The 72,089-nt window shown below is 46.0% G+C and overlaps 1 protein-coding gene across 1 annotated transcript; it reads right to left on the bottom strand.

Moving 5' to 3' along the window:
* Positions 1-10,288: 10,288 nt before the first annotated feature.
* On the bottom strand, positions 10,289-42,921 carry GPR132 (G protein-coupled receptor 132). The gene is made up of 2 exons (XM_050952696.1): positions 42,891-42,921; positions 10,289-12,600 (listed from the first exon to the last, which is right to left on the bottom strand). Exon 2 carries the CDS (start codon positions 12,542-12,544, stop codon positions 11,510-11,512), a length of 1,035 nt encoding a protein of 344 aa, XP_050808653.1. The 5' UTR covers positions 12,545-12,600; positions 42,891-42,921; the 3' UTR covers positions 10,289-11,509.
* Positions 42,922-72,089: the final 29,168 nt, after the last annotated feature.

The following is a 72,089-nucleotide window of genomic DNA, read 5'->3' on the forward strand; positions in this document are numbered from 1 at the left end:
GAGTTGGGAGCATGTAGCAGGCAAGCAGAGAGGAGGCTGCTCTACTGAAATCCTGTTCTATGTTCTTTACAGAATAAAGCTCTGTTCCTGGTGTTTTGTCTGAGTGGGTCTGGTCAGGGCCATCCTTAGGATTTATGGGACCCTATGCAGTATTATTAAACAGGTGCCCTTACGCTTGATGGCAGCTGGGGCTCACATGTGTATATTAGACAAGGGTGGTCTTTTGAAGGATTTATTTAAAACATGATATGTCTGAAGATCCAAGCATTTAAGGCTAAAGATGAATACTCAGATTGTGCATCTAAAAATCTATGCAAGGATTTTTTAGAGACGTGATTTCATAATATTCAGCAACTCACTAGTGAAATATTTTTAAAGCAAATTTTAAGCTAAGGTCCCATAGACTAACATGTTCTGAATAGATATTACAGTATTGCACAGCTGTTTTTGTCAGTAAATTCAGAAACTGACCATATACCTGGGCGTTGGCAAATGCCTGTGAAATGGCTTCATTACCACTTGAATGGCTTTTTAACAGTTTCAGTGTTATGCTAATAGGTCTGGCAGGCTGGAAAGCTTTTTCACTTTTAAGTACTAGATCCCCTCTGGAGGGAGACTTAGCAGGCTGCAGCAGCCAGCTGTGGTGGGAGCCTGCAGAACGGGTCAGAACAGGGATAGGAAGAGGTGGGGGGAGGAGGGGGGAGGGAAAGGAGATGTGGACACTAAGACTCAGGGGTGCCCCAAGTTTTCCGGTGCCCTATGCAGCAACAGATGCTGCGTATGCCCAAGGACAGCCCTGGGTCTGGTCTCAGGTGAACACATACTGACACACAACACAGAGCACACAAAGGAGCCTCGGCAGGCTTCCCCTATCTTGAACAACCTCCCACTGGACTAGTGAACAGAAGAGGGGGGATGGGGGTTACATCAGTGTGAGTGAACTGGATGCCTAATGCTGGAGCCTAGAGACGTTAAGGTTATCTGTTATAACTGTAACCCTTCTGCCCCTCTGAGTTGGCAGCAACAAGGGCCGGGTTCAGTATCCAGGGGTTCCGTTTCAATAACACCATGCATAACCAGCTCGAGCCCCCACCCAGTGACCTGGGACACTTACATACTGCCCCCCTGGGCGCCTCTAGGAGGCAATACTTCCCTTCTCGCAAGCACGGAGTCTGAGTGTAGCAAAATCTTTTTAATAAAGGAAGGAAACAATGTGGCATCCCACTGGAGAAATACCACAAACAGGATTATAACACAAACCATAAACAACAAAAAGAAACAACCCCACCCCCAGGTACGTTTGGCAATGTCCTTTTCCCCTTAGGGTCTTAAGTCCAATCACCCCAAAGTCCAACAACCCAAAAGTCTCTGGTCAGCACCACCCCAGAATTCAAGAGTTTATCTGCAGAGTTTCCCCTCACCCCCCAGCCTGGGTGGAAAGGGGGGGGAAAGTCCACACAGGGTGTTAAGGGGCACCTTATGTGGGCCAGGGCCAACTGCTCCGCCTCTCCGTGGAGTTCTGCTGCAGCCTTCACCACGACCAGCTCCACCACACCAGCTATGCTGCTCCTCCAGCTGTCCCTGCAAACCGCTTCACTCCGCTCACTGTTCCATGGGCTGCTCCAACACACTGCAAACTGCTCTGCCCTGCCCTGCCAGCTGCTTAACAATAGGTCTTCAGGCTCCCCCATTAGTTAGCACAGCACTCAGTGATCTCAATTCAGTTCTTTCAGTGATTTCAGCTCTTAGTAGGGGAGTCCTGGTGCTGGTGCACCATTGGCCCAACATGAATTCAGCTCAGCAGTCTCTAGATAGACTCCTAATAGAATTAAAAATTAGCTCTACTCTTTAACAGTGGAGAGACGAGGATATGCAATTGGTGTTCCAGACCCTCAAAAGGGGCCCATACTATCAGATACACACACACCAGTCCCCAACCTCTCTCCATTCATGGGGTTTTGGAACCCATGTCCCATGTTTAGCAAGTACCACCCAACTGAGGTTGAGTCATTTCTGTCACAAAGCAGTCCCATCCCAAACTGCTGTGGGATTATGCTAAGTGTGTGTGTGTGTGAGGGGTGCATGCCAATGCAAATTCTTAAAATTCTTTCCACACTCTCTACAATTCACCACCAGATGTCAGGGTAGCACTCATCCTGACTCTGCTTACATAACTACTGATCATTTTACAGCATTGTCAATTACAATAGAGAGGTGGACCTGAGTCACACTGTTTGAATCCAGACAGGAATTTTCCCAACCTCTGGAATTTTGAGGGGTGGGGATCATTGTTTCTCTTCTTTCTTTCCACAGACAAAAACATACGTTCTTTTATTTTCTTGGCAGGACCTTCCAGCTCTGTTAGACTAAGGTAGCCATCCAGGTATCTTCAGGAGAGACCCTGAACCAGCATACAGAAAAGAAAAGGCCCAGGAATGCCCCGCTACATGAATGGTCTAGGTATACTTAGTCATGCCTCTGCACAGAGGGCTAGACAAGATGACCTCTTGAGGGCCCTTCCAGCCTTACATTTCTGTGACCCTGATGCCTGCCACAAGGTTCAGATTCTGCTCCAATCTTCCACTGACTTCAGGGGTGTCTGGATCCAGAATTTTGGTTCAACCTCAAGTCAAGTTGTCTGTAATTGCTTCATATGTCCTCACACATGAGATGGATGTGATAAGAACTGATTTCTTTTATGCTGTTATTCCTCATGTGGATATTTGGATAAAAAAGCAGGTTTTCACCCTGAAGAAAAATAAATTAGAGGCAATTCCATAAAGGAGGGAATCCAGTTCTCGTGCTACACTCAGCTGATGCAGCAACTCCTGGTGTCGGATGCCATCAGGTGGTTGAGGGACATCTCCATAGAATACATCCTCGGACATCAGCAATACCAGGAGGGATGAGCTGGAGTGCTGATGAGAAGCGCAGTGGGGAAAGTATCTGAAATACTTTCCTCATGGATTGTATTTTCCAAATGGACACTCTACCCTAAATACTCAATTAATTACTGAGGGAGAATCTACACTCATTCCTATATTTGCTTTCTACGACCAACTCTCTGTATAACTTTTCATGAGTGATGTATCCGAGTATTTGGATTCTAATATCTGAACTGTATTGTTAAATTTATTCACCTTAATTTGGGTTATTGCTCGGGTGACCAGACAGGAACTGTGAAAAAACAGGATGGGGTGAGGGGTAATAGGTGCCTATATAAGAAAAAGTCCCCAAAAACGGGACTGTCCCTTTAAAAATGGGACATCTGATCACTCTAGTTATTGCTGATTATGCACAATATGTATCTTATGACTTTTTAAAACAAACTTTGTATTGTGGATAATCTAAGCTCTATACCCAGATGTACAGAAACTCTTTTCTTAACCTGTGTACTATATAATTTTTTTTAACATTAGCTTTAATAAAATTTTTAAATCTGACATTGACTAACATGGCAGCACAAAGCCCAAAGCCTTATCACAATTACTGACTTCCTCATGTGAGAGGGAAATTTCTAGTCAGGCAATGTGGTTCTTTGAATTGAGAAACACTGACATAATAATTCTGTTAACTCTTGGGAAGACCCTTGGCTGAGTCATAAGGGAAAGTGCATTTACAAAGCCCCATGCGGTATGTGGAGTTTCCAGAAGTACTGGAGATGGTCTCCCAAAGCCTTGTCTTCTGTTGCAGTAGGGTTTGGTAAATCTCCCCTTCTAATTGACCTGCAGGACTTTCATCTATCTCTCCACAGACCTGGCAGAGACAACTTCTCTGTCCCACGGCGGGTGCTCTGGCTTTCACTTCCCCTTTTATTCTGGGTTATTCCCTACCCCTACATATGTATATCATGACGTCCATAATTAAACCTCAGGAGATCAGGGAGTACATTAAGCTGAGTAATTATGAGAAATATTTGTTTTAGATTTATACAGTCGTCTGCTTAGTGGTAGCCGATTTGTATATTCTGTTTAGGTGTCAGTCTTCTCTGAAGATATTCCTGTTATTGCTGCAAACATATCTCCTAAATTGCAGTAAATTTACTACTCCTCAAGGGGCTATGTACCGACAGTCACCAAAACTCTTGTCAAGGAAAGACTTGAGTTGAATGGAAGGATTAAAGAAACAGACAGGATTTTATGCATTGCTAATTGGAAATGACGTGGTGTACTTTAATAGCTCATGGAGCACCTATCAGTATTGAATCTTAAATGCTTACTTACAAATGTTTGAATCATGCAGTAAACAAAGCTACCTGCAGTGGGTAGTATTAGCCTAAACTGCTGCTGCCACCAGAAGTATTCACAAAGCAAAAGAATCAACCCAAATTAAGCAAAGGAATGCATAGCAGATGATGCCCTTAAACTTTGCTAGGCCTGGGATTCTACAGGCTGTCAAAGCCATCCAGGCTCATGGTCCTCTGCTCAGAAAGTCCCATAGTGACAGCAGGCGCCTCTCACCTGCCTTAATTGCTGCTGTGGGGGAAGATGGGAAGAGGCTTTGTCAGACAATCAGATCACTCAGGCTTGTAAAGATTCTTGCCAATACTCTGAGCTGCCAGCACAAGTGAACAGGAGTTATAATGGTAGATGCTATTAGTATTACTGGTCATTATCTGTGTTGCAGCTAATGGTGTCCTGTTTGTCTCACTGAACACAGGCACTTGTCCCAGAGGGTTTATACTCTAGATGCAGACATTACATACATACTGCCATTATTAATTTACTCTTTTGATTGTGGGAGCATGTAAGGGCCAAGAAGTGCCTTAAAAGTATCCCAGAAAGGTCCAGAAAGAATTTATGAAGTGGTTAAAAAGCATGTCAGAAAATTCCCCAAAGGTCCAGAAACAGGCCCCAAATCACCTTCGGAAGGTCAAAAAGCTCCAAAATTTCCAGAAAAGTTAAAAGGTTCCAAAACTGTCCCAGAAAAATTGATGTAAACAATTTGCTCTGGACCTGTCCCAGCAAATGCTGAAACAATATTATTAGCCTTTCAGTAGCTTATGGAGGCCGCGACTAAGAGCTGAGCTGTAGTGTGCTAGGCACTGTACGAACACATACTAAGTGTCACTCTCTGCCCCAAAGTGAGTTACAGTCTAACTAGACAAGACAGACAAAGGGTGGGAGACAGGAAGGATTATTATCTCCACTTTACAAATAGGGAGCTGAAGCACAGACTGATTTAGACTGTGAGCAACTGTAGGTACGTGTGTAATGTTAAGCACACGCATTAGTGGTTGCAGAGTTAGGGTCTTCACCAGTGTGTACATGGCTGTCCTGTGCCTTGCACACTCAAATGCCAACTCTTTCTCAAGAAAATGTTAGGGTAAGACCTTGTGATTTGATAGATTTGATCTTTTCTGGTTATAGGCCCATTCCGGGCCCTGTTATGTAGCGAGGCCTCCAAAAGAGATGCGTTCTTTCCGGTACTGAAAAGGCAGCTGCCTCTGACCGCTTGTGTACAGCATTTGGGTTTCACATGATGTTCCGTGACATATTTTTACCACATTTCATATCTTAGACCTTCATCGCTCTGCAAATGTTTAGCCTTTTTGCAAAACCATGTTGGCTTTTTTTCTTTTTTTGTTTTGTTTTTTGCTTCATATCTGTGAAACTCTCTGGAAGGGTCAAAAATCTGACTACAACCCCCAACAGTTATCAATGAGCTAAATGAGATGGATGAGGTATAAATTATTAGTTTAAAATCCTAGTTAAAGGTTCTTGTCCTTGCTGGTAATGAGAGCAGCTGCTCCAGTTAAAGTGTCAAATAATATTTCAGCTAAGCTTTTCTTTTTACAGCTCGTGTCAGTTTCTTTTTAAATGTGTGTGTTATAGGGCTAGTTTGTGCCCTTGCAGTGGCTGATTACGGCACAAGCCCACAGTGTCTGTGTCCAGGGCCCCTAAGCAATTTGGGGGCCCATGCAGGAGAGCTGGAGCCTTGGCCCTGCCCCCTGCTCTTCCTCTCCCCCGGGACTCTGCTGCCCTGCTCTTTCTCCTCCCCTGAGGCTCTGCCCTCTGGCCAGATCAGAAGTCGTAGCCTGGCTGTGGTAGGGTGAGCATATTCCCTCCTCCCTCCCCTGCGTGAAGCTGACCCAAGCCCCTCTCCTCTGTCTCCCATGTGGAGTTGGCCCAAGCCCCTCCACTCACCCTCCCAACCCCTTTTTGGCAAAACTGGGCATTTGTCCCATTTGCTTCTGCCACCTGATCATCAGTTGGCATGAGCAACCGGGACAAATGCCCAGTTTTGCCAAAAAGTCTGGCTATTTGGGGCAAGGCTTAAAAAGGGGACCATCTCAGCTAAAGGACAGGACACAGGGTCACCCTGGGCTGTAGTAAGAACCGCCCAGAGAGACCTGGCAGATGTGGGGAGCCCGGAACCTTCCAGCTGCCCTGGGCAAGAGGCCAGGGTGCTTGAGAGCAGCCCCCAGGCTGTGTTTCTGCCCCCCAGAGCACATGAAGGGTCTAGGGCTCCCCACAGTGGCCTGGGCTTCCTGGGCAGCTCTTACCATGGCCCGGCTTCTGGTCAGGCCAAGGGGGCGGGACCTTGGGGGGGGGGGAAGAGGAAGAACAGAGCGTGGGAACCTGTGTCAGGGGTTCTTTGTGCCCAGGGTCCCAAAAATCTTAATCTGCCTCTGGACCCTTGTGCAAATACAAGGCAAGGTGGTCCCCTCTCTTGTAAAAGGGTTAATTGCACAAGGGGACCAGAGAGACTGCTACGTTTGTTTCAGGGTGCATGTCACCCCAGCAGGGATGGGGAAGGGACAGGGCCATGTCCTCAGCAGCCCTAAATCCTGACTACAAGAACCATCTGGGCACGCTAGGAGGTGCAACATAGAGGACACTGCACCCTGCACATTCCCCACGCACACCAGGAGGTTTGAAGGGCAATTGCATCTCATTGAGACACATTTCCTCTCTGAGCAGTCTCTGGGGCGGGGAGGCTCTGCATTGCTCCAGGCTGCATCAAAAAAGCACAACCTAGCCCATGCTCTACAGGAAGACAAAGTGGTTAAGAAGAAGAGCTATCAAATTGCAGCATGAAAAAATTACTTGGAGTCCCTGAAAAAAGTACACAGGCCAGCCTGTGCGGGATCATGGGAGGTGAGCTTAGAGGCTCTTGTTAGAAACTTGGCCCTGAGTTAGTTTTCACAGACTTATTGAACTGAAGAGAGTTTGCCATGCAAAAATGCTGTCAGACACTGAGTCAGGGTAGCCACAAGCACAGCAACCACAGACTTCAAGATCTCCTATCTAGCCATCAAGGAGTTTGAGCTTACGCTCATCATAGCATGTCTATTTCCTGCCTGTTAAAGAACTTCAGGTACAAACTACACAAATACCGCATGTAATAATACCTTTTAAAGCAGAGTTTAAAAGCATCACTCCTACTACAATTCATCTATTGGAAGGATTTCTTAGTTTTTCAAACATCTTAGCAGTAACAATATCAGCACACTGAAGCCCAAGGCATGGAAGTTTTAAATAAGTCTACTGTTTTTCATGTTCTCACAAAAAGTGGCTAAAAATAAGATGATTATTTTGAAAGAATCTGATGAGTCACTGAAAAAATCCCAGTCAGATAAATTGGTTGCAGTGAATTATTTGAGTAGCTCTAATTACCAGTAAGAAATGATTCATGTTAATAAATATTCACCAGAGATGCTTACAGTCACCACCAAGGTACTCATCCTCCAGTCATGTTATGAATGTCTGGGCAACAACACAGAGAAAGCAATGGTTTATTTTTCCCAGTCAAATCAAGTCATGAGAATTAGGCTTGAGTAAAGATTGAGGTAACACTATGTAGGACTTCAGAATGTGGCCCCTGTTGCACACCAAAAACTCTCACCCTCTTTAGTGGGAAGCATGAGTGTGCAGGGAATGGAGGATTGGATCTCTGAAGACCAGTTACAGGGAAATCCAGGTTTCTTCGGGAACAGAGCCAAACCTGATGCTATATCCTCACCAACTTGTCTCCAAACTCAGGCTTAGTCTAGCAGTCTGGAGGGTCACATGGGCGTCACATCCAAGTAGCTATGATGAATGCTCTGTGTGTGTGTGTGTGTGTATGTGTAGGTGGGAGTAGAATTTTCCTCCCTAAGATGAAATGGCACCTGTCAGCTTTTAGGCAATACCCCTGTAGCAGGAAAGGCTGGAAAAATGCACATCATCGCAAATCTCCTGTGTTCCTCTTTCCTGAGTATTGCCATGCTGGGGACTTGCATGGGACAGAGCCCTGTACTGAGTTCCCCTTTTTGTCTAGGTCATGGAGTCCTTGGAGAAACTTGAGATAACTAGCGAGGTCACACATCCTTGCATTTGTATTACAAGACCCAGCAATTCATTGGACTTGATATTTTTAGTCATTTGGAGCTAAAATGTCTTGGTGCTGAAGTATACAGTACCCCTTTTGTGCCTATGAAGAGAAGTGGAGGTTTGAATTACCCTTGTAGTGCCTGATGCAATGCCCATTGACTTCAGTGGACGTTGGATCAGACCCTTGTAACATTCGTGTCCCTGCATTTATGACATTAAGCCAGCTCCAATGTTAGTAACTGGAAGCCAGCTTTTAATTTCAGTTCAGTGCAGCTTTACCATCAGAAATACATCAGGCTGACATTTCCAAAATGAGCAGATGATGCAGATGCCCAATTCCCATAGATTTTAATCAGATTTGGGAGGCCAGATCCCTTCAGTGAATGAAAATCTCACCCTTAATGTCTTAAATTTAAGTAACGAGGAGACCGGTGGCATCTTAAAGACTAACAGATTTATTTGGGTATAAGCTTTCATGGGTAAAAAACCCCACTTCTTCAGATGCATGGAGTGAAAATTACAGATGCAGGCATAAATATACTGACCCATGAAGAGAAGGGAGTTACCTTACAAATAAAGGACCAGTGCTGACAGGGCCAATTCAGTCAGGGTGGGTGTAGTCCACTCCCAATAATTGATGAGGAGGTGTCAATACCAAGAGAGGGAAAATTGCTTTTGTGGTGAGCCAGCCACTCCTTTCTTGGTATTGGTCCCTTCCCAGCAACATTGTATCTATTTGTTAATAATGGAAGGCCTGATTTTCAGAAGACTTCATGAGAAATTTTAGGTATTCAGCAATTTCCAAAAAATCAAGTCATAAATCTGTGGAAAGTGTAATCTCTTGTATCTATATACAAGTATTGGAAAACAACATTGCTAATAAGAAACACATTAGAATTCATTCTGTTACCCAGCAGTTCTGAATTCTTGGGGAACCAGGGCACAGTACCCAGCCTGTCTGACTCATGAAAGACCTTTCCACCCCCAGCCTCTGCTTGTACCAAAATTGACTAGAAGAAAGACTTACAAAAAGCAATGAAAAGGCAGTGGGAGACACACTTAAATCCCTAGGACAAGGATGACAGGATTAAAGAAACTCCCCTAGCCTCATTTGCATCAAAGATGGGACAGGGAGACATCTCCTTTAGCATACAGAACGGAGAACAGAGATTCCAAGTCAAGAACTGCATGGAACTCTGGGACCAGAAAAGCAGGGAAGCACTGCATGATGGGGGATCTCTGCTCCAGATGTTAATGAACCCATGCTGCACACACCCAGTTCAGTAGCTATCAGACCAAATCTAGTAATAAATCCTTTCTTGGTATTCAAAATAGTGAAGCTCCCTAACTGTATTGTGAGCTCCCTCCAAGGAACACGACCCAAAGCCAGGAATGATCAGCTCCTATTGTCTAGCCTGAACAAAACAACTCTGGTATACTCCCTTAAGCCATCAGTTTACCCATAAACAAAGCTAGTGTTCTCCCTTGAACCACTGTTGTTTCTCTACAAAAACCCCTATGCATGCTCAAGTAAATGTTCTGATGCCTGGATCAAAAATCTGCACCACTGGGACTTCATCTTCTCCTGAATATAATTTAGGTAAAGTCCTGCTGGCTCAAAGGTATCTTTTTCAAAATGCAAAAAAGAATAGAGAATGATGCATTTAAATGGTAATACAAGTTACAATAAATGTTACAGTAAATATGCAGTCATATCTGATTCTGGTTTAGTCCAAGAAAGTAACATTAATTAAATAAAAGAAATACTGGAGCAACAGTACAAATAAATTACAATGACATTACTGTATTTTATAAGAACATTGAAAGTCTAATTTAAATAAAGAAATACCAAGGATATTTCAAGATAAGATTTCTTGTCATCTTTTGCCCACTTTATCTAGGGACTGTAAGAGTCTGAAAGGCATGAGATCTGAAAGGATATTTCAAGATAAGATTTCTCTAAGATTACTTTATCTAGGGACTGTAAGAGTCTGAAAGGCATGAGATCTTATCACAGACCATGTGCTGCCATCTGACAATTATTTGTTTTCATTTTTTTGTTCCTTTTTAATTTGTCCTCATGAGACATGCTGGATTGAAGGCACTGGACAGTACATATCTCCATTTATTCGCAGGTACAGTGTAGCCAGCAATAATGAAAGTGCCTCAACTCTGTCTCACCAGTATACCACTACCCTGTCCTGGGGAGCTCTTAAGTAGTGCCAGAAGGTAGATCAGTCTCAGTATCTCAATACCTTGCTGTTAATAAGGCAGCCAACAGTGCCGTGGACTACTATCTGCTAGTACCTGAACCAAACACTAACACTGAATGATCAGCTCACAACTTAGACTCTACAGTTCTATTTGCAAGGGATTGATGCCAAGCCATACCTTGCAGATATAAGCTTCAAGTTGAAACAAACTGTGGAGGAATTATCAAAAATAGTCATAAATGTACTAGGTGCTACAACTTCTTACAAGCTTTGTTAAGTACAGTACAAGATTTGAACAAACATAAAGAATCAAACATTTGAAATATACATTTCCATGGATTCCAGACCTGTACAGTAGCTTGATGCAGAGGTTTTATCTGTATGCTCTAAGCTGATAATTTATGGTAACGCTTAATGCAAGGAACTCTTCTTGATTTCTGCCTTCCCTGATGATGTCAAGTAAATTAAATCCAAATGTCAAAGCTTATTAGAAATATTTACAGGGCTTTAATTTGGATCTACCATTTCCAGTGTTTAACTACAAATGCTACTGCATGCATGTAAACCCTGAGATGTTCCTTTTTGATTAGAACTAAAAAGTCCCCTTAGAAGCTAAAGTTGGTGCGGAAAGTGTACGAGAAAAGGATTGAGCCCTGAGAATAAATTTGTCAAGTTTTAGTCTGACTTGAAGGAAACCAGTCAATTGACTGTAGCTGCTCCTTGCAAAGTGTGGTTTAGAATGAAAATACTGGTGGGCTGTGGTTTAAGTAAGTTGGGAGGCAGACAGCAGATCCCTCATCTGATAGGCATTAGTACTCCTCCAACATAGCCTCCAAGAACTTAGTGCTGGGACTATGCACTGGGACAAAGCCATATCAAGATGATGTGATGCCCCAAACATGTAACCTCCAACTCTTTTGGGGGACACCTTAATCACTGCGAGCAGAACCCTCATTAAGGCACTGTTGATGGTTGAAACCTCTATTGTTCATTTGAAAGTGTGGTGAAATTTTGATTTTCTGATGTCTGTGCTGCTTCCTGTGATTCTTTTGAATTTTTCAACTTGAGGCTGGTATTGATGGATGACTGATATCTCCATTTTGTCAGACTGGTGTAGAAATCTTTTCTAGCATGTTCACTAGCCAATACATAGATGATTGGATCAGCAACGCTGTTAGCAGTGGATAAACACAGAAATGCCGCAGAAGTAGAATATATGTAGTGTTCAAATGAACATGAGTCCTTCTGATGCAAAAGAAAGTTTATGGATCTTATCAGGAGCACCAAGTGGTAGGGAGCAAAGCAGATTAGAAAAATGGTGATGATGGCTATAGCCAAGTACTTCACTTTGGCTTTTTGGCGTTTGCCCAAACTGCTGCTTATTTCGGTACTTTGGAAAATTCTGCGGTTTGTGAAAATGAGGATTGTGCAAGGAATGGCAAATCCAATTAGGAACCTGGCAAGGTTGAAATAAGCCAATTGCAAGTTGAGTGGCAAAGTCTCAAAGCAGGTTGTACGGTTTGAAGTCTGCTCGCCATCCTGTAAAATAAATACTGGGCAGTGGATTACTAAAACTATAGAAAAGAGAATGAATGTGATGAAGATTGCAGTTCTCTGCTGCCTCGTCCCCTTGGATTCCAAAGCATACACCACTGCTACGTAGCGATCAATAGAAATGCAACACAAGAGCAGAATGCTGATATATATATTGCAGAAAAAGATATATCCTGTTAGCTTGCAAGCAATTGACCCCATCTCCCACTTGTGTTTGTTTTGTACATAGACAGCCCAGAGCGGCAGGGTACTCAAGTACATCAGCTCGCACAGCGATAAGCCAAAAATGTAGATGGCAAGAACGTTCTTCTTTTGGATTTGTACAAATGTGAGCCATGTAGTAAAGCAATTGGCTGGCAAGCCTAAGGCAAAAACAATACTGTAGCACACAACCAGCAGTATCCTGCTGTCCTCAAAGGGCATTGCTGGGCAGCAGACTTCCGGACTGCAGGATTCATTCATTATGGGGACACAGCGTGTGCAGAAACCCCAGGATAGCTTTTCCCAATTTGTGTTTCCTGTGAATTAAAAGACACGATGGAAAGTTAGCAGCTGTAAAAGACCATTAAAAATGTGACAGTAAAGGTAATGGTCTGATAACACAGGGCTAGATGGTGCAGCCCTTCCTCACCTTGATTTCACGGGCACTGCTTACATGAATGGGTGCTCACCAGGACAGTTACACAAGCTAGCCCATAGGGAGTTTGTGGATGCTGCCATGTTGCAGGTGGTTTTAAACCGGAGCTACTCCACTGAAGTCAAAACTGGTGTAGGTGAGTGGAGGATCAGGCCCATTGAGTTTGTGACTTCTTACTGTTCGTATTGCAGGAGTGCCTCGGAGCCTCAATCATAGATCAAGGACCCCTTTGTGCTAGGCTCTGTACAACCACAAAACAAATGGATGGGCCCAGCCCCAAAGAGCTTACCGTCTAATCGAGTTTACACTCTCTTTCCATAGGGCCCACCTGAGAACTACTCTTTTGTGACTGTGACCTAGTACATAAATCAGAGAATCTGTGACATAAATGAGATGCTGCCTTCTCCTAATTGTCTGTTTGTGTGATCAGGTTTCTTTCCCCACCTCCCACAGATCTGCCACAGGCAGGGTGAGTAGTGCCATATGCTTACCAGATGCCCTCCCCCACTCCCAACTCTTTGCCTACACATCCGACTTTTGATTTCAAACCCTAATGGATCTGTAGGATAACAACCTGTTTAAGCTTTTCTGTCGCTGCCTGCTGTCCCAGTGCTTTGAAAGGGAGATGGGGAGTGGGGGAGAAATGGTACCCATGTCCTATGGAGGAAGAAGTGTCAGGGAAAGCAGTAGGCTTTGGGAACTCATGGCCAATACAGGGCCACACTGAGCACCAGTCATTTTCCCAGTTATGTATAACACAGGATTCATTTTCACACCGTTTCCCAATTAGTCACATTATTTAAAAAAATATCCCTAAAGCATGCTATTCAGTGCACAAAGTACAACCTGCACTGTTTTAGTTCAATGAGAAATAGGAATGATTCTCTCCATCGGAGGAGCTCCAAATGCTTCACAAACTTGAAGGGCTCCGTTGCACATTGGGCACGGCGAAGAGCTGCGCTACCACATGAGAGACTGTGCCTTGGAGCTAATGGGTGTGCACAGGAACCACACGCACTTCTAAACCTGTGATGGGATGCATCCATCTTCCTCCAGCATGCCAGGCCCACTCCAGAAGCTGGTATGTAAGGGGGCAGAGCCACAACTCCACCATTTCCCCACCCACCCCAGATCTCTTTGATGCTCCACGTTCAGAGAGGCAGTAGACTGCTAACCTGCTTGTGTGACATTATTAATACAAACTGTGACCATATAGATCAATGTTGCAACCAAGGTCTTATAGTGGCACCAAATCTTGTACAAAGGAGATCAAGTAAGGTGTCTATGAAAAGGTTGTAATTTGCTGGTTATGATTATGCTCTCTGTATGTGAGTATCATTTTTGTATTTGAAGTTATGAATATTGGCTATGTACTTGTATCTCAATGTGTTTGATTTTAAGTAGCATTAGTGAAGCATTTAGTCAGCTTCTTGAGAAAGGAATCTTCAGATTAAGTGCCCAGTCAAGATACACTTAACTGACAATGGACCTTGGGAGACTCCAATCCACATATGAGGAGCTCCCTGGGAATGTTCAAGGCAGCATGTTAGCAATGGCTGCTCTACCTGTAAAGAACTGAGTCATGCATGGACACGTGACTTGCCCAGGTGACTCCAAACGCCACCTTGATGCTGTGATTTTCCACAAAGGGGTCCTTCCACATGGCAGAGAATATAAAAGGCCCTGGAAACCTCTCCACTTTGGCTTCAATCCTACTTCTTACCTCTGGAGGAACTTTGCTTCATTGAAGCTCTGAATAAGGGACTGAATGACCCGTCCAAGTTGCGGATGGACTCCAGAGACTTAATTTGAGCCTGCAGCTTATTCTATCACTGCTACAAGCCTGAACCAAGAACTTTGCCATTGCTGTATGTAATTGATTCCTTTAACACATTTTAGCGCTCATCTGTATTTCTTTTTTATGAATAAACCTTTAGATTTTAGATTCTAAAAGATTGGCAACAGCATGATTTGTGGATAGAATCTGACCAGTACATTGACCTGGGTCTGGGACTTGGTTCTTTGGGATCGGGAGAACCTTTTTTCTTGTACTAGGGTGTTGGTTTTCATAACCATTGATCCCCATAAGGAGCAGTGGTGATACAAGGGAACTGGAGTATCTGAGGGAATTGCTTGTATGACTTCTGGTTAGCCAGTGGGGTAAAACCGAAGTCCTCTCTGTTTGGCTGGTTTGGTGTGCCTTAATAGTAAAGGAACCCCAGCTTTGGGCTGTAACTGCCCTGCTCTAAGCAATTTGTCTTGAATTGATATTCTCAGTAGTGTCCCACCACAGGCAGCTTTCTTGCAGTGGCGTAGTCATGCTAGGATCCACAGAACCAGGTCAGTCAAGCTTTGGATCAGAATACCACACTATCCAAATTGGAATTTTGGTATTGAGAACTTTGTTGGTTAAAGATCAGTGACCATGACCCGGAAAGTATCAGCAGAAGCAATGAAACTGCAGGCCCTGAGAGAGCCTGCAATTGGAACATAAACAAAAACTGGCAGAAATTTGAATGAGAGAGAAGCAAGCCTTGGCCCAGCTGGAAAAAGAAGTCACTGAAAGACAGAAAGAAGCTGCCGAAAGACAGACAGAAGCTAAAGAAAGAATGGCTGAACTGGAAAGAGAAGCTGCTGAGAGAGAGGAAAGGGCTCGTAGAAGGCACATGAAACAGCTGGCACAACAAGAAACAAGATCCAAGTCAAAAAAGCAATGGAAGAACAACAGAAACTGTATCAGCTTGAAAGTCCAGTTTATAACAATGTTGGTATGTTGTATTACTCTGAGCAGTTTTCTGTATTAACCCATTATGCTATGACCAGGGGGAGGGGGACTCTAACCTGGTGGGAAATAGCTGTTTGTAGGTGCAAAAAAGCAATTTGTCCTGAATAGATACTCTCAGTAGTGTCCCACCATAGGCAGCATCATTACAGCTTGGCCTTTATGTGACCTATGCAAGGGGAGGGGAGGTTCCTTCTGCCCATTCCTTGCCCTCCCCACAATGTGCACCCTGGTAAGTGCTGAGCAAAACTTGATCCTAACTAATTAACTCTTATAACATCCCAATGAGGCAGGTAAGTATCAGAGACGGGAAGTATAAGGCACAGGGAGATGAAATGCCCCAAGCTGCACTGGAAGCCCGTGTCTGAGATAGGGTAGAGCCAGATCTTCTATCTGCCAGCCTTGTGCCCTGTTCCCTGGGAGCCAGTTTTTGGTTCCTTCTCTCCTGGGGAAGAGCACCATCCTCCACAAGAAATCTCACTGACTTCAGCGCAGCCTAGCACGACTCACTGGGGGAGGGCATCATAAGCTGGCCCTAAACCATGTTGCCTCTTTAATAAAACAGTCCCAGAGCTGCCACCACCATCAAATGCTCCCCATCAAACCGAAGAGCAAAGACACAAGCAAGACTCCAGGTGCTAGTGGGGACTGCAGAGGCAGATTCCTGAAAGTAGCCATCATGTAGGGCCAGCCTGTGGTCCCCTTGTTCACTGGAGTCAACGGGGATACCCATGGAGTAAGGTGCGACTCACCGGGGTGCGGGGGGGAAATCAGAATTTGACCCTTTACAGATACTGTTGCCTTTTAATGCACTGTTGTTCTCTCACTTAGGGATTGGATTCTACCCTCCATTCCCAGCTACTCACCTGGAGAAGCCAATCATTTCAGTGAAGTGAGGTAGCAGTTCAGACGAGTAAGGGAGTTCGTCAGGCTCCTCATCAGAGCGTGGGTAGCACCTGTCTGACACTTCTTGGAAACAACAGGAAGTCACGGTGCAAATGGCCCTCGCTTTTATAAATAAGTTGAAGACACGAGAACAAAGAGAAGAATGTAAACAAATGTCGGAAGCGAAGGCCAAGGAAAGGAAGAAAAGCAACGTGCTCTGAACAGGAGGGCTAAGCACCCATGTGGGGCTACTAATGACGAGAACAAGACATGGAGCACGTCATCAGCGTTAATCACCCTGGCCTAGGTGAGTGAGGGAAAGGCTAGCCCATAGCATTCCAACCGGCCACCTAGACATAGCCCAGTGTAAGGGGATGTGGAGAGGAACCAAAGTATGATCAGATTTGGCCACCTGGAGCTCCTGGGCACGTGCAGGTAGCATGCTTACTGCTCTGCTCCTTTACAGTTTGCAGCTAACCGCCCCCCTGCTCAGCTGGCTAGCTCTGTGGCTCAGGGCACAAGGGCTTGTCAGGAACAGGGCCCCAGCTCCTCTCTGCCATTCCCTTGCCCCGTTGGGGCATCCTGCACCCCTAGGGTTCAGGCACAGAGCAGCCCCTGCACTCCCCTCATGCAGGGATTGCTGTTTTGCGTGGCTCTAAGAGGTGAACATTTTTCTTTTCTTTTTTTTTTACTACATTTTTCATAAAATGATGATGAGGAGAAAAGAAACCACTGGAAAGCACTGCCAAAATCTTCATCAGGATTGCTACAGAGTGGGTAGAAATTGCTGAGAGGCTTGAAAACAATCAAAATTAAAAAAAACCATACTCCCTCACCCAATCCAGTGTTTTCTTTTTAAGCAGCTCTATCCTGGCTTTTCTGTGGGATGCACAATTGATTTGGGCAGGTTTCTTTTACTCATAGAATCAGAGAATATCAGGGTTGGAAGGGACCTCAGGAGGTCATCGAGTCCAACCCCTACTCAAAGCAGGACCAATCCCCAACTAAATCATCCCAGCCAGGGCTTTGTCAAGCCTGACCTTAAAAACCTCTAAGGAAGGAGATTCCACCACCTCCCTAGGTAACCCATTCCAGTGCTTCACCACCCTCCTAGTAAAAACGTTTTTCCTAATATCCAACCTAAACCTCCCCCACTGCAACTTGAGACCATTACTCCTTGTTCTGTCATTTGCTAGCACTGGGAACAGTCTAGATCTATTACTCCTGGGTTTTCTCTGACTCTACACCACTATAAGGACCAGGCAAAATCTGGCCTGTAGGCTTTTTCTCCATGAATTTTTTTAAATCCATACAAATAAAAGGGAAGGCTGTTGTTGCAGGTGTTGTTGTTTTGGGGAGGTTTAACAACCGTCGCTCATAATCAGGCGAGTGTGAAGGGCTATGGTTTTGCTAGGTAGGAGCTTGTGTTGTTCGGTTCTAATCCACATGCAGTCACATCCCGAGACTCAGGTTCAAACTGAGCCAAAACCTCAAAGCACAGAAAGCGCAGCCCAAGAGAGCAGAGGTGGCTGAAGCCTCCCTCAGGCGCTGGTCTAACTTATGGCAGCCTTCCCCAGGCTGTCTATTGACTACTTCACAACCCAGAATCCCCCCATAATGTCAAGCACTACAAGCATGGCCCCACCAACTATCCCACCATCTACACTGGGGCCTGAGAAGGAAAGCCGCACACAGCTACACTACTCATGTGGGGGGGGGGGAGTTCTATGCTGGCTCTTCTGTGGCCCCTATATACCACTGGAATGATGTCTAAGGGGGCAGAATCCATCCCACTTTTGCAACATTTTAAAAAACTAAGATAAAAGCAAACGAGCATTTTAAAAAAAGGTTTATGGACAAGCTGCGAAAGTAACACTAGCTTCCCTAATGAGCTGGCACTGTTATGACTATGAGCCGCCAATGTGATATGGCCGTTAAAAAAGCTAATGCGGTTTTAGGATGCATTAGGTGAGGTATTTCCAGTAAAGATAAGGAGGTGTTAGTACCGTTATATAAGGTGCTGGTGAGACCCCACCTGGAATACTGTGTGCAGTTCTGGTCTCCCATGTTTAAGAAGCATGAATTCAAACTGGAACAGGTTCAGAGACAGGCTACTAGGATGATCCAAGGAATGGAAAACCTGTCATATGAAAAGAGACTCAAAGAGCTTGGCTTGTTTAGTCTAGCCAAAAGAAGTCTGAGGGGGGATATGCTTGCTCTTTATAAATATATCAGAGGGATTAATATTAGGGAGGGAGAGGAATTATTTAAGCTTAGTACCAAAGTAGACACAAGAATGAATGGGTATAAACTGGACACTAGGAAGTTTAGACTTGAAATTAGACGAAGGTTTCTAACCATTAGAGGAGTGAAGTTCTGGAACAGCCTTCCAAGGGGAGTAGTGGGGGCAAAAGACATATCTGGCTTTAAGATTAAGCTTGATAAGTTTATGGAAGGGATGGTATGATGGGAGAGCCTAATTTTGGCAATTGATCTTTGATTATCGCCAGATAAGTATGCCCAGTGGTTGGTGATGGGATGTTGGATGGGATGGGATCTGAGTTACTGCAGAGAATTCTTTCCTGAGTGCTGGCTGGTGAGTCTTGCCCATATGCTCAGGGTTTAGCTGATCACCATATTTGGGGTCGGGAAGGAATTTTCCTCCAGGGCAGATTGGCAGAGGCCCTGGAGGTTTTTCTCCTTCCCCTGCAGTATGGGGCATGGGTCACTTGCTGGTGGATTCTCTGCAGCTTGAGGTCTTCAGACCACAATTTGAAGACTTCAATAACTCAGGCATAGGTTAGGAGTTTGTTATAGAAGTGGATGGGTAGGATTCTGTCGCCTGCTTTGTGCAGGGGGTCGGACTAGATGATCACATTGGTCCCTTCTGACCCTAGAATCTATGAATCTATGTTATGTCACCGCCCATCTTCTGTGTTGCATCTGGCTCCTGATCCTGTAAACACTTACACACACAAGGAAGTTTACTTCATTGGGACTATGTGTGTAAGTGCTGCCATAGAATATGGGTGGTCCAGTGGTTGGGGAGCTAGTCTGAGACTTGAGAGACCAGAGTGCAATTCCTTGCTCTGCCACAGACTTCATGTGTGACCACAGGCAAGTCATTTAGTCGCTCTGTGCCACAGCTGCAAGAGGGGGATAACAGCACTACCTCACCTTACAGGCTCAGATACAATGGTAATGGGAGCCGTAGGAGCACTCTGGGTAGATTAGGCCCTTAGACAGTAAGCTGCTTGGGGTAGCAAAGCTCTACGTGCATCTGTAACGCGATATAAATAGTAACAGGAATGTAAGAGTTTGTGTGTCTATATATAGCTCTGTGTAGCTCACCACAACCAGAGGTTTGCTTGCTGTCAGGAGTGTCTGAGTGAAGACAAATTTCCAAGCATGACAAATGAGTGGGCAAAGTACAGGAAGGAACATGTGTGTTGGGTTCTGATACCCTCACTCCTAAATGCCTTACTCCTACAGTAGTCCTGGTACTGCTGGGAGGGTAAGGTGCTACTTAGTGTGAGCGCAGGGATAGGAACCCGGCTGTGTGTTTGTAGAAGAATTAAAGAATCATCTCTATGCAAAGGAAACAAACTGAGCTGTCATATGACGGCACACCATGCCCCACAGAATAGGTGTTAGGAGCCAGTGGCCACTACATTAATCAGGTTGATTAGCTTCTGCCCCAGCAGGGGCCACAATGCCTCATGTTTTTTTTGCTGGAGAGTTGAACTTTCCTGTTCTCAGTGTGTTGATCCAGATACTGTCAAGAGGGATTTAAAATTCCTTTTTTTTTTTTGGAACATCAAGGGTCAGAATGATTCGACAATGAAGCAATGTTGATTTTGTGATGGAATCTACAGATGACTAAGCAACTGTTTTGAGGCTGTCAAACTGTTCTGTACAGGTTCCTATACTGTTGCAATCACCATAGTATCTGAGATCCTTCCAGTAGTGCATTAAGCACAATGTGACTTACATCTCTCATGCATTATTTGTTCTCTCCCCTTCTCCCCAGGGGGTGAGATGTGTGCAGTGGAGGGTCTTGTTTTGGTAGGGTTTTAGGGTATATTTTTAAAACTGTTGCTATATATTTATTTTAACGAAGGCAGATCAAAGAAATGCTCCTTGCACTTGGAGCGAAAGGTGGTGAGTTTTGTGATACGCCATAGTTCCTGGGGGTGTACACTGCACAGTCTGGGAGTGCCTCCGGGAAAGCCCTGTCTCTTGCTCAGATGAGCTTTACCCTTATTCTAGAGAGCTCCGTTGGGCACATGGAGCAAAGTTGTTGACCATATTTTTTATCCCCGAGCTTTATGTGGTCTTTTAGATACCTAGTCCCAGGCCATGGATCGTCCTGAAGATAAAAACTGAGATTGTGACTTTGATTTAAAATTCTACGGGAAGCCAGTGCAGAGAGATGCTATGTGCTTGTGGTAGCCCATGTTGCTAAGGAGATGGGCTGCGGCATTCCATACTAGCTGGAGTTTCCGAGGTGCTGAATTCTTCATGCCCAGGTAAAATTTATGTTTAATTATTTAGGTTTAAATTTATAACTGTGGCATAGCTAGTGATTTATGACTAAGTCCCAAATATACACTTGCTTTAAAGTTGACATACAAGGGCTTAACCTCAGAACAAATACTGTGTGATAAACTTACAAAAAAGGAAAGAGTCTATTAGTGTTAGTATGGCAGCACCCAAGGACCACAATCAAGTGGCAGGTCCCAGTGCGCCAGGCACTGTACAAACACCGCAAAACCAGTTCTGTCTTAGAGAGCTCATAATCCAAGAAAACATGTAGCTGATGAATAAACTACAAAGCAGGGGACAAGCTAGCAGGAGAGACCAATGCATCTGCATACTCACAGTGGTCACTAATCTAGTCAGTGCCAGTTTGACCATTGAAAGTTATAACAGTGCAAAAAGCTTTTTTTTTTTTTGCATGTTTGTTGAAGTAACTGTTGTTTATTTAATGTCACCTTTCTGCACTGCCTACACCCACCTGCTGCTAGTCACCGAAAGGACACATTTCTGCCCAAGAATACCTGCAGTGTAGCATAGGAATCAGCTGCAAGGCAGAAGCAGGAAGGAAGTGGTTACAGTAGGTGGTGCCCTATTGACCTGATGGACAAGATACTGCTAAAAATAAGTCATAAAGCAACAACAAGGGCTAGGTATGCCTTGAGTAGAGGCCAGTGCAGAGTAACCCATCTTCTATGGAAGCATCAGGAATCATTGTTCCTCAATGGTGCCTGGAGCAGCCTGACATTCCTCAGAAGGGGTGGGCTGCTCTCTTCCCCTCCTCAGTCAGCCAATGAGGGAGAATCACTGCCCTGGCTCCTCTCCATACCTCCCAGCTGTTTTGGGGAATTTGTGGCTAGGCCCTGGAAGGAGATGTGTACTATTTCTTGGAGTCTATTTAGGTCTCTGCAGATAGCGGTGCTTATTTTTTTGGCCTTGGGCATACTGTTGAAACCAAAAAGCAGGTGCCAACAAACTCTCCTTAAATGACTGCCAAATGTCCATGAGAAAATCTAAGGCGGTAAGAAAGAACAGTTGTTTGCATTGGTATAGGAGCGGCAGGGCAGGCGCTACCATTTAGGCAGCTCACGCAATCGCTGAGGGTGCCAGAATAAATGATGGGCGCCGTTTTGCCAGAGGGGGCGGCAGGCGGCTCCGGTGGAGCTGCCGCAGCGGTGCCTGTGGAGGGTCCGGTGCTCCGCGGCTCTGGTGGAGCTGCCGCCGTCGTGCCTGCGGACAGTCGGCTGCTCGCGTGGCTCTGGTGGACCGCCCGCAGGCATCACTGCAGCAGCTCCACCGGAGCCACGGAGCACCGGACCCTCCGCAGGCACCACTGCGGCAGCTCCAGCGGAGCCGCGGGACCAGTGTGCTGGGTAGCGAAATTGCCGTCCGCCTAGGGTGCTCAAACCCCTAGTGCCAGTCCTGAGGAGCAGGCAAAGAAAAATGAGCCATTAAAAGCCTCTTCTGGAGAGACAGGCCCAGATCCTCAAAGGCACTGGTTTCAATGGAGCGTAAATATCTTTGTGGTTCTCAGCCATGATCTTTGATGTCATTTTGCAGCTTAGGTCCACAGTGCACATTCTTTTCACAAACAGTGCACCTTTGGAAATAAGCCTTTCAAAGCACTAGTGTTGTGTCACCAAATAGGTCTAAGGTAGAGCTATGTTTCAGAACCTTATAGTCAAGTATGAAGGGGAAATTGTTTTCCACAAGCAACCTTCTCCTCTGTCACTGTATAAATATGTTTATTATTCTGCACTTGTGCCATATCCCACACTCATGTTTATATCACTGTGTAGAATAGGCAAATATCTCAAAAATGTTCTTAGACTATTCTTTCAAATAAAAAAAATGATCTATTTGAGTTGTGTTTGCACTTGTTTTGTATTTACTTCCTGCAAATAGTCTAGTGGGTGAGTTTACCAGAAGCAGTGTTAATGAACATGGCTGAATTTTGAGTAAATGGTACAGATTTTTCAGAGGCAGTGAGCTTTAGCTTGTAAACATTAGTACTTGCATCAGAATCACGTTCCTAAGAGTGATGCCCATCCAATGATTACCTCATCAAAGATCAACAGAGAGTCCTGTGGCACCTTTAAGACTAACATATGTATTGGAGCATAACCTTTCGTGGGTGAATACCCACTTCGTCATGTCATGTCATGCGTCTGACGAAGTGGGTATTCACCCACAAAAGCTTGTGCTCCAATACGTCTGTTAGTCTTAAAGGTGCCACAGGACACTCTGTTCCTTTTTACAGATCCAGACTAACATGGCTACCCCTCTGATACTTCTGATGACTTTAGATGCTTAGCCAGACTTCCAGTGCTTCTGAAGTTCACGCATCACTGCCAGAAATTTCAAATGAAAGACAGGAGGAAGCTGATAGATGTCATGTAAACAACTGATTGTATGTAACAGCACACTTTTCTATTGCTGGACCTTGGAGCACCTGCCTGTAACACCTTCACATCACGGCTCACCTGTAACCCATATAAATGCATCACAATGTTGACGGGCAGTCAAACTGCCTCTCTAGTCTGCACTACAATTCGGGTCTCCACTGGCTATTCTGTACTTGTTCCGTATGCAGAAGGCTCACTGAGAGAACTGAGTGAAAAGTTCAGAGTCAATCATTTACTCAACAGTTGTAGGCTGGGCACTACAGTAGTAGCCTGTCTGCTTTACTGTGCTTCAGCCTTTCCGGTTAAATGTAGCTGCACACTGGGGCGCCTCTATTCCCTTGGGTCTACTGAACACAAATGACACAACTCAAACCAGAGTAGCACATGTAAATTCCTACCCTTCCGGGGCTGGATTAACTTTTTGTGGGCCTGGTGCCAAACATATTTGTGGCCCCCCTTGGGGAATGAAGAGGCTGGGGCAAAAGCACAGTGAGCAGGGTGGATTTGATTTAAATCATGATTTAAATCACTAGTTAGGAAGACTTGATTTAATCATGGGTTTCTACATAAAAGTCCATTCTTGTTGGTTGTTATAACCTTAAAACATGTTCTTCACAACTCAGAGATAGATGTAGGTTTCATTTTTAGAAAGTACACACTATACATTTTTAAACCGTGATTTATTTTGTAAACTTTTCAGGTGAGTTTTGCAGCTATATCAGAAAATGAATGATTGTTTGGCTATTTCATTTACCAAAGATAATTGAAGCAGATTTTTATGAAGTTGTTGGGAGGTGAACTATCTCCAATTCAAGAGGTTAATCATTAATAACTGGAGGATTTTCTTGCTAGGCTGTATTAGGAGGAGAACATCACTGACAGGCATTTAAATAGTTTTATTTAACTAAAACAATAACGTTAAGTATTCTGGATTTTTTTTCCTTCAACAGCAAACATAATATTTTAACCCCCAAAAAAATGTCCCTCACTTCTCACATTTATCTCCAGACTTCTTCTTGTCCAGATCTATTCTGCCCCCAACAATCTTCTATTCACTGAACTTTTTGAAACTTTTCACTTTTAAAGAGAGGTAAGGGGTTGACCCTGTGTACACAAATTTGCAGAGGGACAATAGAGTTGAGGTCTGTTATTTCTTACCTGTATACATTATTTATTTATTCAAAAACATTTTTGTTGTTAACAAGCAAGTTACCTCTGGAGACACAAATCCACAGTTTGAGAACTGCAAAACTAAGCATCTCTGATGGTATCTTCTAGACTGAGCCCCGAGTCCCATTGAGTAGATAGAAAAATTAACCTAAACAATCTATACAGAAGTCTGCGGAACCCCATAAGATTGGGTCCCTAAGCCTGTAGAACTGATGAATGAAATTGTTTGTAATTGTTCACTTTATTAATGTAACTTCATAAGTACAGTTTATGAATGAAAAAACATTCATTCATAAAACCGGTTACCCCAATAACTGGCTAATTGACACTTAAGATGCTTGTTAAGAGCCATAGCTGTTCAGCCAGTTGCCCTTGGAAGTTTCACTGTCAATCCAATTCCTGCTTAAATCACTGAGACTTGGGCTTGGTCTACACTACATGTTTAAACCGATTTTAGCAGTGTTAAACCAATTTAATGCTGTACCCGTCCACACTACGAGGCCCTTTATATCGATATAAAGGGCTCTTTAAATCGGTTTCTGTACTCCTCCCCAATGAGAGGAGTAGCGCTAAAATCGGTATTACCATATCGGATTAGGGTTGGAGTGGCCACAAATCGATGGTATTGGCCTCCGGGCATATCCCACAATGCACCACTGTGACCGCTCTGGACAGCAATCTGAACTCGGATGCAGTGGCCAGGTAAACAGGAAAAGCCCCACGAAATTTTGAATTTCATTTCCTGTTTGCCCAGCGTGGAGCTCTGATCAGCACAGGTGGCGATGCAGTCCCAAATCCAAAAAGAGCTCCAGCATGGACCATATGGGAGACACTGGATCTGATCGCTCTATGGGGAGACAAATCTGTTCTATCAGAGCTCCGTTACAGAAGACGAAATGCCTAAGCATTTGAAAAAAATCTTCAGGCTACACAGTGCTGTGTGACAAGCGTAACAGAAAGCCAAAGAATCAAATGGACGCTCATGGAGGGAGGGAGGGGGTTGTAATAACCTTAGTCCCAGATTTGGACCTTAGCGTCCAAAATATGGGGGTTAGCATGAAAACCTCCAAGCTTAGTTACCAGCTTGGACCTGGTACCTGCTGCCACCACCCAAAAAATTAGAGTGTTTTGGGGCACTCTGGTCCCCCTGAAAAACCTTCCCTGGGGACCCCAAGACCCAAATCCCTTGAGTCTCACAACAAAGGGAAATAATCCTTTTTCCCTTCCCCCCTCCAGGTGCTCCTGGAGAGATACACAGACACAAGCTCTGTGAATCCAAACAGAGTGAATCTCCCTCTCTGTTCCCAATCCTGGAAACAAAAAGTACTTTCCTCTTCACCCAGAGGGAATGCAAAATCAGGCTAGCCACTTCAACACACACAGATCTCCCCTGATTTCTTCCTCCCACCAATTCCCTGGTGAGTACAGACTCAATTTTCCTGCAGTTAAGAAAAACTCCAACAGGTCTTAAAAGAAAGCTTTATATAAAAAGAAAGAAAAAATAAGTACAAATGTTCTCTCTGTATATAGATGATACAACACAGGGTCAATTGCTTAAAAGAATATTGAATAAACAGCCTTATTCAAAAAGAATACAAATCAAAGCACTCCAGCACTTATATTCATGCAAATACCAAAGAAAAGAAACCATATAACTTACTATCTGATCTCTTTGTCCTTACACTTGGAAACAGAAGACTAGAAAGTAGAACTACTTCTCCAAAGCTCAGAGAAAGCAGGCAGCCAGAAAACAAAGACAAAAACACTCAGTTCCCTCCACCCAAAGTTGAAAAAATCCGGTTTCCTGATTGGTCCTCTGGTCAGGTGCTTCAGGTGAAAGAGACATTAACCCTTAGCTATCTGTTTATGACACGCCCCCCAAATTGCAGACAGTGGGGAAGCTCACTGGCGGCGATTTCCTTCTAGAACTTGAAAATAAACAGATTAATACAACACATACACCTTTACATATACTCCTAAGTATATAACTAACAGACTTCTACATTTTAAGAACACTTTTTAACTACTGAATTCTGGGAAACTCTCACGGGAGAGTGCATCAGCAACTTTATTAGAAGCTCCTGTGATGTGTTGAATTTCAAAATCAAAATCTTGGAGAGCTAAACTCCAACGAAGAAGTTTCTTGTTGTTCCCCTTGGCAGTATGAAGCCACTTTAGTGCAGCATGGTCAGTTTGTAGTTGGAACTGCCGTCCCCAAACATATGGGCGTAGCTTTTCCAGGGCGTACACAATGGCATAGCATTCCTTTTCACTGACTGACCAGTGACTTTCCCTCTCAGACAGTTTCTTGCTGAGAAACACGACAGGATGGAAGTTGTGATCTGTTGCTTCCTGCATGAGCACTGCTCCTATACCACGCTCAGATGCATCTGTGGTTACTAGGAATGGCTTGTCAAAATCCGGGGCCCTGAGCACAGGGTCAGACATGAGCGTTGCCTTAAGTTGGGTAAAGGCCTTTTGACACTCATCAGTCCACTTAACTGCATTTGGCTGGGTCTTTTTGGTCAGGTCGGTCAGTGGGGCAGCGATTTGGCTGTAGTGGGGTACAAATCGCCTGTAGTATCCGGCCAAGCCTAAGAAGGATTGGACCTACTTCTTGGACCGTGGGACAGGCCACTTTTGGATAGCATCCACCTTGGCCTGTAGGGGGTTTATGGTTCCTCGACCCACCTGGTGCCCCAGGTAAGTCACTCTGTTTTGGCCTATTTGACACTTTTTGGCCTTAACAGTTAGTCCTGCCTGCCTGATGCGCTCAAAGACCTTTTCCAGGTGTAGTAGGTGTTCGGGCCAGGAGTCAGAAAAAATGGCCACATCATCGAGGTAGGCAACTGCAAATTCTCCCAGTCCAGCTAGTAGACCATCTACCAGCCTTTGGAAGGTGGCGGGTGAATTACGAAGGCCAAAAGGAAGGACATTGAATTCATACACCCCCGCATGGGTGACGAATGCTGACCTCTCCTTGGCAGGTTCATCTAGCGGTACTTGCCAGTACCCCTTGGTTAAGTCTATTGTAGAGATGAACTGGGCCCGTCCCAACTTCTCCAATAGCTCATCGGTGCGTGGCATTGGATAGTTGTCCGGACGAGTTACCGCATTTAGCTTACGGTAGTCCACGCAAAAGCGTATTTCCCCATCTGGTTTGGGTACCAGAACCACTGGAGATGCCCATGCACTGGTAGATGGGTGGATTATACCCATCTGTAGCATGTTCTGGATCTCCCGTTCTATAGCAGCTTGGGCATGAGGAGACACTCGGTAGGGTGGGGTTCTGATTGGGTGAGCATTACCTGTATCAATGGAGTGGTATGCCCGTTCAGTCCGTCCTGGGGTGGCTGAGAACAATGGGGCGAAGCTAGTGCACAGCTCCTTGATTTGTTGCCGCTGCAGACGTTCCAGGGTGGTTGAGAGGTTCACCTCTTCCACGCCACCGTCTTTTTTCCCGTCGTAGTAGACACCGTCAGGCCACTCAGCATCCTCTCCCTGGACTGTAAACTGACAAACCTGTAAGTCTCTGGAATAGAAAGGCTTGAGAGAATTAACATGGTACACTTTAGGCTTTAGTGAGGAATTGGGAAATGCTATGAGGTAGTTTACAGCTCCCAGGCGCTCTTGGACCGTGAATGGCCCTTCCCATGATGCTTCCATCTTATGGGCCTGTTGCGCCTTCAAGACCATAACCTGGTCTCCTACCTTGAAGGACCGATCTCTGGCATGTCTGTCATACCAGGCCTTTTGCGCTTCTTGAGCATCCTTTAGGTTCTCTCTAGCAAGGGCTAAAGAGTGTCGGAGGGTGCTTTGTAGGTTGCTTACAAAGTCCAGAATGTTAGTTCCTGGAGAAGGCGTAAACCCCTCCCATTGCTGCTTCACCAACTGTAATGGCCCCTTAACCTCGTGACCATACACAAGTTCAAATGGTGAAAACCCTAAACTGGGATGTGGTACAGCCCTGTAGGCAAACAGCAACTGCTGCAACACTAGGTCCCAATTATTGGAGAATTCGTTGATGAATTTTCGTATCATGGCCCCCAAAGTTCCATTGAACCTTTCCACCAGGCCATTGGTTTGATGGTGGTACGGGGTGGCAACCAAGTGATTCACCCCATGAGTTTCCCACAGTTTTTCCATGGTCCCTGCCAGGAAATTAGACCCTGAATCTGTAAGGATGTCAGAGGGCCAACCTACCCTGGCAAAGATGTCTGTTAGGGCCAGGCACACAGTGTTAGCCCTGGTGTTGCCTAGAGCTACTGCTTCTGGCCATCGGGTAGCAAAGTCCACTAAAGTCAGTACGTACTGCTTTCCTCTGGGTGTCTTTTTTGGGAAAGGACCCAGAATATCCACAGCTACTCGCTGAAATGGGACCTCAATTATGGGGAGTGGCTGGAGAGGGGCCTTGACCTGGTCTTGAGGCTTTCCCACTCTTTGGCATACCTCACAAGACCGGACATACTTGGCAACGTCCTTGCCCATCCCCTCCCAGTGGAAGGACTTCCCCAACCGGTCCTTGGTTCTGTTCACCCCAGCATGGCCACTGGGATGATCATGGGCTAAGCTTAAGAGCTTCCCCCGGTACTTAGTTGGAACCACCAACTGTTTTTGCGGCTGCCATTCTTCCCGGTGTCCACCAGAAAGAATTTCCTTGTATAAAAGTCCTTGGTCTATAACAAACCGGGATCGATTAGAAGAGCTGAGAGGCGGTGGGGTGCTTCGTGCCGTCGCCCAAGCTTTCTGAAGGCTGTCATCTGCTTCCTGCTCAGTCTGGAACTGTTCCCTTGAGGCTGGGGTCACCAGTTCTTCCTCAGACTGTGGACTTGGGCTTGGTCCCTCTGGAAGCGATGTAGGTGATGGGGTTGTTTTTGTTGCTGGTGAACCGCTCTCTGCTGGTGCACCTGAGGGTATTTCAGGCTCTGGCTGAGCCTTTTGGGTATGGCTGTCTGTTGCTTTTGCCAGTTGTGGCTCGCTGGCGCCCACTGGCGTTGAGTTTGAAGAGGGGGTTTCACTTGCTGGTGCTGGTTGCTGTTCCAGTTCCGGGCCTGGGACTGGAGATGCTGTGGCTGTTTCAGTGGTAGGCATGGAATCCGGGTCCACTACCTCTGTCTGGGTCTCTGGTAACACAGACGGGGCCTCTGTGGACGGTTCAGGAACAGGAATGGGTCTGGAAGCTTGCCTGGTTTGGCTACGTGTAACCATTCCCACTCTCTTGGCCCGCCTCACCTGGTTGGCCAAGTCTTCCCCCAGTAGCATGGGGATAGGATAATTGTCATAGACTGCAAAAGTCCACATTCCTGACCAGCCTTTGTACTGGACAGGCAGTTGAGCTGTAGGCAAGTCTACAGCTTGTGACATGAAGGGGTAAATTGTAACTTTGGCCTTTGGGTTGATGAATTTGGGGTCAACGAAGGATTGGTGGATAGCTGACACTTGTGCCCCCGTGTCTCTCCACGCAGTAACCTTCTTTCCGCCCACTCTCAAATTTTCCCTTCGCTCCAAGGGTATTTGAGAGGCATCCGGGCCTGGGGATCTTTGGTGTGATGGTGGTGTAATGAATTGCACTCGCATGGTGTTCTTGGGACAGTTGGCCTTGATATGTCCCAGTTCATTACACTTAAAGCATCTTCCATCTGATGGGTCACTGGGCCGAGGTGAGTTACTGGAGACTGGTGAGGTTGAAGGGTAGGGTATCTGTGGCTTTACTTGGGTGGTATGTGGGGTCTTTGGCTGTCCTCGGTGGTAGGGTTTATGGTCTGTGTGCCCCCTGGGGTAATCGTTCCCCTTGACAGTAGCTTTTTTGCTTTCTGCCAGTTCCATCCATTTGGCTCCAATCTCCCCCGCCTCAGCGATATTCTTGGGGTGTCCATCTTGTATGTACCGTGTGATGTCTTCAGGAACACCATCCAAGAACTGCTCCATTTGTATGAGGAGGTTCAGTTCTTCCAAGGTTTGAATGTTGTTTCCTGTTAGCCAGGCCTCATAGTTTTTTGCAATGTAGTAGGCGTGTTTGGGAAATGACTCCTCTGGTTTCCACTTTTGGTTTCTGAAACGCCGACGGGCATGATCTGGGGTTATCCCCATCCTGTATCTGGCCTTGGTTAGAAAAAGTTTATAGTCATTCATTTGGTGCTTAGGCATTTCAGCTGCCACCTCTGCTAAAGGTCCACTGAGCTGTGACCTCAATTCTACCATGTACTGGTCTTCGGGAATGCTGTACCCAAGACAGGCTCTTTCAAAATTTTCCAAGAAGGCCTCGGTGTCATCACCTGCCTTGTAGGTGGGAAATTTCCTGTGCTGTGGAGCAATATTTGGCGCCGGGTTGTTAGGGTTGGCTGGCACATGCAGCCCAGCTTTTGCCAACTCCAGTTCATGTTTTCTCTGTTTTTCCTTCTCTTCATTCTCTTTTTGTTGTTTTTCCATTTCTTTTTGGTGCTTTTCCATTTCTCGGCGGTGGGCCGCCTCTCTTTCTCTTTCTCTTATTTCCATCTCTGTTTGTTTTATTTCCAGTTGTCGCCTGTGTTCAGCTTCTCTGACTTGCTCTTGGGCCTCAATTTTTGCCTTAGAAGTCATGATTCCTGTTTTCTTGTGTTGGGGTGCCCTCCGGTGTTTATCTTCTGCACTGCAGGTTCTCTGTTGCCTCCTGAAGTCTGCCTAGCAACAGTGCCTTTAGCTAATTTTCCTTTTCTCTGGCCTTGGCTACACTCACACTTTACAGCGCTGCAACTGGGGTGTGAAAAAACACCCCCCTGGGCGCTGCAAGATACAGCGCTGTAAAGCGTCAGTGTAATCAGGGCAGCAGCGCTGGGAGCGCGGCTCCCAGCGCTGCACGCTACACCCGTAAGGGATGTGGTTTACATGCAGCGCTGGGAGAGCTCTCTCCCAGCGCTGCTGCTCTGACTACACTCACACTTCAAAGCGCTGCCGCGGCAGCGCTCCCGCAGCGCTGCCGGGGCAGCGCTTTGAAATTCCAGATGTAGCCATACCCTCTCTCTAGCTAATGTTCAATGAAGGGAAACCAGAAAAACCACTTTATTTGCATGCCTATAAGTGCTGGTACTTGACTCCTAATGGGAGGGCTATTGCATGACAAAAGACCCTTAACATGCAAGCCACAAACTGCCAGAGAGAGCAGAAAAAAAAATTCTCTCTGGTTCCCTTAAAAAACCAACTGCTTCTCTCTGCTAAAAAGCCCTTAGCAGAGAAAAGAAAAATATAATATTTCTACTGGCTTCTGGATTCTAGTCCCACCAGCTGCACACCATGTAATAACCCTAGTCCCAGATTTGGACCTTAGCGTCCAAAATATGGGGGTTAGCATGAAAACCTCCAAGCTTAGTTACCAGCTTGGACCTGGTACCTGCTGCCACCACCCAAAAAATTAGAGTGTTTTGGGGCACTCTGGTCCCCCTGAAAAACCTTCCCTGGGGACCCCAAGACCCAAATCCCTTGAGTCTCACAACAAAGGGAAATAATCCTTTTTCCCTTCCCCCCTCCAGGTGCTCCTGGAGAGATACACAGACACAAGCTCTGTGAATCCAAACAGAGTGAATCTCCCTCTCTGTTCCCAATCCTGGAAACAAAAAGTACTTTCCTCTTCACCCAGAGGGAATGCAAAATCAGGCTAGCCACTTCAACACACACAGATCTCCCCTGATTTCTTCCTCCCACCAATTCCCTGGTGAGTACAGACTCAATTTTCCTGCAGTTAAGAAAAACTCCAACAGGTCTTAAAAGAAAGCTTTATATAAAAAGAAAGAAAAAATAAGTACAAATGTTCTCTCTGTATATAGATGATACAACACAGGGTCAATTGCTTAAAAGAATATTGAATAAACAGCCTTATTCAAAAAGAATACAAATCAAAGCACTCCAGCACTTATATTCATGCAAATACCAAAGAAAAGAAACCATATAACTTACTATCTGATCTCTTTGTCCTTACACTTGGAAACAGAAGACTAGAAAGTAGAACTACTTCTCCAAAGCTCAGAGAAAGCAGGCAGCCAGAAAACAAAGACAAAAACACTCAGTTCCCTCCACCCAAAGTTGAAAAAATCCGGTTTCCTGATTGGTCCTCTGGTCAGGTGCTTCAGGTGAAAGAGACATTAACCCTTAGCTATCTGTTTATGACAGGGGTACTGAGGACTCCAGCTATCCCACAGTCCACAGCAGTCTCCGAAAAATATTTACATTCTTGGCTGAGCTCCCAATGCCTGTAGGTTCAAACACATTGTCCAGCGTGGTTCAGGGTATAACTCGACAATTTACTCCCTCCCCACCCATGTGAAAGAAAAGGGAAAGAAATCGTTTCTTGACTTCTTGCAATGTCACCCTATGTCTACTGAATGCTGCTGGTAGATGCGATTCTGCAGCAGTGAAGAGCAGTATCCGCTCCTCTCCTCTCCCCGGTGGCAGATGGTGCAGTAGGACTGCTAGCCGTCCTTGTAATCAGCCCGTGAGTGCTCCTGGCTGGCCTCAGGTGAGGCTGGCCGGGGGCGCCTGGGTAAAAATAGGAATGATTCCCAGTCATTCCCAGTAGATGGTACAGAATGGCTGGTGAGCGTCCTCACCATAGCAACTGGGGGCTGAGCTCCATCAGCCCCCTCCCTTTCCTGTGTAAGGAAAAGATTCTGTCCTGCCTGGACTATCATAGCAGCGGGATGCTGGGCTCCTCTCCCCCACACCGCTTAATGTCCTGCCTGGACTGTCATAGCAGCGGGAGGCTGCCTCCCCCTCATTTTATCTCACTAACAAGTCACTGTTTCTTATTCCTGCATTCTTTATAATTTCATCACACAAATGGGGGGGGACACTGCCACGGTAGCCCAGGAAAGTTGGGGAGGAGGGAAGCAATGGGTGGGGTTGTTGCAGGGGCAACTCCCGTGAATGGCATGCAGCTCGTCATTTCTGCGGGATCTGACATGGAGCAGCTGTGCTCTCTGATACACTGGTTCTCTAGTACACTTGCCCCATATTCTAGGCAGGACTGACTCTATTTTTAGATACCATAAAGGAGGGATTGACTCAGGGAGTCATTCCCATTTTTGCCTTTGCGCCCCCGGCCGACCTCAGCCAGGGGCACCCATGATAGCAGCAGACAGTACAGAACGACAGATAACCGTTATCTCATTGCCAATTTACAATGGCAGCAGACAGTACAGAACGACTGATAACCATCTCTGCTATCACGCAAAAGCAAGTCAATGCTGCTGTGTAGCACTGCAGTATCACCTCTGTCAGCGGTATCAGGTAGACATATGGTGACAGTTAAAAAAGAAAGCTGAACGGGCTCCATGGTTGCCGTGCTATGGCGTCTGCCAGGGCAATCCAGGGAAAAAGGGCGCAAAATGATTATCTGCCGTTGCTTTCCCAGAGGAAGGAATGAGTGATGACATTTACTCAGAACCACCCACGACAATGATTTTTGCCCCATCAGGCACTGGGATCTCAACCCAGAATTACAAGGGGCGGGGGAGACTGTGGGAACTATGGGATAGCTACGGAATAGCTACCCACAGTGCAACGCTCCGGAAATCGACGCTAGCCTCTGACCATGGACGCACACCACCGAATTAATGTGCTTAGTGTGGCCGCGTGCACTCGACTTTATACAATCTGTTTTACAAAACCGGTTTATCTAAAATCGGAATAATCCCGTAGTGTAGATGTACCCTCAGTGTGGATCTGTAAAAGCAGCAAACAGTCCTGTGGCACCTTATAGACTAACAGACATACTGGAGCATGCATCCAACGAAGTGGGTATTCACCCACTAAAGCTCGTGCTCCAATACGTCTGTTAGTCTATAAGGTGCCACAGGACCCTTTGCTGCTGTTTCAGTATTGTAATTTCTGTTCATTGTTTGCCATTCACTACACTTGTCTACTTCTGTTCACTGTTTGCCATATTGTAACTCAAACTTCATTTTGCAACACTTACTCCATTTTGTAAAAGCTTGCTTCAACCTTCATTTTTGCAAAACCCTGTTGTAATCTTATTTTTTTAGTTTAGATGTGTGAATGAGGTGTGTATGGATGATGGAATCAACCTCCAACACCAGCCTATCCTGATGAAACAGAGTTCAAACACCAACGGCTGAAGATGCAGACAAGAGCCCTAACAAACTAAGAAGAGTCCACCCTAAGAAGAAAAGAACAAAGGTACAATAGAAGGACGATCAAAGCCAGGTCCAAGGCTGAAAGTCACATCTGCAATTGACGGGTAATCAATCACACCAAACCCAGAGGCAGCGTGACACAGCAAGACCTATAGACCAAGGGTAGACAACCTATGGCATGCGTGCCGAAGGCAGCACTCAAGCTGATTTTCAGTGGCACTCACACTGCTTAGGTCCAGCCACCGGTCTGGGGGGTTCTGCATTTTAATTTAATTTTAAATGAAACTTCTTAAACATTTTAAAAACCTTATTTACTTTACATACAACAACAGTTTAGTTATATATTATAGACGTATAGAAAGAGACTTAAAAATGTTAAAATGTATTACTGGCATGCGAAACCTTAAATCAGAGTGAATAAATGAAGACTCGGAGCAGCACTTCTGAAAGATTGCCTACCACTGCTATAGACTCTGGATTCAAACTAAGGCCTACAAAAAGGATGGGTGAGATGGAGGACTTGGAAAGGTAACGTTCTACAGCCAACATGGGAGGGCAGATCCAGCCCTTTCTTGTGCCCAATTTTCCTGACCAGTTAACCGCCACAAGCTACGATTCCAAGCTCCAAACTCAAGCCATGAACTCAAGCAATGTTCAGGACTGGTAACTCTACAGAAGCTGCAGAACATCTGATGTGTGTATTGTGACAAAGTTCCTCCTCTACCTTAGTGGGTCCTGCGCTTGTTGGCGGATTTGTTCACTTCAGTGATCTTCCCCTCTTGTGGAACCCACAGTCTGGGTCAGCTCCTCCTGTGTCTGATCACGCTTGTCCTCCTCAATCCTCCAGCAGTACACTCTCTCACTCTCAGCTTCTTGCTCCCAGCTCCTCACACATGCTCCTTCTCCTCTGGCTCCTCCCTGCCTGACTGGAGTGAGCTCCTTTTTAAACCCAGGTGCCCTGATTAGCCTGCCTTGATTGGCTTCAGGTGTTCTAATTAAAGTAGATATCTCTACTGCCTTCTAGAAAGATCTTAATTGGCCCCAGGTGCCTTGATTAACCTGGAGCAACTGCCATTTGGTTACCAGGGTCCTAGGGATTTGTTTAGCCTGGGGCTAACATACCTGTTTCTCAGTACTTTACTGTAGCCATCTAGCCTTGCCCCATCACAGTATGTGTATGTGTATATATAAGTATTAAGGTATTATCTAGTGGTTATAGATCAAATTGTTATCATAATAAATGTGGCATCTTTGCCTTGCCCCTTGAAACAATCTTGTGTAGTTTTGTCTTCACAACAAGCCATGAACTATTAGAACTCTTTTACAAAACTTTTCTTAAACTTTACATGAATATATCGTCTCATACTATAGAATCAGAATTTATAACCCCTGTTCCATGATATAATGTATCTTAATTAAAACTATCTTTAGATTTAGGGGAAAAACTATTTAAATTATAAAAATCTGATTTTTTTTAAAAAAAACTTTGTTTTTTATCTACCCTGACAGCTGGGCATGGGTGAGGGGGAAGGATTGGTCCCCAGCTGGAGCGAGGGAGGGGCCAGGAGTAAGATTAGCACAGTGGGGTATGAGGGGAGGATTAGTCCCTGCTGACTGGAGCAACGCAGGGGCTGGGGGCAAAAACACAGTGGGGCAGGAGCTAGGGTTGGTCGTTGGAGCAAAGGAGGAGCCGGGAGTAAACTGCAAGTGCAGCAGGGCTGGGGAGGGAGTAAATAGGATCCTCCCCTCACCGCTGCCCACATAGAGAGGGTACCTACATTCTCCCTGGTTCTAACCCATTCTCTTCACCTCTATCTGCACCGAGCTGAGGGTGAGGGTGCAGGGTCTGGGAGGCAGTTAAGATGCAGGAGCTGGCTGTGGGTTGGGGTCTGGCCAGGAGCTAGAATGAGGGAGGGGGCTCAGGGTTGGGGCAGGAGGTTGGAGCTGCTTACCTGGGGCAGCTCCCATTCGGTGCGAGGGGAGCAGGTGGGTATGTGGGGGGGGAGGGTGAAGGAGCTCCCGTTTGGTGCTCAGCGTGGGGGTGGGGATGTGGGGGGGTTGCAGGAGTCAGGGCATGCGGTGTGGGGGGCTGGGTATGTGTGTGGGGGGATGCAGGAGTCAGGACATGGGGTGGGTGGTTGGGTATGTGTGGAAGTGCAGGAGTCAGGGCTGGGGTCATGGGGGGTGCAGGAGTCAGGGCTGGGAGTTTGTGAGGGGATGCAGGGGTCATGGCTGGGGAGGTCGGCTGGGGTTGTGGGGGTGCTCCCAGCCACCTGCCCTGAGCAGTTCACAGGAGAGGCTGGAGGGGGTATGCCCCGATTCCACCCCCTTTCCCAAGACCCTGCTCCCGCCTCTTCTCCACTTCCTCCTTTCTCTCCTAAAAGTTATTAAATGTTCAATGCCAAGGAATGGATGGGGTAGAGGACTGAATTTTCCACAGCCTCCCTCACAAAATATATCACCACTTCGCCTTTAGTAATTATCCTTTTGAGGGGAAAACCAGGCACTTCTCTCTTTTTGCAAAGTCCCGTGACCTCTTTCAGCTAAAGAAAACTTGTGAGTGCTGGTGATGCAATAGCTCTTTACTGCTCTCCCTGTTACGGCGTTGGGGGATGAGTAAAAGTGGGGGTGCAGTGTTAAGGCCCCCCTGAGCCCAATACCTGCACACTTACAACAGCGGCTGCTGCTGGAAGGTGCATTTCCCTCCCTAATGTTAAGCCGCCTGATGCTCCTAGGACTTGGAAGGACAGCGTGGCTCCTTCTCTAGCCCAGGCTGGAGCTGGGAGGAAGGACATGGGTGCTGCTGTGCAAGGTCCCTAGCCCCCATTAGGAGCTGGAGCAAGGACAGGACACCAGGGCAAGGAGTGGGGAAGTGGGAGGGGGGAGTTGAGGGGGAGAGGGGGCCCCTGGCAGGGCAGGAGGCGCAGTGGGAGGGGGACGGGGAGGAAGATCTTGGAAAAGGGGGCAGCCTGTAAAATAATTGTTTCTTTCTGGAGAAGCAGCTGTGGCTGGGACTCACCCTGCTCGGGGTCCAGGCGTTGGCTGTTGCTGCTCACCCCCACTCCCCACAACAGCTGATCAGGATCAAGGAGAGAGAGAGAGAGAGAGGAAGAGGGGCGAGTACACAACATGCTGGGGAAGAGGCAGGGGAGGGGGAGCTTTGCTGCCGTGCAACAGCGGGACAGAGCCCCAGACATAGCAGCACCAGGCTTCCCGGAGAAGAGAGGTTGGGCCCGGAGAGTGGGCCTGGCGCCATTGTAAATCTGGTATTGCTTCTGGTGAGACTTGCTAAGATGCTCACCTTGGCCATGATTCAACAGAGCATTTAAGAATGTGCTTAACTTCAGGCAGATGAGTAATCCTATTCCATCTGCTCGAAATAAAGTGAGTTCATGCTCTGCGACCTTGGTCCTTACAGGGAATCCTTGGGACTGTGCAGAGCACTCTGGATTTAATTCATAAATCAGATTCAGTACTCAACATTCACAGCTTTGTGCAGGTGTAGGGTGAGGGTGATACCTCAGATATGATACTCCGAGTACTTCACTAGAGTTCATATTGAGACCCTCATTTTGAAATGTTGCTTTTCACAAAGAACAGAGAAGAGGTTCATGGTTTCATTTTGACAGGTTCTGAGCAACCACAGCTCTGATTGACTTCATCGAGAGCGGCTGTCGCTCAGCCGTACCATCTGTGAATTTGCCACCGGTATTTCACAACGTATTCACTGCTAGAAACATTTTGCATCCGCTCACATCTGATTAAGAAAGAGAACCTAACCCCAGCAGGAAATGGCTTAAAAAGATGATCTATTTTTTTTTAATCTATTGTTCATTAGATTTCCAAACCTCTCTCCTATGAAACAACTGTCTTGCTCTGCAGAGGAAAAGGAAGTGACTTACAAAAATAGCTTGTGACAGACCCAGTGTGGTACAGGAGTCTGGTAGAGGGCAAATGTACTGGTCACTGGGTGAGTAGTTTTCTGTTCCCTGAGTGACCAGAGCATGGGCTGACCTAGTGTAATCAGGAACCTGCTAGAACCAGTTAAGGCAGACAGACTGATTAGATCACCTGCAGCCAATCAAGGCAGGCTAATCAAGGCACCTGGGTTTAAAAAGGAGCTCACTCCAGTCAGGTGAAGAGGAGCCAGTGGAGAGGAAGTGTGTGTGAGGAGCTGGGAGCAAGAGGTACAAGGAGCTGAGAGTGAGAGGCTGTGCTGCTGGAGGACTAAGGAGTACAAGCATTATCAGACACCAGGAGGAAGGTCCTGTGGTGAGGATAAAGAAGGTGTTTGGAGGAGGCCCTTGGGAAGTAGCCCAGGGAGTTGTAGCTGTTATGCAGCTGTTACAGGAGGCACTATAGACAGCTGCAATCCACAGGACCCTGGGCTGGAACCTGGAGTAGAGGGTGGGCCTGGGTTCCCCCAAACCTCCCAACTCCTGATCAGACACAGGAGAAGTTCATCCACACTGTGGGGGAAGATCACTGAGGTGAGCAAATCTGCCAAGAAGTGCAGGACCCACCAAGGTAGAGGAGGAACTTTGTCACAAGCTCCTATTATGAAAAGCAAAGGAAGTTGCAGGTACAGCATGATACTGCAAGAGTTAGGAGGATGCACTACAGTGGAGCAAGGCACTGAGCTGAACGTCTTTGGATGGATTCATTTGGAGAGGAGGAAGGAGAGAAAAGAAAAAAGACACAGTAAAGATACATCTACACTTGGAGCTAGAGGGGTGATTCCCAGCTTTCATGGAGCTAGCACAAGAAAGCTAGTAGTGTAGCTGGGGTAGTACAGAGCAGCAGGATGGGCTAGCCCCCTGACTGAGCACAAACTGCCTGGATCCTGTGTGTATATACTTGGGGCAGATAGCCAGTGCCACTGCTTGCTATGTTACCATGGCTACCCTATTACTTTTAGCAATGAGAGCTAGTGCAAGTATGTCTGCTTGAGCTGGGAATCACAGCCCTCAGCTCCAAGTGTAGACGCAGCCGTACCATGAACAGAATCAAATCCGTATAAGAGTTAAGGGGAGAGACATGGCGGGTAGCTAATATCTTTTATTGGACCTATTTCTGGTTAAGTAGATGTCACTGCTAAGTTTTGCTTCATGTTGTGAGTATACATTTCAGATGGCAAAATTTGATCTTCCAGTGCTGTGGTAGCCGTGTTGGTCCCAGGTAGGGTGACCAGACAGAAAGTGTGAAAAATTGGAACAGGGGATAGGAGGTAATAGGAGCCTATATAAGAAAAAGATTGAAAAATAGGGACTGTCCCTATAAAATCGGGACATCTGGTCCCCCTAGTCCCAGGATATTTGAGAGACAAGGTGGGAGAGGTGAGAGCTTTTATTGGTCCAGGTTCTGTTAACAGTGATGGCGATCTTAGGGGATGGTTGACTGGGACAACAAAAGTTGATCCAATAAAAGGTATCACCTCATCCACCTTGTCTCTCTAATATCCGGGGACCAACATGGCTACCACCACCCTGCATATGGTTAAGAGGGATGTATTTTGTTTATTCCTGGCTCCTAATCATCCCTGCATGTGAAAGGCTGTCATTGGAACTAGAGAATTTGGGATATTTATATGGATCATAAAACATCCAATGCTACACTGGTTAGGATAAAAATCTACCCCCAAACATTTGGAAAGGATTTAAATCCTCAGGCTTTAAGGCTAAAGCCACACTAGCTAAAGGGGAGGGGGTAGTTTCCCCTTTGAGGTTTCTTGCATCTTCTTTTAAAGCACCTGGTACCAACCAGTGTCAGAGACAGGACATCTAACTAGATAGATGAGTGGGCTGATGCAATACAGCAATTCCTGGGTTCTGCCTGGAAAATGACCGTGATGCTAACAGAGCAGCATCACTTGCATTCTGTGCCTTTTCTGAATCCTGGTTCCAGCCCAACAGCGGATTTCAGCCCTGCCTGGGGGAAGCCCCCTCCGACTGGCTGCCTTTCCCACTTGTCCCCCTCCTGGGAAAGAGCAGCCAGTCTGGGCTGCTGCAGGAAGCAGGCAGAACTCTCTCTCCCTCTCCTCAGGAGCCAACACTATTCCCACCAGAGGGGGTGGGGGACACACAAAGGGGTCAGCATCTCAGACTGTCTCTGCTTCCTCCTTCCTTTTCTATAGAGCAAGGGACAGCTCCTCTGCTTCTGTCCCCTCCCTTTCCTGGGATGGGGGTGAAGACCCCTTGGCAGAGCAGAAATGAGCCTGGGGGGAGGGGAAAACAGAACGGATATGAGAGACAGAGCTGATGTGGGGCTAGGGGACAGGATTGATGTAGGAGTTGGAGCAGAATTCTTTGTGGGTGGGGGGACTAGCAAATGTAGGGGTGAGAGCTCCTACACTGGGGGCCAAAGTCACCTTGATAACTATAGGAGAGTTGACAACACTAATTGTTACATACTGGGGGTGGGCAGGGAGGAGATGTCAAAAATCAAGACAGACAAAAACCCCACAATAATTTTTTAAAAATCAAGATTTGTCTGACATCGTTTTATACCAATGTGGTTGGCAATACGGTGTCCTTCTCCGAGGCATCAGAGGACTTGGCAGTTTTTGGCTGTGGGAAAGTGGGGGCTGATCTGATTGTTTGTGCCTAAAAGGTTGTCTAGAGCAGGGGTTCACAAACTGGGGGCCAGGACTCCTCAGGAGGTCGCAACGTTATTACATGGGGAGTTGTGAGCTGTCAGCCTCCACCCTAAACCCCACTTTACCTGCAGCATTTATAATAGTTTTAAATATATAAACAAGTGTTTTTAATTTATAAGGGGGAGTCGCACTCAGAGACTTGCTATGTAAATGAGATCACCAGTACAATAGTTTGAGAACCGCTGGTCTAGAGAATGTGTTGCAACATGAGAAGAGAGACTTTATAGTCAGGAAAGTAACCAGGAGTCCCTGCAATGTCATCCTTGGCTGCAGATTGAAATTTGAAAGCAGAGAAGTTAATGGGTTAAGGAAAGCAAAGCATCTGAATCAGTCAAAGTAGCGCAAGTGAGGCTAACCTAACACAGTGTGCCAAACATAGGCTCCTGAGGTTTGATATCACACTGTTGAACCCCACCCTCCTTAGCTGCAAAGAAATTCTCAGGCTTTCATGCTTGGGTGCCTTCTTAAAGTTCTCACGTACCTCTAATGAGAGTCTTGACAGTAGAGAATATACTAATAATTTTCTGCAGATAAGGCATCTGTGACTTTACCAAGCAGGACTTGATAGCAAAATTCTAGGTGTCTCCTCCTCAGCTCATTCTTGGACCACAAAGTCTAGCAAAGAAGTCAACATGTGGTGTTCCATCACAAACATCTAACATCTCTGAAAGACCTGTCAGAGGTCAGCACAGCAGGTCAAGCACTGAGGCCCTGCTGCCGCAAAGCACTCATGGGTATGAGGTATGGGGGCACTAGGTAATGAATATTGCTCTTTTTAGTTGTAGGGTTTCTGAGATGGAGGGTAGGAATGTCAAGGGGGCAGGCAGTTTCAGCTAGGGTTGCTCCAGGTTTTCTCAGGATTGTCCCTTTTTTGAGGTAGGCATCCTGGAAAGTCTGTACAGCTGCCAGCTGTTTTATGGGCTTATGGTCATGCCACATATCCTTGTTTTTTGTACCTCAGGGGTGGCAACCTTAGGGGATGGCTGACTGAGACAAACCAGTCTCAGGCAAAAGGAAGACATTATATGTAGACCTTCTAATAAAAGCCACTGAGATAAATGGCAGTCTGGCTCTGATTCACATAGGGAGGTTGAGACTTTGAGAAACAGGAGTCTCCCCTGAGGATATGTCTACACTGCAGTCGGGAGGTATGACTGCAGCATGTGCAGATGTACCCAAGTTAGCTCAAGCAACAACAGCAGTGAATCTGCAGAAGCATAAACAGTTGCCTGGGTTTCCCCAGGATGCATGCTTGAGTTGCTGCCCCACACCACTGCCATCACTTCACTGCTAGATGAAAGCTGGCTGGGGTATGCCTAACCATGCTGCAGTCACACCTTCTGATTGCAGTGTAGGTGTACACAGAGAAGGGAAAAAACAGACTCTGGGCCGGTTGCTTTCTGGAAGGCAAACTGAGATCAGGCTGGTTCCAGGAGCTCCTGGGCTTGCTAGAAGAATGTCAGGTTGGGCCTGTTCTGTTCCTGTAACTCCAGAGGGAAGTCCGTCTCACTGAGCTCATAGTGAAGAGTAAGGTTAGCTAAACTGAAACATGCATGTAGGCTCTTTTAAAAGAATCTTTTCTGATGCTTTGTTCCATTTGCTAAATGAACCTACTTGTTCTTAGAAGGCCATTTGTCACTGTGTATCACTGGTCACAGACTCCCAGAGGGAAGAGACACAGGTGTCCAGTCCGACCTGCATGGCAAAAAGCAATTGGCTTAGGTAGGGTGCTGCACCCAGATCAGTAAGAGTGGAAGAATTGTGGAGCGCCTTTCTGGGATAGGTAACAGCATGAGACCTGACACCTGGGAGAAGAGGCACTCTGGGACAAGCAGGGCAGGCACCCCTGTAACCATGACAGCACTTAAGCACGTGTATCACTTTTCTCAAGTGCACAATCCCATTGATTCCACAACACGTTCAGTCCCATTACACATGTGCTGAAATGCTTTGCAGGAGCAGGGATCAAAACCATTTTTGAACTAGATTTGTCAGCTTCTGCTGTGTAATAAACATGCACGTTACCATTACCTTAAATGAACTCTGAGTCAAAAGAACAGTAGGCCTCTGTTTTATGGTTTAAGGGCCTGATCCCAGGGAGTGCTGAGAACTCTCTACTCCCACTAAAGTGAACAGAAGTGGAGGAGTCCAGTACTGTGAACCTTGGAGGAACAGGAGCCCAAAGCCTAACCCTGCTTCCACTAAAGCTAACAATATCGGGGTTCTCAAACTCTCTCCAATTAGGGATCACACCTTAATACATAAATTGCCTCATGGACCACCTCTCCTCCCATTCATAATCATGCAGACCAGCTCACCTCCCAATGGCCATCAAGTAACAGCCCCCAAGGAGCTACAGCACTTTCTTCCATGGAAAAGTAATAGCAGGAAAACACTCTGAATGTAGCATGTGGGGATGTGAAACAAACTGCAGTCACCTCTGTCCACAAATCAGTTCTAACTTAACCTCCTTATTGCAAATCTTTTGGTTAACTGCCATGCGTGTTGTCTTTGAACAGACACCAAGAAACAGACATCATTCACCTTGCATGGGCTGTTTCCCCAGCTGCATTGCTTTGGCAGACAGACTCCCACATACTCTGCTCTTATCGTTCCTACCTCTGCTTCGACGGGCCGGGCAGACCTCATCCAGCCTGCGTTCTGCCTTGCACATCTGCTACATTTCTGCTCAGGGAATCCATTGCTCATAAGAGACCTCCCTCACCCCCTTTACTTTTCCCCATGAGACTTATTTTCTTTACCTATTTCTTGCCCCATCAGTCACTACTTCCCAGCTGAGTGGCTAAGCAGTGTTACTGTAGACATGTCGGGTCCCAAGATATTGAAGAGACAAGGTGGATGAGGTAAATAGCTTTGATTAGAGCAACTTCTGTTGGTGGGAGAGACAAGTTTTTGAGTTTACACATAGTTCTTCCCCAGCTCTGGTGACACTGCTAAACACAAGGTGCAACAGATTGTTTAACATTAGTAGTTAACATGAATTCTAAGAGACCAATCGAGGTTAAGCGGCCAGTCCTAGGGGGGAAAGAAAGGGAGGGTGGAAGTGGGGGTCAGGGTGGGGGAAGAGGAACTGTTAGTGGGTTATACATTGCTGTAATAAGCCATAAATCCAGTGTCACTATTCAGTCCATGATTTTTAGTGTCTGACAAAGTTATGAATTTAAACTTCCAGACTTGTCTTTTGAAAGTGTTGCGCAGGTTTCCTTTGAGGATGGGGACAAATAGGTCAGATATAGAGAGATCATTTTGTGAAATGTCTGGGATGTACCCCATAACACACAAAAAGATCTTCACCACACAAGGACACTCTGCCAGAGGAGAAGATTGCATCCTGGAATGGACCACTCAAATACACTGAGGAAACCTGTTTCAATACAGAAATAAAACCTCCTCTGACTACACCCCCCTAATTGTCACCTACCACCCCCACTAGAACCCGTATGGAGTGTCATCAAACAACTACCACCCGTACTCAATGGGAACCCTATTCTGAAAGAAATATTTCCTGCACTCCCTCTTCTGTTCTTCAAAATAACTCCCCACCCTCTGCAAGCTCATCATCAGAAGCAAGCTCCCCACAGACCAACTCAAAGCAGCACCAGAACCTACCAGAACAACAAATGCAAAACCCACAGAAACTTTTCTACTGCTACAAGATCAAAACGCCCCACGACACATCCTTCAAGATCCATGGGTCCTACCCATGTGGCGTACCTCATGCTGTGCACTAACTGCTCCAATAACAACTGACACTCTCGTATTAACTCACACAGGAAAATGATAAAAGGCAAAAACACTGCTGTGATGCTCTGTACCTTGGAGGAACACCCTGCACCCCCATGTTCATCCTTATAATATGATTGTGTGGTGTATCCAAAGCAAAGTTTGTCATGTTGGGTGTCTTCAGAAGGCTCATGATGCACTGAGCATTGTTGTTATAGTAATAGTATAGTAATGTTATAGATTGTAATTTCATGTATATAGTTATGAGGCTGAAAGTGTGCCCTCATGGCTTAAAACAAGCCCAGGAGCTTCACACCTCATGAGGGCATATATGGGACAAACCCAGCCTGGCCTCACAGGAACAAAGGACACAGGCCTAGGCAGCAGCAAAAGGATCTGTTGGACTCTCGAGTGAGTCACCTCCCTTCCCTGGGTCAGTTTGGGACTACGATGAAGTAATGTTCACGTGACTCTGAAGGGGTTGGGGCAAAGCCAAGAAGGAAGAAAGAACATGATAAAAGGGAGAGACATTTGCCATGGTCTCTCTCTTCCACTTCCATCTACTGACACCACCAAGAGACTGAAACACTGATCAAAGGGGAGAGCCCGGCTGAAGGGCAACCAGAAGCATCTAAGTTTGTAAGGGCACTGAAAGTCTTAAAATCAGCTTAGAATGCGTTTTGGTTTTATTTCATTTGACCAAATCTGACTTGTGCTTTTACTTACAATCACTTAAAATCTATCTTTTGTAGTTAATAAATTTGTTTATTCTACCTGAAGGAATGTATTTGGTTTGAAGTGCGTCAGAGACTCCCCTTGGGATAACAAGCCTAATAAATATCAATTTCTTTGTTAAACTGACTAACTCATATAAGCTTGCAGAATCCAGTGGGCATTACTGGATGCTGCAAGTCAGAGGTTCCTAGGATTGTGTCTGTGCCCAGAGATATTGGCTAGTGTCATTTGGTTGCACAATGCAAGCAGCAGTTTACATGCCAGAGGCTGTGTGTGAAAAGCCCAGGAGTGCGGGTTCTCACAGCAGAGCAGGGTAAGGCGGCTCCCAGAGTTGAGGACTGGCGTGACCTAGCAGATCACTAGTCCAAATAACACCACAGGAACGTCACAACCATCTCACTGGTGGGTGAACACTTTCCTCAAAGCGATCTCTCTGTACCCGACCTGTCAGTCCTTATCCTCAAAGGAAACCTGCACCACATTTTCAAAAGACAAGCCTGGGAGCTTAAATTCATGATTTTGCTAGACACTAAAATGCTTGCACTGAACAGATACTGGATTTATGGCTTATTACAACAAGCTATAACCTACTAACAGCCCTCCCACCCCTTCCCCTCCTATGACTGGATGGGTTAATGCAGGGGATTCACAACCTTTCTTTCTGAGGCCCTCCCAATATGCTCTAAAAACTCCATAGTCCACCTGTTCCACAACAACTGTTCTGTATATTCAGCAGCTTAAAAGTCAGGGCCAGGGTTAGGGGGTAGAATGCAGGACAATTGCCCAGGGCCCCACACCATAGAGAGCCCAGCAAAGCTAAGTTGCTCAGGCGTCAGCTTCAGCCATGTGGGGCTCGGGGTTCAGTTTTAGCAACTCTAACGACGGCCGTGCTGTCTGGTTTATTTTGGCGGATCCCCTGAAACCTACTGGCACCCCCCCATCCCCGCCCCCGGGGCCTTTGATCCCTGGTTGAGAACAGCTGGGTTAACAGGCCACTTCACCTTGGATAGTCCTTTGGAACACACGTTAACTACTTCTGCTAAACACTCTGTTCCACCTGGTATTTTGCTGTCACACTCTGAGCACATTTCCCAGACCTGAAGAAGAGCTGTATGTAAGGTTGAAAGCTTGTCTCTCTCACCAATAGAAGTTGGTCCAGTAAATGTCAAAGGAATGACAGTTTCCGGGCCAGATTCCTTGGGTCAGCAGGCTGACACAAAGGAGCCATAAAGCAGGCAGATCTGTCCAGCTGAGGACTTCCCCAGTATTGGGGGAATTTCCAACTACCTCTTCCAACATCTCTTCTTGGAAGCCCCAGCATAGTGGGCAGGGCTAAGAGAAAGGAACCTGGCTGGAGTGCAGCTGATTTCCAGTAAACCCCTGTTAGTGTACTGGCCCATTGGTACCGTAGCACATTGGCATAGTTTAGAGCAACCTGAGGATACTATAAACCACATCAGGGGCTGGGTTAGAAGAAAACTAGCCCCAGATTTGCAGAGATACAACCAGGTTTTTTATGACCATGAGCGTTGGGAGGAGGCTATGCCTCCCATAACCCAGGTCATGGTCCCGCTCATGCTCCACCCCGATGCCCTGCCCTCACTCCCCCTCTCCACTGAAGCTCGGGGCTTAGGCTGGTGGCCAGGGCTGGAGCTGTCAGGGGCAGCTTGGGCTGGTGCTTGGGCCAGCCTAGGGGTTGGGCCAGTTGGCATGGCTGGGGCTCCTCTGGTCATGAGGGGGAAGCACTTGGGGCTGTGGCCAGCGGGCAGTGGACTGGGGTGGAAGGGGCAGGACCAGGGGGCTGACTTCCCTGAAGGGGGGGTTCACCTGCCACCCATGTTTCTGACCCATCCTCAGCTGCACCCTGGTGATATTGGGCACAGCAGCAAATCTAGGTCTAAATCTAAAGTGGGGGGTTTGCTAGCTACCACCCATAGTGGCTGCAGTAGCAGGCTGTAAACACAGCTGGGAAAGGAAACAGCAGGGAGCTGTATTATAAAGCAAAGAAACAACAACCACATCTGAAGAGGATGCGCCTATGAGAAGTGAAATTCAGAGAGCTGGTGCATTTGACTTGTCATTATGAGGGAAATGGTGTTGCACTCCATTGCATTCTGATGGGCAAAGAAGAGATCCTCTAGGATCTCAGAAGCCCTCGCCACCACAATCAGGATTTTTAAATATGAAAAAACAAAAAGAGGAGAGTGGCATAAATGGACAAATTCTGCCCAATGTGTTTCCAACTCACACTTTTATCATGAAACTCGCAATATTTGGTATTATTCTTTAAGTCCCAGCTGCTAAATTAAGCAATTGCACAAGAATCTCAGCTTTCATTTAAAAGGAAAAATAAGTTCAGAATCCTCCTAGTTGCAGGGAAAAGCTTTAAAATAGGACCTGTGTCCTAAATACTTAGAAACCAGAACGCAAATAAAATGAACCCAAAACACATTGTTTTTTTAAAAAACAAAAAACCCTCCCTCATGATTCTTAAGCCAATCTCCTGGTTTTCTGGGGCTGCCTCTTGACTTTTGAATGTTTGAGGTTGGCAACATTGCACTGAGATACAGATGGGAAGAGAGGAGAAACCCAGGTGCCAAGTCAATAAGTACTGTGCCGCCGGTGAAACATCATTTTACTAATAAAATACTACTCCAACACATTGAGAAGGGAGGAGGTCTGGCATGAAAATCTGTTCTCAACACTATTCAGACAGTCTGACTTCACCTGACAGAACCTGCCTTCTTGTGTTCAACTATGATTTCATCAGATTCAAAGTCTCTGCACTGAAGGTTAAACCAAGTCCCACAGTCAACCCAGATCCAGGCAGTATTTTTATCCCATGTACTATTAATTATCATCAGCTACCACTGACTACAATTATTGATGCTTTTATTCTCACATTCTTTTCAGTGAAGAAATATGTTTCCTCTAGTAAAGGGCATGTTATTCTTAAGCAAGGAGATCATAAGCATCCCCATCAATTGCAATGATCTCTAATTAATATAGTACTGACCATTTTTTGTGGTCTCAGTACCTATCAAACTCGATTTTACAGAGGAGTTCTACTTTGCAGCCATACATAAAAAGAGCCCGTCTTGCATCAGCACATGTGGGCTGCCGCGTGTCTGCCCACATTTAAAAATAAAGCATGGAGAATCGGTAATAAAAACAAAACACAAATCACTTTAAATAGAATGAATCACTTGCCTTGCTGTCAGAAATCAATCTTATTTCTACCCTTCTTGATGTTCTTTCTCAGAGGAACATTAAGGAGCTGTGAAGCTGATTGCACCAGCACTGACTAGCTTATCGTGTGTAAGAAACCAATTCCAGGAAGTAACCACCAATAGAGTGTTATGCAATTAGCAGCCTCTCTACTGAGTAAAACAAATGGCACATTCAGCAGGAAGAATGAGTTTCTTTGTGCATATCCATACATTATTTGATTCTGCTGCCTTTACTCATGCAAAGAGCACCTTGCTCCTCATTAGGCCCATTGACTGCAGCAGGAGTTGTTGGGCGCTTGGCACTTTTGAAGAACTAATTACTCATTTCGATGTCTAAATATGGATTTAGGAGTCTAATCTGGGCAACTGTATTTTGAAAATCTCAGGCTTTATTATTACTAAAATAGAAGACACTAATTGAAACACCTGCAGTAGGAAATATCTGCATTACCTACACCAAGGATTGCACCTGAAACTATACCAGTTTTCAAAATACGCTCGTAATAGCGTAATTGAGAACAGCCAACATAAATCTGTTCTGCAGTATAGAAAAGAGGAAAGATTATCAATATTTCAATAGGAAAACATAGTATCAACAGAAAAGGTGCAGGGGGAACTGACCACTTTGGGGGATACAGAATCTTGTACCACTATGTCATTGTTCTGAATCCAGCCCAGGGCAATAATTCCTGATGATCCTAGTGTACTTAGTGCAGAAATAACATGCCTAGGGAACAGGAATATCTGAGTTTTCATGTCAGTATCCCCAACCCTCCTGGATTTCAAGTGCCTGGGTTATCTTCATGGATTGTTGTGCCATGCATTGCTTCCAGAGATTAAACTGCTATCACTCACTGAAACTGCTGGGTCCTCCAGAACAGGGGTTGGTGCTCTGATAGGGAAATATAGTATGGGGAAGATTCCCTTTGCACTGCCACTGCCTTTTACAATGGGCCACGAGTCTAAAATCATGGTCACCTTGTGGGGAGGAAAGGTATGTGAGAATGACAACTCTCCCACCAGCCACAAATGAATATTGGCTGGTGCCTTTGGACTGTGTCAGGCTCCATCATTTATCTCTGGGGAAGCCTTCTTCTCATGCATGTATCAGCCCATATGGCAAGCCCTTGGTTGTCAGTTTTTACCAAAAATTTTCCCGGGTTTGACATGTAACCCTTCTGCCAGTCAGAGTTGGCAGCAACAAGGGCCAGGTTCAGTATCTAGGGGTTCCTTTTCAACAATATAATACTGCCTCAAGCCCCACCCAGTGATCTGGGACAATTACACACCACCTCCCTGGGCACCTCTGAGAGGCAATACTTCCCCTCTTGCAAGCACAGGGTCTAAGTGTAGCACAAAACTTTTAATATAAGGAAGGAAATAATGCAGCATTAATTTGGGAAAACACCGGAAACAGGGTTTATAAAAATAAACCATGAGCAAAAGACCCAGCCTCCCAAGTAAGTTGGGCTGTGTTCGTTTCCCCTCAGGTTCTTAAATCCAGCAACCCAAAAGTCCCTTTAACATGCCCATCCCTTCTCTGCACCCCACTCATAATAGCTGTCTGAAGAATCATAGATTATTAGGGTTGGAAGGGACCTCAGGAGATCATCTAGTCCAACCCCCCGTTCAAAGCAGGACCAATCCCCAAATGGCCTCCTCAAGGATTGAACTCACATCCCTGAGTTTAGCAGGCTAATGCTCTGTCCTTGGACAATGCAGTCCCAGAGTTCAGAGATTCATTCGCAGAGTCCACCTCCCACACCAAGTGGAGGGCGGGAATGAGGCACCTTACTCGCTCTGTTGCTTGGGCACTCATTCACCACCACTCTCTTCAGGGCTTTTCTCTGACACTCTCTGCCAGCCTCCTTGCTGGCCACTCACCACCAGTCATGCCAAGATGTCTTCAGGGGCCCCACTTAACATAGCTCTCACTGATTTCAGCTCACAGTGATTTCAACTATTAGTGGGGGAGCTTCACTGCTAGTGCATACTGGATAGGTTCTTGCATCACAAATACTGTCCCAAAGCAGATCTAATTCTTAGACCTAGGTATTAGTGATTCCAGCTGTACAGCATGTAATAAAACTCTCAATTGAGTCAAATTAGCTCTGTTACAACACAATGGAGGGGGAGGAGCAAGAGAGATAAATGATCAAATGGTATCTGGGACCCATAGGCAAAACCACACCACTGGGTACAAACATCTCTTACCATTCTCTCTCAACTCACTGGGCTTTGGAGTCCATTTCCCCTGCCTAGAGAGTGACGTTCAGTTGAGGGTGAGTCCCTCAATCAGGAAATGCCAAGTACAGTTCTGCTGCCCTTGATTCACACAACAAGGATAACAACTCTTTATTACTCCTGCCCCAATAAAAAGGAGACTGGGATCCAACACCAGCCAAAGGTGACCATTTAGGCAAGCAATCCCATCATGCTGAGCAGCTAGGCAGAGAGGGTGTGCCCATGCAAACAAGATCAGCTCCTGAAGTCTTTTCCACAGCTCACCACAAGAGAGCAGGGGAGAGCTCATTCAGATTCTGCTTACATTCAAAATCCACTGTTTAGTTTTTGCTATTTTTCACTTTCATTTTGGAAGTGCTAGTGTTTCCCAGGCCCAGATCCCTGCTTCAGAAGGTGAGATGGCAGCTCGGTAACCTGGATGGCCCCGGTTATCAAGCTGCTATTTACTCTTCTGGAGTGGGAATCTGACTCAGAAGGACTGGAATGACCCGAACACGGAGTCCATGTTAGTCCTATGCCTACCACATGCACATTACTGGCATTGCAGATCATTATTTCTACTAGCAGCATTCACAGCAAACATGAATTAGCGAACTCTTATTGTGACAAAAATGAGTCAAACATGAAAAACCATATTCAACTGTTTTGGAATGCGAGGTGACTTTGAAAGTTAAAAACCCTCTGAAGAGTGATATTTACCCCCAAACCCACAATATTAAATTTCTTTGCATCATTTTTTAATTTTTGTAATAAACACTCATTAAAATTTCCCAGAAAATTTCGAACAAAATAAAAACTGAAAACAAAGGCCCTTACCCATATGCTATGCTCTGGTGTCTCCCATAAAGATGTTCCCAGCCATTCCTTGGCATCACACCACTGGGAAATACCATGGAGCAGAAGGAAACTTCTATCCCAGCTAGCTCTCCTACCCATGTGGCTGTGGTGAGGGACAGTGCTATCTGAGGAACCAAGCTGATAACAGTTAGCCTACTTTACCTGCACTGGCAGGGGCCAGTGAGGGATGCGGCAGCTGGGCCTGCACTCTTTATGTGGCCTTGAGAACATGAGGCTGGACTGGCTTCTAGAGTTACCTCGGCTGTTAGTGGGAAGCAGAGGAGATTGTCCTACCTACCCGTTTGCCTGCAATGGCTAGTTGTGGAACTTGGTAGCCTCTCTGACGGAAGGCTAGAGGGCTGGCTTTATGGGAGGAAGGATGGCTTGGGGGTTCATATGCTGGATTGGGTCTCTGGAAAGCTGGGTTCAATTCTTGATTCTGCCACAGACACCCTGTGTGACCATGCACATGTCACTTAATCTGTCTGTGCCTCAGCACCCAGCTGTAGAAGGGGGATAATTCCTCCCTACCTCCTGGAGTATTGTAAGGATCAATTCATTAATGTTTGTGAGGTCCTCAGGTACTACAATGATGGGGGTCACAGAAGCTCCTAGCCAAACAGAAGAGGCTTAGCAGCAGGAGGAAAAGGCAACTATGTAGCAAAAATCCTGGTGGTGGAGGCAGGTAGGAGCCATACAAGAGTATGAAATGGTGGAATTGAAAGTCTGAGGGAATGCTTCAAGGAGCACCTCCTTAGGTGACTGCGCTGCATGGTGGGAGAAGGATGCCTGCAAAGCCACAGCTATTTACATGTAGGAATAAGATAACATCTGTGGTAATTCAGCAGAATGGGGCATGTGGTATTTCACAAGACCACTGACCCTCACTCCTGCAGCTTTTTAATGATGTAAGAGAAGAATGGGCCAGAGGTTGGGGCACTAGCATAGAACTCATGAGAAGCTGGATTCCCTGCTTCAAAATGGACTCCTTGAATGTCCCAGGGCAAGTCTATAAAGTTTTCAGATGACCCAAAAACTAGGGGAGTGGTTAATAATGAAGAGGGCAGGTTGCTGATTCTGAGCAATCTAGATCACTTGGTAAACTGGGCACAAGCAAACAATCTGCCTTTTAATACGGCTAGATGGAAATGTATGGAAACAAAGAATGCAGGCCACACTGACAGACTGGAGGACCCTCTGCTTGGCAGCAGTGACTGTGAAAAGATTTGGGGGTCATGCTGGATAATCAGCTGAACAGGTGCAACCAGTGTGACACTGTGGCCAAAAGAGCTAATGAGATCCTGGGATGCATAAACAGGAATCTTGAGTAAGAGGAGAGAGGTTATTTTACCTCTCCACGTGGCACTGGTGCAACCACTGCAGGCATACTGCATCCAGTTCTGGTACACAACTTAAGAACAATGTTAATACACTGGAGAGGGTTCAAGGAGCCATGAGAATGACTAAAGGGTTAGAAAATCTGCCTTATAATGATGGGACTGAAGGAGCTGAGTCTATTTAGCTTAAGAAAGAGAAAGTTAAGAGGTGACTTGATTACAGTCTGTAAGTACCGGCACAGGGAACAAATATTTAACAATGGGATTTTCAGTTTAGCAGAGAAAGCTATAACACGATCCAATGGCTGGATGTTGAAGTTAGATGAATTCAGACTGGAAGTAAGGCGTAAACTTTTAACGTCAAGATTAATTAGCCATTGAACAATTTACCAATGGTTGTGGTGGAGTCTCCATCACTGACCATTTTAAAATCAAGACTGGAGGTTTTTCTAAAAGACCTGCTACAGGAATTATTCCAGGGAAGTTCTATGGCCTGTGCCATACAGGAGATCAGACTCACAATGGTCCCTTCTGGCTTTAGACTCTGTGAAATCCACTTAGCATCTTCAGTCTCTGTTCCCCCTCGGTAAATTGGGAATAACAGCACTGCCCTGTCTTAGAGGGGTGTGCCCTGCCATTGCATGGGCTTCGAGCACTGGTGCACCTCTGTCCCTCCTACTCAGGGCCGTCTCTACCCATACGCAAAGTAAGCAGCTGTGTAGGGCAATTTGGGGCACCACATTTCCTGGTGCCCTGCACAGCTGCATGCTGCTCCAGCCCCTGCCCCTGCTCCGTCCCAGCCCTGCCTCCTCCCACCCCTGCTCTGCCCCAGCCCAGTCCCCACTCCACCCTTTTCCCAAAGCCCCCACCCTGCTCCGCCCCCACTCCCCTGAGGACTGCACCAGGGCTGGGCCTGCACTCACTGGTGGAGGGGAGTACAGTGACTTGGCCCCAGCCGCGCAGCCAGTGAGTGCTGGGGAGTGGTTCCCCCCTGCCCCTAAGCCAGACCCCGCCATGGAGACCATGTGGGGAGGGGGGCTGTGTAGGGCCCGGGAATAGCTAGGGATGGCCCTGCGCCTAGTCTCTGTTTGTAATACGGGGGTGTAATACTTTGGTTTTGTTTCAGTTGTGGGGTTTAGTGGGTGGATACTGGGTGGTGCTGGTGGCCTGGGATATACAGGAGATCAGACTAGATAATCTAGTGGACCCTCCCGGCCTTAAACTCTATGGGTATGTTGCAAGGATAAGCATGCTAATGACTGTGAGATGCTCAGCTAGGAGTGGGGGCTGAATAAGTATCCGGGCTAGGTAGATAACTGTGTTTCCAGGTATATTTTTATTGGTGTGATGAAAATAAAATATTCCCTTTTAAAAATCAAAGTAGTGTTTGCCAGGGTGGGGTAGAGACAGAGCTTTGGGTTCAGCTCAGCTGTGGGAGAAGTTTCTGGGAAAGGATCTGTCTGCAGGGATCACTGCCCCCTCCCTGAGTCCCCCCTGTTGTCTTACTGGGGAAGTGGGAGACTGTGAAATAGGATGCTGGGGCCAGCCCCCAAACCTGGCAGATTCCAGGACAGTGTAGGAGGCCTGGGCTATTCAGATGAGGCCTTGTGTCTCTGCATCAGCTCTGGCTCCTGGCTGTGGATATTGGCAGGGGCAGAGAGGAGACATCATGCGTCAACCCTGTCCCAGTCTGGGCACTGCTCCACCTGCCCTTCCTAGTCTCCATACTATCCTTGCCCAGGCACCAGACCTATCGAGGACACTGCAGTGCAGGGTATGGGGGTGGGGGGATAGTGCAGTAGAGGTGGCTGGTTGAGCCCCATTTCCATGCAGGCTATTCATGGGCAAAGAGTCCGCTCTGAATACAGCTCTGGGGGCAGAGGGGCCATGCAGGGGAACGATTGCTGTCACCAAGGATAAATTTTCCATAAACCCTGACAGTCTCACCTGCAGGATGTATCGGGGCATCAAGTCATTGCACATGGCCAAAAGTCGCATGCTTATTCTCAAATATACAGTCAAATACATGCCTGACTGTGCATGTACTAGCGGTCACTTGCACAAACAGACGTGCAGGTTACTGTGCACCAACGCACACACTTGTATGTTTGGTGAGTGGACTTTCTGATGCCCCATTGAAAATTCTCTCCAAAGAGAGATAGAAAAGGATAGTGTGGCTCAGGGCATAAGGAACAAACCTCACGGGTACCCCATGGACATTCCAACTGGCTCTGGAAAGGTCACGGTATGGCAGTATGATCAACTACCCCTTGCTTCTGACCACTTCTCCTTCCAATGAACCCCAGACTGACACCACAAACAGTTATTGTTCTTGACGTCACAGACCCAATGCCAAGAGTCAAACTTGTCAGACGCATTCAGAGGATATTGACAGGGCTCTTTTTACAGTTGGCAACTTTGCCGGCACTGCAGGAAAAAACAGGGCTAAACTTAATTGTTCTTTAACTATGAGTGTTTCCATTGTGGGCAAAACTGAACAAAGCAGTTTAATTGGAGCTTTAAACATATAATGCACACAGAAATATTTCATACCTACCCTGGATATGGTATCCAGGCAGAACCGACCAATTAGGGAGACATTCAGGAACCAGGGAGATTCTGCTCTTGGTCCAAAGCCCACTGAGGTCAATGGAAAGATTCCCATTGATTTCAATAGGCTTTGAGTCAGGCTATGCAAGAATACTGGCATTTAGGGCTACCTTTAATTGTTGTGAAGTGCTTAAATATCCTGTTAAGTGCCTTTGAAATACAACATGTATAAAAGACAGACTATTTAAACAGGTAGGGAGGTCCCTTTCTAGACTCTCTTCTGCAAGTTGCTTACATCAGTGCAGCAGCTGCCAAAATGAAGAGAAAGGAGCCAGGGACCCTAAAAGCTATTTTTCTTCTGCTATACAGTGAAATACATTCAAAGAAGCCACGTGACTTTCACAGCACACAAAGGGAAAACCCTTGGGTGCCACTGAGAGGAAACCAGAGATAGACGTTAGAGGTTAGCGGGGGACGAAACCATCAGAAGGCTTCCACGTGGTATTAGTTCTGTGAGCCTTTCTGGTCTAGAAATTCTGCAGGAGTTTTGATACTTACCTATTCTGATCAGGCTGGAAATGACACAATGAATGGCTTTTCTTGTGGGTTTTTTGTGTGTGTGTGTGTTTCTATTTCCATCTGTGGCCAAAATCAAGAAGTTCAGAGATGTGCAAAAATAAACATAAAACTGTTTTGGGAGGCAGTTATTTTTTAGTCAGACCTCAGAAGAGGCTCAGATTTGGTGCACGTTTTGCAAGAAGCTGCAGGTTGGTTCTTATTTTAGTTTATTATTTTAGATGGCACCACAGTGCATGGTAATGGTCTTACCCAATGTTAATCTTTTGGTGGATTTAGAGTCCTTTTGCACCTATATCTGCAGAAGGGCATCAGAATGGCTCCACTTCCTAGCAGATACACATGTACCCCACTGTGCAGCTGTCCCCTATAATGACCTCATTAATTCAATGGTACTTCTCTGCAGGCCACAGCCAGTCATTCTGAAAACAGTCTGCGGCTCATGCAAATTTTTCTTAGAAAACCAAAGCTTTTGGAGAAGAGTGGCATTGAAGAATTATTAACTAATAAATAATGATTTTCCCAGAAAAGAAATGTGGAAGGACAGATCTTAGCCAAAATTCTGCACCCGATTTATCCTGGTGCGAAGGAGAGGACTTTGACTCCTTTGTTGGTATGTCCTGCATACAACACACAAAGGTACAGTCCCTGCACAAACATGGCTGATAACTTGAGAGTGAAGAAACTGAGGGATCTGCAGACTCACTCGGAGTTTTACTACTCTTAAGAGATGAGCATGATTCATTCCAAAAACATGGGCTTGATAGGAAAGAGCAGATTGCCCAGTTTCCTTTTGGTCATTTGGAAGGACATTAAACAAGATTTCAACAGCAGACCAATCTGGAGCAGGCAACATGAGCTAACATACATCATGGAGACACTGATGAGACAGCCTGGGATCCCAGATGAGAATGTCTTAAACAAAGGCAAGACAGGAAGGGGGCGTAACCATATCCTCACCAGCATCCTGTCTTCTTCTGAACCATGTAGAGAGCTCTCCACCAGGGCTGACTGCAGCAGGGCGAAGGAGGGTCAGAACACGTCCTTGTTTACTCATCAACCCTATAGCGTGACAGGTGGAAAATTCTGTGTGAATCTCTACAGGCATGATTCAAGCCCACTGACATCAATGGGAACTGCTCCATTAGCTTCAGTGGGTGTTGGGTCAAGGCCTGGGTATAGGGTGACCATATTTCCCCAAAAGGGAAAATGGGACACCACGTGGGGCTAGCCCAAACCGCCTTTCCCCTCCAAGCAGGGCTGGCCTGAGCCACTCACGTGCTCTGTGCCCCCCCATGGCATTGCTGCTTGCCCAAGCCCTGCCTGTAGGGTTGCCAGGCATCCAGTTTTCGACCAGAATACCTGGTCAAAAAGAGACACTGGCAGCTCTGGTCAGCACTGCTGACTGGGACATTAAAAGTCTGGTCAGCGGCGCAGCGGGGCTAAGGGCATCCGGTTTTCGGGCATCGTGCCCTGGCTCTGCAAAGCTCCCAGAAGTGGCCGCCATGTCTGGCTCCTAGGCACAAGGGCGGCCAGGGAGGCTCCACACAGTGGCACCACCCCAAGCACCAGCTCTACAGCTCCTATTGGCCAGGAACTGCTGCGTGCACCATGCAGAGCTGCCTGGCTGCCCCTGTGTCTAAGAGCTGAACATGGTGGCCACTTCTGGGAGCCATGTGGAGCCAGGCCAAGCTGGCAGGCAGTCTGCTTTAGCCCTGCTGTGCTACTGACCGGGAACCGACTGAGGTAAGCAGTGCTCAGCTGGAGCCTGCCCCAACTTGGAACCCGCTCCTGCACCCTAATTCCCTCCTGGAGCCTGCACCCCACACCCCAACACTGTGCCCCATCTCTGAGCCCCCTCCTGAACCCCAAACCCTTCATCCCTGGCCTCACCCCATAGCCCACACCCAGCTGGAGCCCACACCCCCTCCTGCACCTCAAGCCCCTGCCCTAGCCCAGAGCCTGCTCCTGCACTCTGAATCCCTTGGCCCCAGCCAGAGACTCCTCCTACACCCCAAACCTCTCATCGCCAGCCCCACCCCAGAGCCCACACCTCTAGCTGCAGCCCTCACCCCATCCCACACCCCAACCTGTCCCAGCCCAGTGAAAGTGAGTGAGGGTGGGGGAGAGCGAGCAACGGAGTGAGCGGGGATGGAGTGGGGGGGGGCTCTGAGAAGGGGTGGGATGGGGCAGGGCCTTGGGGAAGGAGTGGGGCAGGAGTGTTTGGTTTTGTGTAATTAGAAAGTTGGCAACCCTACCTGCCTGCTCCCCGCCCGAGCCCTGCCTCCCGCACTGTGTGGGGCTGGCATTGCTGCTTGCCCCCCTGCACATTCCTGCCCACCCCACTTTTTTTTATAAAAGAGGGCATTTTGTCCTGTTTGCTCTTGCCAATTGATCAAGTTGTCAACAGCAAGCGGGACAAATACCCATTTTTGCCAAAAAAGTAGGGATGGCCAGGACAGGGCTTACAAAAGGGACTGTCCCTGCCAAAACGGGACGTAAGGTCATCCCACTTGGACAGGAGGGCTGTTAACGTAGCTCCACTACAGCTGCCAAAAAAGCCAGAGGCTTCTGTGCAAATGGCAATGGCCTTCTCCAGGGTCTGCTGCATCTGCGGGAGTGCCCTGCGGCCAGTTCAGGTGGAGGAAGTGGAAGGAGGCAAGTGCTGCCCCATGATGGAAAAACTGGTTCACTCTCTAAGAGGAAATGCTCAAGGAGCGCTCCTCCTCTCAACTCCCTCCCACAGGTTTTTCTGCAGGAGGAGCTGGTCAGATCTTGTGCTATTACTGCTGTGCTCCTGCAGCTCGTGGCAGTGGAACAGAATGAGATGTGCAAACGCATAGATCAGGAGTTGGCAACCTATGTCACGCGTGCCAAAGGGAGCATGTGAGATGATTTTGAGTGGCACACGCACTGCCTGCGTCCTGGCCACCGGCCTCAGGGCTCTGCTGCCGGCGTGGGGTCCTACTGCTGGCCCCATGCCACCCAGGGTCCCGTCCCCCAGCTCCGCTCAGCCCGCTGCCAGCGCCAGGTCTTGGCCACTGGTCCTGGGGGCTCTGCTGCTGGCCTGGGGTCCTGGCCATGGGCCCCCAGCCATCTGGGGTCCCGGCCACCAGCCTGTTCAGCCCACTGCCAGCCCTGGGTCCCGGCCACTGGTTCCGGGGGCTCTGCTGCCATCCTGGGGTCCCAGCCACCAGCCTGGGGCTCTGCTCCTGCCCTTGGCCTGGGGTTCTGCAGCTGCCCCCAGCTGCGGCCCACTGGACCTGGGCTGGGGCAGTGAGGGGTACAGACAGGGGCAAGAGGGGGTGCAGCTCAGCATCCCCACTTTAAAAATTGTTCCAGCACTACTGTACTTGGATATTTTAAAGCCCTGATTTGCTGCTTACATCATTATCAAGTCACATGGAACAGTGCACTGCATTTGATGTTGTGCATGCCGTCCGTCGTGATTTCCTCCCCCCATTGTAATTTGAGGGGTACATTTGACAAAATGTCAGCTCCTAATAAGGCAAAGTTAGATGTCCATTCAGTTCAACCTTCTTGGACAGACACATTTGGATTTATTAAAAAAAAGGACCATGCTGTTTGTGCTTTCTGTTGTGTGAAAGTGTTATTTGTCGCACATCAAGGGTTCGATGACATTTTCAAACGAAGCACGAGAAAACCTTTCTTGACGAAGCAGACAAGACTGAATCAATCAAAAAGGCAGTAGCAGGATATGAGAAGCAAAGCGGTGTTTTTAAATGCTTAAGTGTAAGTAAAAATCAAGCCACAGAAGGAAGTTACAGGATTGCACAGTGCATTGCAAAAAAGGGAAAGCCGTTTACAGATGGGGAATATATAAAAGAAGTTTTCCTCAGCAGTTTGGAGGTTTTGTTCAATGATTTGCCAAATAAAGATTTGATTGTACCTAGAATAAAAGACCTGCCTGTCTCTGCCAGAACAGTTGAGAGATGTGTAAGCGAAATGGCAGAAAACATTAAGGAAAAGCAGACGACTGCATTAAAGGACACAGCAGTATTTAGCATTGCAGTTCATGAGAGTGTGGATATAAACGGCATTACATGTTTGGCAGTTGTTGCAAGATATTGCGCTTCCAATGAAATTCAAGAGGAACTTTGTTGCCTTAAACCCCAGCATGGCACAACAAAGGGGGAAGATATAGCAGAAAGTTTTATAAACAATTTTGAAGAACGAGGAGTTGACATCAGAAAAATATTTTGTGTGACAAAAGATGGTGCTCCTGCCATGGTCGGAAAACAGAAGGGATTTGTAAAGTTACTCGAAGATCAAATTGGTCGCCTGACAATCAAATTTCACTGTATCATCCATCAAGAAAATCTGTGTGCTAAAATTTCTAATTCAAAGTTTAATAACGTGATGAATACAGTGGTGCAAATTGCGAATGTTCTTGTTGCTCAATCTGCTTTGACTCACAGACAGTTTCAAGCATTGCTAGAAGAGATTGACAGTGTTTATAATAACATTCCACTTCACAGCAACGTTTGGTGGCTAAGTCGTGGCAAGATTTTGGTGTGCTTTATAAACTGTTTTTATGCAATCAAGGCCTTTTTGTCAGAAAAAGGACAAAACTACCCTGAACTGGATGATGACAAATGACTGTGTAAGCTCACCTAAACGAACTCCAGGGTACAGAGCAAACGGTTCTGGATCTTTATGAAGCCTGGAAAGCATTTGTTGTAAAACTAGCAGTTTTTTCTTGGGATATTGGAACTTCAACTTTCCGCTACTTCCAGCACATAGAAGAGCTATCGACACGTTGCACTGTCAGTGTTGATGAGACTGGAATGTACATGGAAGAATTGGAATCAATTTTCTGACAGATTTCAAAATTTCCAGCGATTTGGCCCAATGTTTTCTTTTCTAATTAAATCAGAAAAGTTCAATGAAAGTGACTTGGATTTGTTTGTATTTCAGTGGATGGGTGTGGAAGATTTTGAAATGCAGCTCATTCAGTTAAAAAGCTCAGAACTGTGGGCATCAAAGTTTGGAGATCTGCCAAATTTGAAGCTGTCGAGAGAGATCTTGGGGTCTCTATTCTGACCTGCTGGATGTCCCTGCCAGTGAAATTTAACTGTTTGAAGAAAATTGTGTTTGCAATGCTCTCAGCATTTGGATCCACGTACCTGTCTGAGCAGGTATTTTCACGCAAAATCTGTTCTCTGTCCCTCTCTGAGCCGGTTAACAACTGATCACTCCGAAACCTATGTGCCGCTTAAAGTATTGAAATACATGCCAGACATTGGAAAACTCAGCAAGGAAAAGCAAGGGCAAGGATCACACTAAACTGATAAGATCTGCATTTTAATTTAATTTTAAATGAAGCTTCTTAAACATTTTAAAAACCTCATTTACTTTACATATAACAATAGTTTAGTTATATATTATAGAGAGAGAGACCTTCTAAAAACATTAAAATGTATTATTGGCACACGAAACCTTAAAATAGAGTGAATAAATGAAGACTTGGCACACCACTTCTGAAAGGTTGCTGACCCCAGCGTAGATTTTACAAGCACTGGTATTTTAATGCAATGTTTATTACGTTCCCATTGAATTAACAGGTAAGCCTGTCCAAGGTCTGCTATGTAAGATTATTACACTTGTGCACAAATATTTGTCAGATTAAAACAGTATAATTCATCTCACATTGGTGCTTCATAACTCATTTTGCCTTAGAGCTTCATAATGACACCTGGAACTTTCAACCATCGTCACCCTAGGAATGACATGGTTTCTGTCCCCAGGGACAGGGAATTCCTTAAATCAAAGCACTGAGAGTGGATAATTAATCATGTCCGCACTGGGTGAAATTCTTCCTTCTGCATAAAGAAGAATTTCATACTCAGTTCAACTTCCTAAATCCTATCCCAGCATGCACTGGGATTAATGTATCATCTGGGAAGGATTCTCCTGGGCTAGAGTATTCTTTGGCTGTTACCTAGTCCTTGTCAGGCATCTAGAATCTTACTTAGACCAGAAGCTGTTTGGGGTGAGGACCCCCTTCTGTGTTTGCACAGCACTTAGCACTACGGGATTTTGGTCCAGACAGAGGCTCCTAGGTGCTACCACAATACAAATAATAGTGAGGCTGTGACAGTGGTGTGATATGTATTACGTCTGAAATCAAAACGTGAGTCACAAACAGCCTAGGTTAAATTAACTAATGCTATTTGGAATTCATTCCCTTCTTTCCCATTCATGAGAGGTCACGTCCCCAGGAATGCATATCACTGCATATTGTTATTGCCACAGGATGAACTGCTGTCGAAGGGACAGTTTGCTCCACTTGCAGAATAAGGGAGTGTCAGGCAGAACTTGCAGCTCACAGGCTAGCCGCACGAGTTCAAAGCCATGCACTGCCTTCAGGTACTGATGTGAAGAACATTGCCAGGGAGAAACACATATGGTTCTTTTTAAAAAAAAAACTAAACAAAAAACAACCTCCCTCCTGCCCCCACCCATTACTGGGCAAAAGTTAACACCCAAGGTCAAAAGGTCACCGTTTCAAGAGATTTGCTGCATGCACTGTAAAACAGGAAATGTGTGCAACAGAGACTTTAATTTTTGCAATGAAAGAATCTAGGTGATCGGTGTTGCCGGAAGGACTGCGAGCCAAACTCCTACGAGAGAGCTAATCCAGCATTTTTTGGGTGGTAAGGAAGCACATTCATCCCTGTTTGTAAACGGACTCAAGTCAGCTGCCTGTTTTCTTTACTTTAGAAATCCAAGTTTAACCTGCCTTGTTTTTCCCTGGAAGACTCCGTGCAGAACTGGAGAACTAATCAGACTTAAAAAATCGTAAACACCAACCGAGGGATGCTTGATCCGTTGAGACGGGAAGTGACTTTTATTCTGACAGTCCAAAACTCTGTTTTTGTTTCGTGCCAGTTTAATTCATGCCACCTATAAACCATTGAAAGAAAAGAGGCATGTGTTAAGGATTCAAAATGCCCCTCCCCCTTTTAATCAAAGGCTGAGGAATCTCCTATTCTAAACAGGGCACTGAAGCACAGACAGATTAAATGTTTCATGTGAAGTCTATGGAAGAGCCAGGAATTGAACCAGAGCACCTGTATCCTAGCCTGCTGCTTTAACGTAAGACCATCTTGCCTTTTTACCACGCAGTGCAGCTGCATCGTTTTGAAATTGTAGCCCTGTTCTGTCTTCCCCACGGGCCTGTCTGTGCTTGACAAATGGCCACTTGATATGTAACATAGGTACAAATGGCCACTAGTGCTTATATTGCATCAATTCCCTTGAGCATGGTCAGGGAGCCTTCCGCTGTGATTACATAGCAGTGACTCTCCAGAACTGACTGGCAATAAGCCAGTCACTAAACAACTGTATTAAATCCAGGCCTTAGAGAAACACTGATACGTATTGTCCCTGTTCAAAAGCTAGCAGAATTTATTAATTATTCTTATTATTATTGTAAGGGTAAGTTCATGCTGTACAAAAGGGGTGTGTGTAGCTTTCAAAATCCTGTGCCATGTTTGAGGGATCTGCAGGAACCTCAGGAACAGTTTGCAGCTTAGATTACCAGAGCTGTGGGTGCTTATTGTTGTAATGCACTCGGGAGAATGCTTTCGGTCGGAAAGCAGGAAATGTTCTGCAAAACCCAGATAAAGTGGAAAATAATAGTTTGTAAATGGTTTGATCCACTTATTCATATGCATGGGACCAACCCTTCAACAGCCTCAGGAAAGGGAAACAGGAAGCCAGGGGAAGGGGGAGGAAATTAGGAGTTGAGAGCAGCAAAGTTTAATCAGTGGTCTGGACTTAAATACTGAGATCCTCTCTCCAAAGCAATGTATATCATTTGACTTTAAAATGCAAAAATCTTTGATGAGTCAGGCGTCTGCAGCAAAGACGGGCCTGTGGATCCACTCTCAGGCCACGTCTACACTTACAGTTTTGCAGCGCTGGTAGTTACAGCTGTGTTCGTACAGCTGTGTAGGGCCAGCGCTGCAGTGTGTCCATACTGACAGCTACCAGCGCTGCAGTGTGGCCACATTTGCAGCACTTGCAGCGCTGTTGGGAGTGGTGCATTGTGGACAGCTATCCCAGCATTCAAGTGGCTGCAACGTGCTTTTCAAAAGAGGGGGGTGGGGTGGAATGTGACAGGGAGCGTGGAGGAGACAGACGGAATGGATTTTTGGAGTTGACACTGTTCTCAGCTCCCTGCCTTGCAAGTTCTAAGGACTGGAAGACACACAGTGCCTACCTTCAATCATTTTAAAAGTTCTAACTCCCTTCCCCCACTCCTCTCTCATTCACTAAATGCAAATTATGTACTTCTAAATACTCATCAGACCAGATAAGCAACTGCTCAACACGGACTTCCCCCTCCCCCTCTGCCCTATGAGAGTGCTGTTTCTCTCTTCAAGCAAACAGCTGTGAACATTCCAAAGTAATTCCCCTGCCTGCCTCCGCTCGCTCAGCAAACAGGAGCTGTGTTTGTTTTTTAAATAAGCAGTTTGGCTGAACTCCGAGCTCTCCCTTTCTTCCAGTTTGTTGTGGACAGGAATTCTGGGATACCTCCTTATACCCCGGAGGTCAATAAAAGCGCTGGTGGGCGTCCACACTTGCTGACCAGCGCTGGATCACCAGCGCTGGAATCCCTACACCCGAGGCTCGACTGGGTGTACAGCCAGCGCTGCAACCATGGAGTTGCAGCGCTGGCCGTGCTTTGCAAGTGTGGCCACATCCTAAGTTGCAGCGCTGTAACCCCCTCACCAGCACTGCAGCTCTCTAGTGTAGCCATGGCCTCATTTGTTCAGTAATTTATGTCACTCAGAGTCCAGATAATCTCCACTATTACCTCATCTTTGAAAGCCAAGGTGAACAGGCAGGAATTAGTAGCTCTCCTTGGCAGTCATAGCAAAAGCAGACGAGGATTAAATGGGCTGGAGCCTGACTAACCCTCTCGGCCCTAGAGACATCTCCTCTAGTTCAAAGCATGTGAAGCAGATCGGGAGGGCAGCCTAGAAACATGCATTTCTGTAGCCCATGATACACACAGGAAACTGATACCAACTGTCACTCTGACACCTTTCATGAGTGTTACATTCACTACCAAAAAAACCCAAACAGTGCATGGGAAACATATCTGAGTGCTCCTGAACACTGAAGAATAAGATATTTCCTATTTTAAATGCAGCATTTTCCCCTTGATTCATAATCTTTAATGGACTTCAGAAAAAAAAATCCGACTAGGGCTATGTCTACACTACAGATCTTAGAGTGGCACACCTGTACCGCTTAAGGTCTCCTGTGTAGCCGTTCTGTGTCAGTGGGAGAGAGCTCTTCCTCACATCATAATTAAACCACCCCAAGAAGCGGTGGTAGCTATGTCAGCAGGAGAGCATCTCCCACCGACATAGCACTGTCCAATTTTGTCGGTGACACTTAAGTTGGTCACACCCCTAGCTGACAAAAGTTTTGCCAAGAGTGCTGGTGCAGACAAAGCCTCAGTCTAGATCAGGGGTTTTCAAACTGGGGGTTGGGACCCCTCAGGGGGTCACGAGGTTATTACATGGGGGGTCGTGAGCTGTCAATCTCCACCCCAAACCCTGCTTTGCCTCCAGCATTTATAATGGTGTTAAATATAAAAACAAGTGTTTTTAATGTATAAGGGGGGTCACGCTCAGAGGCTTGCTATGTGAAAGGGGGTCACCAGTACAATAGTTTGAGAACCACTGATTTAGATCAAGTGAAAGAGTTAACAATATGCATTCTCTTGAGACCACTCCCTATCCCTTCCCCAAACTAATCCTCCAAAGGAGACAAGGAAAACCCATGTTCATTTTCTTGATATTTCTAAAGAAAAAAACAAGTAGGGAAAAATATTTAAAAATAACCCCCCAATTTAGTAGGCCTCCTTTAGCCATCAAAAAGGATCAGGACATAAGTTTGATTTTTTCAAAAATATCTTTTACAACCATCTTTACAAATGCTGTGATTTGAGCCCAGGAATAATTTTCTCACAGTGTAATTAGCAACACTGGCCTTATCAGAAATTTGGAATTATGGATTACTTCCACGTAGTCACCACAATTCTTTTAAACAATGCTGGAAATGCAAGTTACAGTTCCAAACAGTTTCCAAACAGCACTATTATGACCTGCTAGAGAGAGACTTTTGAGGACATTTACGAAAGAACTTTTTTAAGCAGAAAGATTCTTTATTCTTGTATTAAAAATAGCTGTTTCATTCCATGCTCTACTGACACTAACAATTCTATTAGCTCTGTAAACAGTGACCCACAATAGGTTATACAGTATAGCTTTACACAGTGAATTTTAAAACATAAAGGTGGAGACTAAGTGCCTTTCACATCTTGAGAAGTGCAAGTATCTGATAGCGTAACAGAACTTGTAGAATGTGGGGCCTACTGGACAGAACACTAACTGGGGCAGAGGGAGACATGGTTTAGTTCCTAGCTCTATCACTGGCCTGCTGGGTGACCTTGTGCAAGTCACTTCCTGCCTCATGCCTCAGTTTCCCTATCTGTTAAATAGGGGTAACGATACTGCCCCCCCTTTGTAAAGTGTTTTGAGATGACTAGTGCTATATAAGAGGTATGTGTTAATATTATTTTTTTAATAATGGGGTAATAAATGGGATGAAATCGAGGCTCCATTGAAGTCAATGGCAAGATTCCCACTGATTTCAATAGGGCTATGGTAGCATAGAGTCTTATCCTGAGTGTCTATCTCAGGTAGCCACACAATCAGAACCTCCATTAGCTAATCCAGTCCAGTCTTTTATAGTGCCCATTTCACAAATGTACATTACAATGTGAGCAGAAAATTGTGAGCCACTTTGATAACTTCCTACGATTTCAACCTTTGGTGGTGCATACAACAGACAAGTCAAAACTGTGTTCGTTTCTTCCCTTGGTCATATGGCTCTTGGGATCCTAACGAAAAAAAAAAAAAGAATTAGGATTTTTCCCTTGCTAAGAGGGACTTCTGCCCACCCCTCATTGCGTGGGGGACACTGCAGAACCTGTGTCTGAGCACTGAGAAAGACACCGGAAGGTTGTTTTTTGAAATTTAAATAGAGTTGAAGGCTCAGATATCAAAGGGCCTCTAACAATGTGGACCCGCATTACACATGCCAATGGGTCTATGCCCTGTTTGTGTGTGGAAACGTGAGCGTTTAGGTGTGTAAATAGCTGCAGCCTCTAATATTGCAGGCACATGGTCATATACCCTTTGAAAAATACAGCATTAAATCTGCTACAGCCAGGCAATGACTTTGCTCTAGACTTAGGATATGGCTCCACTGGAGCCGGAGGTGTCATTTCCAGCTCGGGAGATACACCCACGGTAGTTCTGATTGAGCTAACATGCTAAAAATAGCAGTGTAGCCATGGCTACATGGGCAGTGGGCTTGACTAGCTGTCCCAGAACAGCCACCCCGTCCCTCTGCCTGTGCAGCCACAGCGACATAGCTAATTTTAGTGTGCTAGCTTGATCAGCGCTAGCATGGGTATATCTACTTGAGGTGGAATTCACAGGCGCCGACTTTGTAATTTCCCAGGGGTGTGTGTGTGCTTGACCCTCGCTCAGCCCGAGGCCCTGCCCCCACTCAACCCCTTCCCCCGAGACCCCACCCCCGCCCTGCCTCTTCCCACCCCTGCTCTGCCCCCTCCCCAGAAACACAACCCACCCTTGCTCCCCTCTCCCCTGCAGCACCTCCTGCCTGCCGCTAAACAGTTGATCACTGTGGGCGGGAGGCACTGGGGGAGAGGGGAAGGAGCTGATCGGCAGGGCCACCAGTGGGTGCAGAGCACCCACTATTTTTTCCTGTGGGTGCTCCAGCCCATAATGGAATTTACACGTCTAGCTCTAGTGTCAATTCTACTCATAAGGCTCAGAGAAAGCTGCAGCTACAGGGATCAGTATTAACCACTGTCATATCATTCACACCACAAAATAGCCTGTCTCTCACATGCTAACGTGCTTTGTGTTTAACAGCCACTGGTGATTCCAGCCGTAGGCAGACTTGAGGCTGAGACAGAGCTGGGTCTCTTTTAAGGTCCAGTTATTTTTATATGATGCCCTGTCATTATGCATTGTATCGTGGTAGCATCTGGGAGCCCTAGTCCCGGACTGGAGCCCCGTTGTGCTAGGCGCTGTCCAAACACAGAACATAAAGCGGTCTCTGCCTCAAAGATGCAAAAACTCTTTGGGCCCCAATACCGCACAGCATTTCAGTAAATGCTTAGGTCCACCTCAAGCATGGCATGTGCTTAAGTGCTTTGCTGAACTGGGGCCTTTGCTAAGGAGTTTTATGTGAGCTGCTGTAAAAAGTGGATCCCTGGTCTAAAAAAACAAAATGGGAATTCCATGGTGGCCCTTATTAGCATGTTGCATTTTAAAACACCATTTTTGTCTGCGAAAAGTGGCTGGAGCCTCAGCTATGGGAACTTCATCTAACCCTGTTGTGTGGAGTTCTTAGTGTGTTGAGTTCTTGGACCTTGCTGATCAGCTCCTCTTCCTCCCACCTAGTGCCTCCCACCTGCCGTGGATCAGCTGTTCAGCGGTGTGCAGGAAGCACTAGGGGAGAGGGAGTGGAGCGAGGGCCTGGGGCAGAGCAGGGGTCAAGCGCCCCCTGGCAATTCAGAAAGATGGCACTTCTGGCTCTACTCCAGCCCCTGATGTGGGCATAGGAGTATAGGAATTGAGAATAAGGGTCTCGGTTTCTCAAACACATGCTGGCTCCCCCCCTTTGAATCCTTGCTTAAGACACACTTCTTTCTGCTTCCCCACACCACTGGTCCTTCCTCACTCTCACTTACCTGAGCAGTTTTCCAGCATCTCTCACCGAGTTTGTCTTATGTCTCCCAAAATGCAAGGTAAATGATTTGGGGCAGGAAATGTGCCTTATTCAGTGTTTGAAAAGTGGCACATTAATTTCAGGTTTCATTTGATAAAAGTAACAGTGATGGGTAAACCGCAAAAGGCTCAGTTCCCATGCAATATCTGGATGCTAATTTGAACTGCATAAGTTTGTAAAATTAGGCTTGAAAGCTCATGAGAACAGAACTACCCATGAGGCTTCTGGTCCTTCCTGCTTCTGATTAGGTGAAATGGAACGTGAGCGAAAACAAGTTTCTCATGTTGAATCTGGGTTAAAACTTTCACTTCCTGTTCCAGTCAGATTCTAGACATACAAGAATTAGAGTAATATTTATGACTGTGATGCTGGCAAGATCCCCATGCCTCACTTCAGTGCTGACAAACACATAGCTGGAATCAGTCATGCGTTACTATTGGTAAAATAGGTATTAGAGTTAAAAAGAATATGCTTAGTGTTCAGGGTTTATTGAATGCCTGCAAATTGCTGCATGCATTAGTCATAGAAGTCTAGGATTAGAAGGGACCTCTATAGGTCATCTAGCCCAGTCCCCTGCACTCAAGGCAGGACTAATAACTAGACGATTCCTATCATACATTTGTCTAACCTGTTCTTGAAAACCTCCAGTGACACAGATTCCACAACCTCCCTTGGCAAGTTGTTCCAGTGCTTAACTACCCTAATAGTTGGGCAGTTTTTCCTAATGTCCAACCTAAACCTCCCTTGCTGCAATTTCAGCCCCCTGCTTCTTGTCCCATCTCTAGAGGTCAAAGATGACAATTTTTCACCCTCCTCCTTATAACAAGCTTTTATGTACTTGAAAACTGTTATCACGTCCCCCCATGTTCCAGACTAAACAAACCCAGTTTTTTCAATCTGTCTTTCTAGGTCATAGTTTCTAGACCTTTAATAATTTTTGTTGCTCTTCTCTGGACTTTCTCCAGTTTGTCCACATCTTTCCTGAAACGTGGCTCCCAGAACTAGACACAGTACTCCAGCTGAGGCCTTATCAGTGCGGAGTAGAGCAGAATTACTTCACGTGCCTTGCTTACAACACTCCCGCTAATACATTCCAGAATTATGTTTGCTATGTTTGCAACAGAGTTATGCTGTCTACTCATACTTAGCTTGTGATCCACTATGATCCCCAGACTCTTTTCCACAGTACTCCTTCCTAGGCAGTCATTTTTCTTGGAAATTGTCACTGATGTGACAAAATTTGATACTAATGACATTGCTACTGAGATAAGTTGCATGACTAGAAAGTTAAAATCACTGATTTATAACCCATTCAGGAAGGATAGTGTGGTAAAAAGACGTGTGGGGTAGGGGGCGGGCAGGATGGCTCTTTATGTTAATGACCTCATTACTGTATTAGATAACTCATGCACAGGATCTTGCATACATGTGGATCAGAGTGCTAAGTAACAAAGTCCAAGAGGAGGTGCTGGTAGGGATCTGTTTTAGACCACTGAACCAAACCAGAGAACAGGATGACTTATACCTTAAGCACTTGTCTGTAATGTGTGGAAAGAAAAACACGGTGTTATGGGGACTTCAGTTTGGGGGGACATATGCCAAAGGTCTCATGCAGCCAGTGGTAAAACACCATTTGTTGCTGAAAATTATAGATGATGATTTTTTATTTTCTAACACAAAAACTATTGCACCCAACATGAGGTAACTCTGTTTTGGACTGTATGATGGATGAAGATGAATTCATCACTGGACTGGAAAGTGGTGGTTGCCCAGGGACCAGTGATCATGACCTGATTATGCTCTACATGGGCAAACAGATGATAGTGTTCATCAACAATATATATACCTGGTTCTTCAAAAGGGGCTAACTTCCCAAAACTGAGGAAAATTACGAGCAAAATTGATGAAGAGGAAAACTGTAGAGAGAAAATAAAATTGGGAGCTCTTTAAATGAGTTTATAAGATGGCCAAAAAGCCACAATTCCACAATCAAAAAGGAGGACAACTTTGACCAAAAGCCCATCCCTACTTTAGTAGTGAAGTGAATGTGGCAATTCAAAATAAAAGAGCAACAACAACAAATGGAAAAAAGGGCAGATAGCAATTAGAAGTTATGAGGTCTCAAAAATTGATGAGGGAAGCTAAAGACATCTGGGAAAATGCATTGCTGACAAAAAGGAATTTAAGTAGGAACAAAAGAAATTCTAGCAATGGCATAGGCCTATAACTAGATAGAGATGCTAATCATGCAGAAAAATCAGAAACGTTGAATAAATATTTCTGTTCTGTATCTGGAAAGAAACAACATGATATACTCCTACTCATGAGGACGATGAAATACTTCCCAGTCTGTTAGTAACTAAGGAGGACATGAAACAGTATCTACTAAGGATAAACATTTTAAAATCAGCAGGTCTTAGTGCCTTGCACCCAGAAGTCCTAAAAAAGCTGGATGATGAGACCTCTGACCTGCTGATGTTCATTTTTTATAAACCTTGGAATACCAAGGAAATTCTAGAAGACTGGAAGAGAGCTAATGTTGTGCCAATATTAAAAAGGACAAATGGAATGACTCGTGTAACTATAAGCTGGCTAGCCAGATATCAGTCATAGGCAAAATAATGGGAAAGCTGATATGGGATTCAACTGATAATGATATTGCTATCTTTTAATTCTTTAATGCCAGTCAA

Source organism: Gopherus flavomarginatus, chromosome 5, assembly GCF_025201925.1.
Source record: "Gopherus flavomarginatus isolate rGopFla2 chromosome 5, rGopFla2.mat.asm, whole genome shotgun sequence".
In the NCBI taxonomy this organism is placed as follows: domain Eukaryota; kingdom Metazoa; phylum Chordata; order Testudines; family Testudinidae; genus Gopherus; species Gopherus flavomarginatus.

What these genes read in the sequence shown, in the direction of transcription:
- GPR132 (XM_050952696.1), bottom strand. Translation starts at nt 12,544, where the DNA reads ATGAATGAATCCTGCAGTCCGGAAGTCTGCTGCCCAGCAATGCCCTTT.